Here is a 71654-nt window from a genome sequence, read left to right on the forward strand (position 1 = left end):
TCATACAGGGTCCGGTGCATAGTAAGTTCTTCCATGTTGGCTTTTAGGACCATTGATTTCTTCGAGCACTCATCGAGGGCACCCTCCATGCCAGGTCCTGTCCTAGACACCGTAACGCAGGGATTAATAGAACACCATGCTCAAGTGGTTCCATGTTCACTGGACAAGATGGTGCGCACACACAAATAATTCTAGCAGAGTGCGGGCTCCACATGAAAGCCAGGCTAGGGAATTTCAGAGAAGGTGACATTTGAGACGAGCCTTGAAGGATACCAAAGTGTCCAAAAGGGCGACAGTGGGTTCCAGAGAGCAGTACCTGAATGTACAAGGCACGGAGGTGAGGACAGTAGGGAGCACAGCAGGTCGGGTGGGACGAGGGGGCGGAGCCTAGAGGAGAGGTGTGGCCCAGCTTATACCAACTCTGTCCCAAGTGACTGGGAGCCAAGACACCTTGGTTTTCAACTCTCCCGAGTACCAGCTCCGAGAGTGTGGATTAACTTCCCAACTAGCAAAATGAGAATATTAAGGCATGATCCTTGGGGGCCCTCCCAGCTCTCAAGCGATTTAATTCTCACCAGATGGCAAACTTTCTGGGGACAGATTTCAGGACCTATTCCTCTGCTTCCCCTCGTGCACCTCAGCGACGGCAGGTTCGGTGCTCAAGAAATGCCTTTTAGGCTTTTGGAATTTTCTAGTCTTTTCTAGCTCAGGAATGTCTCGTTTTAACAGTTTGCTCACAAGCAGGTCTCCGAAAGCATGTATTTATAAAACTGAGCCCCCCAATCTCTAAGGGTTTTCTCATTAAAACAAATTGGAAGTGCCTATACAAATGATGTCAAGGCTTTGAGAATTCAAAACCAAAGTGTTAGCCATCACCTGACTGCTCTGGTCCAAAGGACGCTGAGGTCCAGAGCCTCTTTGACAAAGACAAGCCAGGACTCTCCAGAGCAGACAACTTGGGAAATGTGCAAAAGGGGCTCCCAGCCCAGGCTCCTGCACCCGATAAAATTAGCCGAAAAATGATCGCCATGGCAACAGGAAATTTGTTCTTAAAGAAGGTTAGAAATAATGCCTTTGGAAGAAACTCCGCAGCAGATAGAATATTCTCAGATTACACAGAAATGGTGTCTATGCCAACAAAGTGACGGGCCAGGCGGCTCAATTATCTGGATAATTTAGGCCTGAACCAGTGATTTGTAAAAGAATAGGAGGCTTTTAAAGTCTGAAGAATGGAATGTGGCAGGTATGGCCGCCAGGGCTCAGGCGAGGACATCAGAAGCCCTGCCTCTCCTCCAAGTTTTCTCTGCCAATCTGGGACCCGGAACAGGACTCGCGGTCCCGGGGCGTTGGTCTCTGCCAGCTACGTCCCAAGAATCAAGGAGGGGTGCACGGAATTGTTAGATGGATGGTCAGGAAGTCATTGGGTGAGGGTGAGTTCTGGAGGACCGATTCCAGCACAGGTGCCCAGACATCCTTCTTTCTTTTTATTTTTTAATTTTTTTTAATGTTTATTTCTGACAGAGAGAGAGAGAGAGAGAGCACAAGCAGGGGAGAGGCAGAGAGAGAGAGAGAGGCACAGAATCCAAAGCAGGCTCCAGGCCCTGAGCTGTCAGCACAGAGCCCAACATGGGGCTCGAACCCACGACCCGTGAGATCACGACACTGAGCCACCCAGGTGCCCCCAGACATCCTCCTTTCTGCCCCCCCAAAAAAGAGAGCCCAGATCCCCAGACCCTCCCACCCACTTTCTCTCGAACGCATCTCCGTTTTCTACACATCAGCCATCTTTCTTCTCTGCCCCCACCTTTACCTCCTTTATTCCATCCTTCCTTGGAAGATTGAAAGGCATGTGGCAAATTGAAACCCATTCTGCTTTCATCAGTTTTGAGAGGAGACTGCTCAGCCTGGAGGACCCAGGCTGCTCAGCTTCGGATTCTCCAAAGTCCGGGCCTCGCTTCCTCATCTGTAAGAAGGGGATGAGAATAAAGGTGACTTCCTCATGGCACTGAGGTGAGGAGCGAATAAATCAGTATTTGTAAGCACTTCGAACAGTGCCTTGCACGCAGTAAGAGCTATGTCTGCATTTGATAATCCCCCCAAATCATTGAAAACACTCAAGCCACTGCAAAAATCAGACTGGACTCTCAGACATGGAGGCACCCTGGCGATTCCTGGGTTCAGATCTCTTTCACTGTGAATCATTAAGGAATCAAAATGCTGTGAAATGCCACATGTCACCCTGCGTCCTTGTCATACAGATGAGAAACTGATGCCCAGAGATAGAAGGCGTCTCTGGGGTACAGAGTCCAGGTAGCCCCCAGGGGTTTTCTGAAGGAGACTTTCTGTCTTTCAGGCAAGCCCTGGGCATCTGAGCGGGGGTAGATCTCGGCAGCTCCCAGCCCCGGAAAGGCCTGGCATCGTGCTCTGCAAATGTTTGCCTAACATCTCGGCCTCCCCTTTGCTTGTGTTTATTTATTTACTCGGTAGTTTGCTCATTAATGAACGAAGGTATTCCTCAGGCAGAGATAAGGATCCCAGGGGCCCGTGAACTTTCCACGAGCTGAGCGGATAAGCTGTATCTCCAAACAAGTTACAGCTGACAATTCACGTCGAGACCATCCGGCTGCGGGGATCCCTCGCACCACGACGGCTCATGGTGTTTCCGCAGCACCAGAACCTAGCGCAGAATCCGGAGTGTGAGCGTTAGGAGCCAGGTGGGAATCCGGGCTATGACATCGTTCAGCCTCGTGGGTTGGCCAAGTTACTTAACCGCTCTGGGCCAGCTTCTCCATCCTGAAGGGTAATAACATCCAGCACGTGTTGAGCATTTACTGTTTTCCAATTGCTGTGTTAACAGCTTCACGCATATTACCTCATTTAAATCTTACCATCAGAAAGGAGAAAACAGGGGCGCCGTGAAGGTATTTTCCAACAGAGTAAATAACGTGCCCATAACGCAAATTTACTTCCTGGTTAATAAGTAAATGGCACAACTTGGGCAATCATTCTCAGGGTCTTCCTGGTGGCTGTGAGAACGGAGTTTTATGATGCATTGGCTGGCCGTTGAAATCGGCAAATCTTACTTCCTTCGCTCCTCTGGGTTCCAACTACTAGACTGGATCCAGAAGAAAATGACCTTGTTTCCCCCCTCCCTCCCTTCCTTCTTCCTTGCTCCCTTCCTTTCTACTTCCTGTCTTCCTCCCTCCCTCCCTTCCTTCCTTCCTTGCTTCCTTCCCCCTTTCCTTCCTTCTCTCCTCTCTCCTTCCCTACCTTCCCTCCTGCCCCCTCCCTTCCTTCCCTCTCTTATTTAAATCAAACATTTATCAAACACATTCTCACTATTCCATACCAAGTTTCTTATTAGCAACTAAGCAAACAAAACTGAATAAGGCAGGACCTTCACTGCCCTTAAGCAGCTAGCAGTCTTGTCTTTTGTTTTGCCAAGTTATCTAATTCCACGAAATGACAAAGATCCCCCCCCCCCCAATAAAAAAGCTCGCCAAGATCCCAAATCTCCATATTGTTTTGTTATCAACGGGAGAAGAAAGAAGATTCATTTCTGGAGCCTCTCAATGGGCAAGGTGCTCTCCTATCATCTCCCTGAATTATTATACCCTTTGAAGGGTATTATTATGTTTCGTTTTTATGGGAGGCCTGGGCTGCTCATGGACTTGTCTGCGGAAGCCAAGATGGGCTCGACCCACAGTCCCTCCCCTCTCCGCACACACACGGTTTTCTGTCGTCCCGGGCTTCGCGACGTCCCTTTCTCTGGGTTGACGCTGCCGACGATGACTCGTATATTTCTGGGAATGCTTTTCTCCCCTTTTGGGGGGATCTGTCTTCAGCCCCGCTCATCAGCCCCCTTCCTGTGCACGGTCACGACGGGCCCGTCCCACCGCACCCCTGTCTCCCCCTCCCCCCACCCCTCTCCCGCCCAGGGAACGCGCGGTCCCGGCCAGATTTACAGCCACTCACACAGCTGTTTCCAGCCAAGGTGAGGGTTTCCTCTTAACGGTGTCGTTTACAAGTCAATAAAGCCCCGGAGCCCCGTTTCCGGCAGCCGGTCCCACCTCGGGGGCTCTGTTGTCTCGCCGGCAGTCAGGGTGCCCAGGGCCCGGCTGGGGGCCTCATTCCTGCCATAAAGACCTCCTCTCCTCAGAGGGCAGAGTTCAAAGCTCTGGCTCCCCAGGACCCCGTCCTAAACCGTCGGCCCCGCCCTGCTTTATGGCTCCCGCTCCCCTCCCCCCGCTCCCCTTCCCGCAGCACAGAGCCCAGCCTGGGCTCTTATCTGCCCCGGAGATAAAGGCCGGGCTCTGGGAAGCCAAAGGCGAAGGCGCCCGGGCCACTGGCCCCGGCTCCCACCGCTCTGGGGTGTGTTTACTGAGCTCGAGGGAAGAAGGCCTCTCTCAAACCGCAGAGAAGACACTCCCTCCGGGGCTGGCTTTCTGTCTTCTAGGGGGAGGGCCGAGGGGAAACCTCGGCGCTCTCAGGGGCTCCCTGCCTCCCCGGAGGCTTCCCCAGGCCAAGGCGATAATGAGGTGAGAGAAGATGGCGGCTTAATGGGCCTGGGCCTGCGGAGAAGGGGAGCCGGTCAGGCCCAGGCCCTGCGAGCCGAGGCCCCGTGGGGAAGGGGGAGCAAGTCAAGGTCACAAAGCCCTGGGATGCCAGAGCAAGGTCAGAACCGCCCAGGGCGTTCACTTAGGCACTTCTTCAAGCAAGGTAACCAGAGCACCTACTGTGCCCACGGCACTGTGGTTCACGCTCTGGGGTTGGGGGGGGGAGGGCGAAGCAGCCCCAAGGCTGCGGCCCAGGGATGTTGCCAGAGGCGAGAGGGTGCATCCTGACAAAGAATAGAAACCCGCCTGGAAAGCAGAGGGAAGTGAATACATTTCCTTTAAAAGGGCTTGTGCATTCAGGGGGCACCAGTGCAGGTGATTTGGGGTGGGGCGGGGCTCTGTCACTCTCCTGACAGAGGGGAAAGAGGTGCTGGCTGTCGCATCTCCCCCTGGCCTGTATCTAAACCAGAGACACCCCCCCTCCACACACACACACACACAGCTTTCTCCCATCTGGTGGTCACAGGCAGCCCCGCGGGGAAGGCCAGGGTCATCTACTTTGTACCCACACGGTCCAGCAGGGAAGCCTGCATTTACCGAAACCCACCCCGGGAACTGGACCAGCCAGTAGGAAACACCACGCGCGTCAGAATTTAAGGGATGCGTCGCATGGCCTTGCCACCCGGCAGGTTACACATATACAAACAGTGAGTGCATCGTGCAGCCCTAACCCTTCTGTGCCTGGCCCGGGGCTCGCGGCAGATGGTCGGAGTAAGATCGCCACTTTTCAAGAGAAAAGGCTGAGGCCCGGGGAAGTTACAATGACCCCAGCTAACATAAGGCCATCACAGTACCTTTGCGTGGTACCAAAACAGTGCCCCTGGGGGGTGGCTGTGGCCCCGTGGGAGCAGGCTCCTGAGCAGATAGCCTGTGCAGAGGAGGTCCCCTTCCCTCTGGGCAGAAGCGGAAGCAGAAGAGAGCCCGGGGTGCACGGGGTATGGACAAAAGCATGTACTGGACTTCGGCCTGCTTGGTCAGGCGTCCTGTGCGACGCGAGGAGGCCACCCTGAGCTCTAAGAGAAAGTGTCCAGGCCACATACAGCCGAGGCAGAGAGACCGGCGGGGGCTGCAGTCAGGCAGAAGTGTCTTTCAGCCCCAGCTCCGTGACACGACCCGCTGGCACCGCAGCCGTGGGGAACTCACCCTATCGTTTCTCTGTGGACTAAGGCTAATAATACCCACTTCGCCAGGGTTGGCAAAGATTTAAAAGTAGATAGCAGTTCTTATTTTCCCAGCGCCTCAAGAACAGAAGATAAAGAATCCCCAGAGCCCTGGATGTCTTCCTTCCTTCCTCACTTGGAGACAGGTCTTAGCTATTTGTTTCCTGCCTACATGTAATTACAGTGCGAGGGCCTCACTCTCCAGGCCTGCTTTAGTGAAGGAGGAAGGAAGTCACTCAGGCCTTTTCACCGCAGCTCCCTGCTCAGAGACGCCAGCTGGGAATCTGACTAATCTGTGACTGCAGCCAACAACCCCCCAGCATGTTCCAGATCAAGGTACTGCACAGGCCATTCGGGACGGCTCTTGTGGCCACCAACCCACCACTGTTCTCAGGCCCGCCTTCCAGGACACCAGTCCTCTCCCACCTCTCCCACGGCCCTGTGAGTTTATGGCCGGGGAGAACGAGAGTCCCCTCCACCCACGCTGCAGAGCACCCCAGGGCCACTCCAGCCCTCGGATGTTCCCACCGTGAGCTGGGCCATGAGAACGTCCACAGCGTGTGTCCCTCTCTGCAGGGTCTGCGCGGAGTGCCGCATCGGAGAGCACTTGGCAAAAGTCTTGACAGAGCTGGGAACCCATCAGATGATGAAACTGCTTCGTGGCTCAACTCGGTGACACGGCGTATCCAGAGAGGACCGCTGGCTTTATCCAGAGACGTCCTGGACAGTAGCCATTTCCATTGAGTTAAGGAAAAGAGACACAACTCCTTGCAAGACTGGCTCTGCTCTATGACCTTGAACAAGTTCCTTCACACTCTGCAGCAGACCTTCTCCCCTACACTAGGGCAGTAGGAATATGTAACTCTCGAGGGCCCTTTTGGAGCTGACAGTCCCGGATGCTGCGATTCCGGGAGTTACAAAGGACCCTTGCCTAATCGGTGGTATGGATCAAAAGAGAAGATTATTTGTGAACATTGAGCTGCAGGAAAGGAGAAACGCCCTCCCCGGGTTGATGGCTGCAGGATTCATCTGGCTTCATCAGAAAAAGACCATAAAGCTGTTTTGCAAAACAGGTTGATTTCAATGAAGCATCTTGTGGATTGATAGACTCCTGGTCAGCGCAAGAAGAGTTTGGATCCTTGACAAGAAGTGGTCTTTATTATTTAAAGTATCAACAGGGCAGAAAGATTCCAGTTAAGGTCTATGTGCACTAGGAGAGGTTATTTTAGCTAAGATGTAAGAGATTTACAGCTTTATTCCTCCCGGGCCCACCCAGTACCTGGCCACCATGTGCCAGACCCTGTGCCGAGGACAAAGAAACGACATACCTCTTCCCCCGCAGACTGGGTCTGCCAAAGGGACAGTCATAAAGAGGATAGTAGTTTACCACACGCCGTAGTTCCGCGGGGATCCACAGGAATGTCGAGCCCGAAGGTGGCTTGAGCAAGAATTAGCATCTCCATCTTACAAAATGGTAACCGAGGCTCAGAGAGGTGCATTCATTTGTCCGAGGCCACGCAGCCAGGGAGAGGAAGAAAAGTTTGCAAATTCTGATCTTCTGACTCGTAGGCCAGAGCTCCTTCTATCCACTTCCGTGCCTGTCTGCACCGGAGGACCCAAACCTGAGAGGTTATCATCCCTCAGGGACCCCTGCACGGAGCAGGTAGGTGCTCCACGAGGATTTGTTAGCCAACTGGGTTCTTGGTTCCACTACTCTAGACAAAGGCTTGATTGCTTCTTGTAAGCCCTTAATTTACTTCTCTCCAGTTCTTTCATACCGACTGTTTGTTATAGGATTGTGGCTTCTGCAAATGGAAAATCCTAAAAGACATTGCTCCTGCAATCTCCTTAAGCCTGCTGGTATTCCAAGCACAAACCTCAAAACATGCTGCTAATTTCCTCCAAAAAATCGTAAGCATGTCTCTCCATCGCAACGGCAGGAAGACATAGCAGAGCCTTGGAATTAGGCAGCACTGGGTTCCTGTCACCGGGTCACTTTGGGCAAATATTGGCCTATTTCAACCCAAGGGGTCCAATCTATGAAATGGAGTTCAAGCTCCCCTTGAAAAGATGTTGGACTGGCCAGATGAAATTCATCAGAGCCTCTGCCACGCCATGGGCTTTTTAATGACGTGAGTGGCCTTCTCTACCCCAAACTCCTTCCACGACTGGGCTTAAGCAAGTCCATTTCCCTGGCCCATTTTCTTCTCCGTAAGAGTTTTTCCCTCATCACACTCTCTGGCCCACTGGTATTTCAGATCGACCTGAACTGATGACCAGAATTGGACCATCTGAATTAATGATGGCGAATTCAGAGCCTCCCGGATTATCTGGTCATCCTCCTGGACTCAGTCCGTTGACTGAGTGGCAAAGGTCCCTGCCAGCAACAGCATTTAGAACAGGACAAGTGTGTACCCTTGGCCCAAAAAAACATTTCGTAATGAGGAATGGCTTCTCTTCATGGCTTCAGCTCTGACGACACAACCATAGGGACTTGGGGGACCCTTTTCATTGAGAAAGCACTAGGCTCTGTGCAATCAGAATCATCTTATCGGCCAGGCTCCATAGCTCCAGGATCCAGCTTGTGAGCTTTTTAAAGGGTCCCACAAAAAAAATTTGAGAGCTGACAAAAAAAAAAAAAAAAAACCTGGTTCTGAAACACAAAACAAAAACAGCAAAATCAAAATAGGTAAATGTTTAATTAATTGTCTTAAAAAGCTAACACTATGTCCCATGCCACTTCGTAATTGTTAAATTTATCACTTGTGAGCATTTCATTGCATTAGAAAACAGTGTGGAGGTTATATATTTGCACGTGGCATGAATTTCCAAATAGATTGAGAAGGAAAAAAAAAAAAAAAAAGAAAAGAAAAAGACCTTATGGTAAATTAATCAAGTTACCCATAGCTAAATAATTTTAAAAGCAAAACTGCAGAGTTCTTTTGAACTTTTTTATAGCAAAATAACAAAAACCCCATAATACATAATATGGAACGAAGGAGTCCCGTCACATATGACAGGATGTGGGGCGGGGTCTCCGAGAGTGAGAGAACCAGGGTCTCCGGAGGACTTTCAAGGGTCCAGATCATCGTCTGCAAAGTCCTATTACTTTCACCAAGAGGTAGGCACCCACCTAGACTGCCCAGACAGTGGTAAAGACTTTCAGATATTTGCTCACTCAAGAACTGGGTGCCATTTTCAAATGCCGGGCCACCCTTTTTCCCAGTTCCTTCCGCCGAGCATTCCTTCCGCTAATCAAACCCCGGTCATCCAGCTCTGAGGGAATGTTTACTCAGTACACACCATTCTAGAGTCAAAGGCTGAAGGCCACGCTAAAGTTAAAACATTAAAAAGGAAGTCTTACCTTTTGGGTCAGTGTTACAATTTTCTGGGTGTGGAATGTGACCCCTGGGGGGTTGTAATCACAGTAAGTGGCGACGTGGAGGAGAAGACAGCCCTCTGGGATTGAAGCAGAATATTTAGATCTGTTCCCCAGTCCACGAGGTGCTGACACTGCAGAAATTCTTTATTCCCTTCTAGACTTCAGTTTCCATGGCTGTAAAACGGGGGTGATGATCCCCACCGGGAAATTGTGAGCGGCGAACAAAGTGGCTTTTGAAACCCGAGAAGCGCTATACGGGGTCAGACGGTTGTGCACCATGTAGCCAAGATTTTTTTTTTTTTTTTTTTTTTTTTTTTACTTTAGTGCAACAATAAAGGACTCCCAGCTGAAATAATTGTAGCTTCATTGACCATCTTCACAGTTCGTACTGAGATTTAATTGTGAGAAGTTCTATTCCCCCACGATGGCCACATCAGCGCGTCTCCTTCCCGGATGCTCTCCCTGCCGTGGGATGGTCACATTCCTCCGCCGAGAGGCGGTGTCCACGCTCCCTCTACTCAAACCTGAGTGGCCCGGCCAGGTGCTCAATAGCCCTAAGATAGGATAATTGTTTTATTCATTTATTTTTTTTTTAATTCATTTTGCTTATCTGCATTTATAAAATTTCCATAGCAAGCATCCCACTTCCCTCAAAATAAGTCATTTTTCAAAATGCCCCTCATATCCCCACCCTCTCAAAGCATCAGCAGGCATTGGCTGATATCTGACTCTCCATAATTCACCAAAATAACTGCTCGCCCCCAAATCCTGACAAGCTTATACAGGTGGACAGACTCCAGAAACCACCGAGGTCCTCAGCTGGGCAACACGAGGGAATCCAATGCTCGGATTCGCCCATAGTTAGACCTACCAGCCCAGCTGCCCCAAGAGTGGAGGAAGTTTTCCCGAGGCCCGAGCATCAAGGTTTTTTTAACCAGGAGAAAGTGAAGCTTTTCATTCATTCATTCATTCATTCATTCATCGAATATTGGTGAAGCCCTGTGTGTGCCCGGCATGGGATACCTCTGAGAGCTGATGGAGGGCTCTGCCTACAGGCAGTGAAAAATACAAATGAAGCCGTGATCTGAATGTGGCATAAACGCCACGAGAGGGGTCACCTGAGAAGGTAAGTGCACGGAGCAGGTGCACCGGCCCAGAGGGGGAGATGCAGGAGGGCCGCCCGGATAACGGGATGTAGTGATGGGGATTTAAGGAGTATCAGCGTCAGAGGGCAGAATGCAGTGTGCTGTAACACACACGTTTATTCCTCCCTGAAGCCTTAGGTTGAAATCCTAACCCCCAGTGTGACCGGACTAGGAGATGTGGGCTTTGGGAGGTAATTAGGTCACGAGGGTGGAGCCTCAGAGAGGTCCCTTCTCTTCTTTTCTGCCCTGTGAGGACACATGAAGAAGACAGGCCGTCTGTGGACCAGGAAGCTGGCTCTCACCAGACACCGAATCTGCCAGTGCCTCGATCTTGGGGGTCCCAGCCTCTAGAGACGTGAAGGATAAATGTCTGTTGCTTAAGCGCCCTCCCAACCCCCACCAAGTCTATGGTAGTTTTATTGTAGCGGCCAGAACCGACTAAGACAGAAATCAAATGAGACCATTCTTGTGAGCGCACTTTGCAAGATGGAAATACGGGGTGTGGTGGCCAGCCCCTGGCCACCCAGCCTCTGGCTGCTTCTGTACTCCAGCCGGGACTCTGATAGGGCGTGAGGCTTCTGTCTGCCGCGTTGATGAGCACAGAAAACCTCGGACCGTGACACTGACACAGGTCTTTGGCTGTCATAGTCTCTCATACTTTTATCTACCATTCACTAAACAGGCAGGGCAGGAACAGCCTTTCTCGCTCCGAGGCCAGTGGCCAAGGTCCGAGATGCTGCTGGGGACACATCTCCCCTGCCAGCCTGGCCCGACCACGCTGCCGGCCAGGTGGGGCTTGTGAGACAAGTGCCCTTAATTTGTTCTGACGTCCAGCCAGAGAGAGAGCCAATCTTCCAGGGAGCACGGAGAGCTCATGTCCTCCCATTATCCACTGGAACCGAGGGTGAAGGCTGGAGCCCCACCCCTCTCCTGCAGCCGTCACCCTGGGCGGGTGGCTGGGGACCCTGGCCTCAGCCACTCAGTCCGTATGTGTCCTTCTGTGTCACCGTCCAACATCACTAAGAGGCTCTTTCTAACAGAAAAGCCCTGCCATCGCCCCTGGGGGTCCTTCAGTGCCTCCCCTTGGTCCCTAGACCAGGAAGCCCAAGCTTGTCAGCCAGGCCCTCCGTCTCCTGCTCCTCTCCAGCAGACTGGTCCCTGCCATTTGTTCCCCCCAGAGCCAATTCTGACCATTTGTTCCAGCCAGGCCCCAAATGGGACCCCATACCTTCTCCTTTGTATGACTCCTGCCAATCTTTTAAATCTTTGTTAAAGTGTCACTTCCTCCAAGAAGCCGACCCGGAACTGCCAGCCTCCTGCCCCTGTTGAGATCCCACAGATATGTATCATTTATTAATCTTGCTGCCTCGATGTGGCAAGACGGTGTTCTCCCACCTTCTGCCCTGCTTTTCCCCACCACGCCCCGGGGGCGCCTGGGGAGTCTTAGGTGAAATGGAGACTGAAGCTTGTCAGCAGAAGTCTCATGAAACAAGACGGGTCAACATCGGCAAGGGGGGTTTCGTTAGTCATGTAGACATTTAACTCCGAAGGCCTTGCAAGGGCCCCCAGGTGCCGGCAGGAGCTGGGATCAGACCCTGATGGTCCCTGTGATGCTCTTGCTGAGGAAGCCCAGTCGCCCCCCTCCACCCAGGGCAGGGCAGAAGGTGGAGGAAGCCCAGGAAGGAACCTTATGCACACACTAACTCTCCTGAAGACACAGAGCCTGGCTTTTAGAAAGTACCCCACTTCCCACAAAAGGGCCCCAGGAAAACCAGAGGTTCCTCCAAATTCTGGTACTGTCACCAAAAAACTCTGGGAAATAATTATTTGAACCAAATTTACCCCATTTCTTTTCCTCAGACTCTTTCAAGTCCTCAGGAGAATGGAGGCATTGCAAATCTCCAAGAGGGAAATTAAGTGTGAATACTAATTCTGTTCATCTGGCCACAGTGTCTGATTTGGGGGAACACTTCTTCTTTGGGGAGGGGGAACACCTCTTGATGCACCCCAGAATCAGTGTTTCACGGAACACAATTCAGAAAATGCTGCCCTAAAGATATTTATGAACTTAAGAGTTCCCGAAGGAGCCTATCTCCCAATATCTAGATCTTTTAGAGAATTTTATTGATATTATTTCTTAATATATCATAAAGAGCCTGCTTTTGAGGCAGCCGCGTTTCTTGTTGATGACGCACACCATGTATATGAGTGTTTCCCTCATTACCGTGGTTACCAGGAAGCTCAGAATTGAGTCCTGGCCCGCATCCAGCTACTGCCCAGACCTCTAGAGGGACAAATTTGTCTTCTTACCTTTATTCTGTTACTGTCTTGTCTCTTCTGTTTTTCTTTTCTCTTAGCCATGATTCCTTCATGTATTCATTGTAAACCTATTTTACTGGTATGTCAAAAGCTTCTCGAAAGAGAGGCTAGGGGTGCATAAATAAATGTAAACAACTGTTGTATTGTTAGCAATAATGATAAGAAACACAGTTGCATTCCAAAGAAGAGGGGACTGTCCAAGAGACATTGACTATTAGCTCTTTCCTGACCAGGAAACGAGGACCCAAGACTTGTTTCTCTTGGCCTTAATCGTCACGTTTAAGTGTTTCTAGTCTCTAAAGTCAGAAGACGTGCCTCCTTCCCTCCCCCCACTCTCTTGAGAGACTGGAACAAAACCACCCTCGAGATCAAATAGATTACATTAATGACACAGAGAAAAGAGGATGGTCTGTGCCCACTCTCTGAGCTCCCCAGACAACAGGCTTTTGTGCTCAGGAGAGAGACGGGGGCCGGGGGGCACTTGACAGGCTGCATCCACTGGACAGGGCCTGCTGGGCTCACACTCGTGCCCTCCAAGACTCCGTGAGTTGGGTGGACGGAGGCCCTTTGATTCTTGGCCACTGCCCCCACCACCGAGGGACCCTGCCTGCCCAACACCCAAATAGCCACCCCCAGGGCCTTTCGAGGGCCCAAAGGAGAGGTGGAGTCTTCAACAGACCCCACCCTATTCAAATATTCTGCCTCCAGACAAACTCAGTTTATCATCCCTTCTGACAACTTGACTGTGAAGTGACCCACATATGAGAAACACTCTCCCGCAGGCCTGTCTTCCCTGAGCCGGAGCTGGAGATGGTCACCCATAAGGCCCCTTGTCCCCATCTCTGGACGGTAGCCATCTTCTCCCCCTTTAGCGCTTCCTTCATGGATGGTGGCCCAGGAGCAGACCAGTGGCTGCCTGAAGCCCCTTGGATTCTCCTGGGAGGCCACGAGCCCCTGGTGGGCTCTCTCTCTCTCTGCTGTTGTGCACACCCCCTCCCCCACACGCTGAAGGACGCTCCTGGGCAGAGGCGCAATGGTTATGAAAACAGCTGTATTCATAAAAGCTGGGGAAGGTGCTGCTCAGACCCAGAGGGACAGTGGAAACTGTCCGGATTAGACCTTCCCTCTCTGACTCCATCAGCACAGCCGGTGCCACATCATTACCAATCTCCTTGGCTGTGCGTTCTAGCAGGTATGATGTGCTCCTCGAAGACTGGAACCTCGTGGAATTCACGACTCCATGTTTACGCCGGGGCCTGCCTCTGAGTATGACCTAACAAGTCCAGAGGAAAGGCGGTAAGAAGGGGGGAGAGAGAGTGAGGACTTCAGAGTTTGGGGAGGTCAGACCCTCTATTTTCATGACCTCCTTCAATCTTCACAAAAACCGTAAGGGTTTAGATGTTATCGTTAACCCCGTCTCAGAAAAGAGCACATGAGGCTCAACCGGGAAGTAACTAGTCAAGTTTGGACCAAGTTCCAGCCACTCTCGCGGCCCTGACCCTCCTCCGGCTCCACCCAGGGCTGGCCCAGGAGTTTCAACTTTATCCCAGAGGCAGTGGACCATGAAATCTTTCTGAAAACTTCGGAGTTGACTTTGCAAAGCAGTGTTCAAATTAGAATAGGGATTTTCCACCACGGAATTCTCGGCTTTCCGAGGCAGCCCCGACCACACATCAAAGGCATACTCTTAGAGCAGTTCTATTTGTTGGGCGTGTAAGTCAGAAAAAATCAGAAAACATCTAGAGAGAGAGATTCTTCCCCATTCTTCTCTACACGCAGGTTAGTGTCCTTCTGCGAAGCCCAGACTTCATTCCGCAGAAGTCCCCAGTTCTCCTGGGAGAAGAGGAAAGGAACTATCGGCCTATCGGCCAGGTCGGCTCACTTCAATACAACAGACAAGGCCTCATTAGGCAGCCGTGGGCACCAAGGGGACCCTGAGGCCGCAGACCCCATCCCTGGCCCACTGGGCACTAGCATCCAGACGGGAAGTTGGAGTAGAAATAAAGCGTTCCCAGGATCACCACGTGCAAGGAGAGGTTTATGTGAGGCCTGTGAAAGTTTGACCGACCCTCGGTTGTAAAAACTGCAAAGAGATTTATTTGTGGCTGTCCCTTCTGTGGGTGTCTGCTCCAGGGGAAACAGCAAATCTTTGTGAGGGACCTATTGGTTCCTGTGTATGGCTTCCTCTGCTTAAAAGAAGAAAAAAGAAAGTCATTTAAACTATTTAATTGGCCTAATTTGTGTTCTTAAAAAACGAAAATGAAAAAAAGCTGAGATTTTATGGGTGGTGTTACATTTTTAACGGGCAAGTATCCCAGGCCCATACTTTTAATTGGAAAATGTCAAACAGCTGGTTGTTTTAGGCTCGGAAATAAGAATAAGACCCACCGTTTGCTTCAGGGCCACAGTTTACAAAGTGCTTCGTGTCAGAGACTTTTCTTTGCTACCAGCACGTGTGGAGATTAAATTATGATGGACATGTGTATCTTCACCATACTCTGTTCCCGAGATGCTTCGAGACAACCAGCAGGCTTGGCTCGCACAAGACACAGGTGTAAGGCCTCACTGAGGTTAAGCTCTATCACAGACGGGGCCGCCAAGCACTTGGAGCCTTTCCTTGGCTGAGACTTTTCCGGAACGTAGCCCGTCATCCTGCGGTTATCTTAACGAGGCCTGGAAGTTCCGCCTGTCCCCACGCTTCTTGGCCATTTCTGGGGGACGAAGGGCCACGTTCGCTCATCTGAAGCCGGACGTGTCGGGACGAGGGCTGGGCTGGAGGCGGGAACAGACTAGCGTCCCGTCTTTTGCCAGCATCCTCCTCTCTGCCTCAGGCCTCGTCTCTGTCGTCCCTGTGCTTCCGTTTCGTCACGTGCGGAGACTGAATCCCGCCACGTCCCATTCTCAGCACCACGCCACAGATGCTGTGTGATCTTGTGCGAGAATTACAGGCATTACCGCACTATTGTTTCGTTATTGTCATAGACCTTGGTGTCCGCAGGCCCAGGCCCGGCTGCCAGCTCTATCTCTTGCTGTGAAACCGTGGACACGTCACTCCCTCTCTCTCGACCTCTAAGTCCACGTCTGTAAGATGAAGACGGTGCCCTTGGTCAGGGCACCTTGGAGTAAAGCCACCAGACGAGCACAAAATAGCGAGCTTGCGCTAGAATGTAAACCGATGCCCTGCCCCCTTCACTGAGAAAGTCTTGCTGTGAAAAAAGCAAAACAAAACAAAACAGCTGGTCTAGACAATATGCTGAATGAGTGGTGGTGCTGCGTTAGCCCTTCCATGACTAAACAACATGATTCCAACGACATTCTTATCCTACTTATGAGATGAACAGGGACCTAGGAAGTGGGTTTGATTCAGAATTATTGCTATCCAGGTAGGGCCACTATTCTAATTAGCCCACGGGGCTTCACAGGGGACCTAACATGGCCCAGCACGGCCGCACGTCAACACGGTGATCCCTTCCCAGCTCGATGGGCAGATGAGACTTGAGCGAGAGTTTATCAAGAACTGGCCAGACCTATAGCCCCAGACAGAGCCCATCTGTAGAGGAGTCGTGGAGAGAAAGTTCCCTGAGACCGGGCAAGTGGGGAGGGCTTCCTAGGTGAGATGGCATTTGCATCTACATTGTTGGCGATAGCCTACACTCAATACAATGCAGAGAGGTCCATGAACACAGTGCCTTACACGCATTATCCTTGTGTTCATTTTTCTGTAATCTAGAAATGAGCTCTGGGGCCCATTTGTGGGACACCCACCAACTTTCTCAGGCAGGTATCTAGACCTCTTACATATAGTCACTTTCCTGCTAACACCTGGATATGCTTGGACAGAGGCAAGCATCGACGTGTACGTCTACGTGTAATACAATATACAATAGTATTTATGCAGGTGGATCCCAATGGCTGGTTTTGGTGATGCCTCTAACTCAGTCAGCCCCAAATCTCAGCTAAGACTCAGACCTGCGCTTGAAATGCAAACCTGTTCTCGTGTGTCATCAACTCCGTCCTCTCTGCATCCAATTGGCTTTGACAACTGGAAAGTTAGATGAGCCATCGGGCCTTTTGTTCATTATCCACACTTCGCTGAAATTATTAAGGAAAATATATAGGTACATCTGCTTGGAAACTCTTTCCTCCCCTATAGTTCAGAATCTTGCATTTGGGGATATTTTGTCGTATTTTAAGTCACCCGATGATAATTGAGGGCCACGTCTGCCCCTACGGTACTCTTTGACCTTCCGGTTTCAGGCATGAACTTTCTTTCTCCTTGTCCCTCTGCATTTCTTTCCATTTGTCTGTCTTTTGGTAGACTTTTTTTTTTCCTGTCTTTATGGTTTTTCTGCACAATCCACTGGCCATGTGATGGTTTAAATTTCAACTTTCAAATTACTCTGTGTGTGTGCGTGTGTGTGGTTTTCCCTGTCTAGAAAGGAAATATTCCCATGGGAAAAGATAAGTGTGAAATGAGGGTGGCTAGGGTCCTATCTTTGAGGTGTCCAGACTCATACAAAGAACTTTTTAATGAATTGTTTTTCCTGAAAAAAAAAAAAAAAAAAAAAAAAAAGGAAGACATGTGCAGTCTCTCCCCCAGAGGGTTCTGAATTCTTGGCTGAGGAGGATAGAAAGAGGATGCTTCCAACCCCTCCCCCTTCAAATCCTAAATCTTTGAAAGCTACCCTCGGATCAAGCAATGTTTTCTTGCAAATTTTGCAACGAGAATTCTAGACTTTTTGACTACAAGGCACATCTGAGCTTACGAAAGGAGTGAATCGCTTTGGGTTTGGGGGGCCCTTCTAGAATCCTTGGGAAGGGCTCCTTTTATTCCTGGACCTCCTTTGATGACACATGACCTTTGACTCTGATCAATGCATCCTCCTCCTGGGGCAGCAGAGAGGAGATCAAATCTCTCAGCGCCCAGAGGAAGAGCTGGCCGTTAGGCCCTGACCTCCCGCCCTGCCCCTAACCTCACTGATAATTGAGTTTTCCAGCCATGCTCATCAGCAGGGTCGAAACACAAAGAAACAAGCCCCTCCTGACTCTGTCTTTGCCCAGATGAAACCTCCAGCCAAATCTGTTCAGCTCACACCAACATCCGGCACCGGAACACTCCGGAGAGCCGGCGTATCTGGGAGACGGCTCCCCCATTCCAGCCTGGGCCCCCTGACGCCACCCACATCCCTGCTGCAGGCTGTCACTCGGACAGCATTTGCTCCTCCTAAAAGAGTGCTCCGAGAGAGAGGCCCTCGTCTCCTTGAAAGATTGCACAGCAATTGAGAAAGCACCCCCACCCCCAGCGCCTTCTGTAAAAGCACATTTCCCAGACTCTCCTTGAAGGCTAAAAATTTAAGAAACTTTCTCCAGGGCACATGGGGGGCCCAGTCCGTTGAGCGTCCGACTTCGGCTCGGGTCACGATCTCGCAGTTCGTGGGTGCGAGCCCCGCGTCGGGCTCTGCGCTGACAGCTCAGAGCCTGGAGCCCGCTTCGGATTCTGGGTCTCCCTCTCTTGCTGCCCCTCCCCTGCTCACACTCTGTTTCTCTCTCTCAAAAATAAATGCACATTGAAAACAATTTAAAAAAAAAAAACCTTTCCCTACCTCACCTTCGATCCTTGTAAAATTTCTTATTTTAGAATAAAGGAAGGGATAAATAACCTTCTTCAGAGCACCGCCACCCTAGGTTTGGCCCCCTCGTGGGAGGAGTGGACAGCTAGCATCACGTCCGTGGCCAGCTGCTGAAGAAGCAGGAGGTGATGGTTGGGAGGCTGGTCTGCACTCAGTCTGTCTGTGGCTTATGGCTCACTGGGGACTGGTTCACAGGCAGCCAGAGGAGAAGCCCTCCCTGTGTGGTTTATGAATAATAACAATGCTTTTCCCACCTTGCATTTTACATGGTCTCCTCTGGCCCTCACCCCCACCCCCACCCCACCCCCCACCAAAAGAACTGTATTATGTCCCAAGAACCCAAAGGGCAGCAGACTCCTCCAAGGTGACCCGTGCCCAGACGAGGTGGAGCTGAGCTTTGGAGCCAAGGCTGCGGACTCTGAAGCCCATGAACTCTCTGCAGCATCTCCCTGCTTCAGGAGGAACACGCCAGGGATAGGAGCTTGGAGGCGGAGGGAGGGACCGGGTGTGGAGGGCCTTGGCTCTCTGGCCAGGACTTAGGGCTTTCTTCCAGAGCCTCCCGCAGTAGCTGCTGCAGGGAGGTAATATATGTGCAGCGTTGAACAGTCAGGGTATTTCCCCATCTGGAAACTGGAAAATGGAAAACCTCATCCGAAACAGCGCCTTAGCGCCTGGGCCTGCCAGACGCGCCCTCCCCAAAGCTGGGACCCGTTGGCATGAAACCCTCCTTGCCATCACCGCTATTTGCCTTCTTGCCTGGGTGGTGTGGAGCTCCGAGGGGCCCTTTGCTACAAGGTCCCTACGCTGCCCGTTTGGATGTAGAAGGTCCGGGAGTGAGGTGCGAAGCTATATTTTTACCAAGTGCCCACAGGTGGTGATTGGCCATGGACAGGTTTAAAAAGAAGAAACACACCATAAAAGCCCCCCCCTCCCCCCGCCTGGACACTGGGAAATAATAAGGCTCCTCCTGCAGAGTCTGAGACAGTAGGTCCAAGGGGGAACCAGGAACCTGGATTTTTAACAGAAACTGAGCCAGGATTGGGGTAGGGTGAGAGGTGGGTCACGCAAGTGCAGGGTCCGATTCTTTATTTATAGGCTTGCTCCGTTGTCCATCATGGACATGCTTACGCTAATTTCTGACGTTCTCTATCTCGGTGTCTGGGCTGCTTGGCCCTCCTTAGATTTTGCACCCTGGACGAGTTCCTCACTCTCCTCGCCCTAGTCTTGGGTCTGAACAAAAGCCCCAGGTGACCCCAAGTCCAACAGCTCAGCACCACCTTCCAAGGTCTTGCCCGCATCTCCGGCATCAAGCCCCTCCACTCTTCACACTGCCGATGGCCTCAGCCATATGCACAGCGTCTGCACCCCTACCTAGTGCACCCCTCCCTGATGACCGGGTCTCGGCCTGGCCCTTGGACATGCTCTCCTGCAACATCCTTGTTTCTTCTGGGATCCTCACTCCTCCTGGCCAGCTTCTCCTCCTCCAGCGCCACCACAACCTCCCTCGTGCGCTAGGAGCTAGGACCCCTGCCACACACTCTCCCATTTAAACCACCAGACACTCAGGGTGCCTGGCGTATGCAACTCAGGATCTTGGGGTTACGAGTTCAAGCCCCATCTCAGGTGCTTGAATGAATTGATGAGTGAGTGAGTGAAACTCAGGACACAATGGGACGGGCACAGGCTTTGGTCTCACAATACAAACTCAAGCTTGAATCCAGATCCACTGCTGACTACCTTACCACTCCCGACAGAGACTCAGCACTCCCGGGCTCCATTCTTCATCTGTAAAATGGAGCTGATCAGGCCCCTCTTGCAGCGTCGTGAAAATAACCAAGTGTCGGCACCACAGTAACTGACGGGCCATAAACTTAGAAAATACTAGGGACCAGCTGGTAGATCTTCCCTTCTCACCATCTTCTGGTGCTCTCTGCTCTCCAGGGTGTGCACTAAAGCCTTCTGAGTCTGCCCTTTGTGGTTCTTGTATCATGGCTAAGTTTGGTTTGATGGGCGGTTAATAATGCTCAAGGCTGAGATGAGAATCAGTCCCCAGGTCAACTAGATGTTTCGCACCATCTACAGCCAGACACAGCAAGGAATTGAGGTGGATCTTTGTTGAATGTTACTGATTCAACCCAAACGTCAGGATCATCATCTGGTATCTGAGCTTGTGTGTGGTGTCAGTCTGCCGCGAGGACTCCTAGATACGGTCACAGATAGAGTCTCCTGAAATCCTCCTGAGGCTTCAAAAGTCATGAAAAAGATCTTCCTCCAGAATAGATTTACCCTGACCCTCCCTGTATTAGTAGCGTTCTCTGGAGGAACAGACGTATAGAGGGGAGAAAAAGAGAGAGGATAAGGAATTGGCTCATTGAAAAGTGGATCGCCCCGTGATCACGGGTGCCGACAAGTCCGAAATCTGCAGGGCAAGTCTGAAGGCTGAAGGTGCAGGAAAGACTAGACACTGCCATCTCGAGTCCAAAGGGCATCTTAACATAGACTTCCTTCTTCTTTGGGGGACCTCATTCTTTTTGTCAATGCCTTCAACTGAGTGGATGAGGGCCACCCACACTACAGAGGCTAATCTGTTTTATCCAATGTCTTGGATTCAACACTAATCACCTCTAAGATATATTTTCCCAATGCCATCGAGACTGGTGTCTGACCAAACAACTGGGTACCATAGCCTAGCCAAGGTGACACAGAAAGTAATCATCATACTCCCTGAGTTTACACCACAAAATGAAATCAGCCCCTCAGACGGTCAACATGTAACCAAACAGGAAACAATCATGGGAAGGTGCTCTGTGGGCATATGGGTAGGGTCCCACGAGCAAAGGTGCCACTGGGATGAGAGCTATGACCAGCCTGCTGCTGGAGAACAGCCAGGAGATACCAGGCACTCTACTAGACTGTAGGGAAGTCCCAAAGTTGCCTGACAGAGTTCTCTCCTCAAAGACGGATTCGTTCACCCAACACTTTTGGCTCTCCAAAGTACCAGGCATCTCGACTGGATTCTGGGGTGAAGATATGAGTCTGACAACAGACCTCAAGACCTCACAGTCCAGGGTGGAGGCAGATATCCAAAGGACAAGAGCTATGACAACACGGGAAAAGCAGGTCTGAGCACCTCCACTCAGGGAAGATGTGACCTTGTTTGTGGGGATAAAGAACTAACACCAAACACAGTGATCATCACCCGGGAGATGAATAAGGAGAATTCGGTGATGTACAATGTGAAAATTTTTGCAGCATTTGGAAGCAAAGAACTAGGTGTAGGCACGGCATTAGATTTTAAAAATGCAGTGCTGAGGGGCGCCTGGGTGGCTCGTCAATTAAGCGTCTGACTCTTGACCTCAGCTCAGGTCTTGATGTCAGGGTTGCGAGTTCAAGCCCCACACTGGGCTCTGCGTGGGGCGTGAAGCCGACTTAAAAAAATAAAATGAGGGGCGCCTGGGTGGCGCAGTCGGTTAAGCGTCCGACTTCAGCCAGGTCACGATCTCGCAGTCCGTGAGTTCGAGCCCCGCGTCAGGCTCTGGGCTGATGGCTCAGAGGCTGGAGCCTGTTTCCGATTCTGTGTCTCCCTCTCTCTCTGCCCCTCCCCTGTTCATGCTCTGTCTCTCTCTGTCCCCAAAATAAATAAACGTTGAGACAAAAACTTTAAAAAAAAAAAAATAAAATGAAAATAAAATAAACGCAGTGCCAAACGGGCGGAAGAAGTAAGAAGCCAAAGAATGGATAGCAGAGTGTCATTTATATAACTTAGACATACATTACACAGGGCAACATGCTTCAGAGATGTGCCTATGATTTCAGGGGTGCAAAGCAGATGCACTGAGACAGTCGTCTGTGCAGAGAGGGGGATGGGAACGAGGAGGGATGAGCACATCAGTGGGAAGAGGAGCCTGGCAGGGACCGGTGAGAGATGTCTCATGAACTGAGGACTGTGCGCGACTCAAGCCTCTGCACTGAGTTCTATAGAATCTCCACACTGACCACCGCGGGAGAAAAATGACCACGCAATACCACCTGGTTACAATGATTTGGTCCATGCCTGTCTTCCCTTCCAGACAAGAGGTTGGCAAAATGTGGCCCATGAGCCAAATCCAGCTCACTGTCTGTTTTTGTAAATAAAGTCTTATTGACACACAGCCACACTCATTTGCTGGCAGAGCGCCCGTGGCGGCTTCCACAGTATAATGGTGGCTTACACACACACTACAATGGCGGCTTCCGGAGTTGCAATGGAGACTGTGTAGCCCGTAAGGCTTAAGGTATTTACCAAGTGGTCCTTTCTAGAAAGACTTTATCAACCCTGTTTCAGACTAAAAGCTCATGGCAGGGGCCACAAATAGAGAGAAACGAGGACCCCGCAAATGGTGAGATGGATATGGTGAGCAAACACCAGACAAGCACACGAGCATCCAAGACCAGACTACAGAACTCAGGCCGTGAGTAGGGTCATTCAGTTCTTGGTGTGCACCGGGCCTTTGCACATGCTCCGCTTCTATGTGGAACACTCTCCACCCCTGCTTTTCCTGGCTAACTCGGGAGGCCTCTCTGGCCCCCGTCCTCAGGTCGTGAAGCCCTGTTGTGTGCTGTCCTTACATTCTGCACGTTCTGATAGTACATGGCACCCTGGTAATTATGTGTTCAATGTCCACCTTCCTCTTTTCACATGGGTGCGGACCACGTCCTGCTCCATTCTGGACTCCAAACAACTATAGAATGTGTAGGGGAAGGGCGAGGAATACGAGCAGAAAAGACCCGAGGAGAAATGACAAAAGGCCTGCGATGCCAAAGAGAAGTGGATGCTTTCACCCAAAGGACACGTGCTTAGGCCTGACTTCCCAATACAAAGAAAACAGTCTGCTCGAAGAATTATTGACCTGGGGCTACAAGGAGCCAGATCTAGGTCAACCCAACTCCCCCCTGGAGGCTGTGCTGCCCTATTCCCATCTTTGTTCCTCTGTGAGACCAAGACTGCTCATAGAGCACAGAATGCTCTATGTCTTAAAGGCTGGTAATGTAGGAAAGCTGAAATCAGGAAAGGGGTGCCAAATTCGCAACACAGATCACCCCCGCCTCCATCCATCTCCAGCCTCCAGGCACTGTTCCGGGGGCTTTACATAAACTCACCCATGGAATCCTCATGACCAGTGATGTTACAGATGAGGAATCCACGGCACAGGGAAGGCTAGCCAGCCTCCAGCCCCGGGTCACACATCTCTCCAGCAGCAGAGCCAGATTTACTCCCTGGGAGCCTGGTGACAGAGTTTAGGCCCGGACCATCACTCGATGCCACCTGTCACGTAAGATCGCTGGTGGCCTTCTCACGTGTGACATTCAGGTTCTTATGTGCTCCTTGGAGCACCCTGTGTGTGGGGGTGGGGGGAAGGGTTTCTTAGGCCACCTAGCAGGTGATAAATCTAAGAAGCCAGGTGCTCTGAGCAGCATTCTAGACTCTTCTGTGCCCCTGCTACCAAACCCCAAGACAGTGCACCCTTGCAAAAGGCAAGTCATTCCACATAGGAAATGCTCGCCCGGTACTAGGCCAGGCCAGGTCCCAAGCTGGGCACCCAGGAGACCAGAGAGAGGGCAAGGCTGGACCAGCCCCGGAGAAGGCCCTGGGCCTGTGGATGGTAGGGCCTGGAGACACATATCCGGAACCACGGGGAAAGTCAAGGTGCAGGGTAAACCCCTAGGTGTTTACGGGTCATTTCCTTTGACGGTTATCAGGGAGTCTTCCTGGAGGAGAACGCGGCTGTCGAGTTCCTGAACTGAGTCCCACGTTCCCACATTTCTTACCCAGTAGCCAATAAAAGGACGCCCTGGGCTTCCTCTGCCCGTTGAAGGAGACTTCATACCGGGCGCCCTGGCCCCGATTCAGCCTCGGTGCCGGCTCCCAGCTCAGCGCAAAATGTCTACACGCGGTCCACTACCTGGCAGCTCTTCCGTCTCCAGCCTTATGACCTCCCTGAATGAGGCACACAGACTCTGACCCTCATGATCACCTGGGGACCCCGCTGGAATTCACGGGCTCTGGCCTCTCCCGGTGCCCCGCCCTGCTCAGGCCTGGGAGCTGCCCGGCATCGGCATCGGAGGGACTGGAAAGGACAGAACCCGAGATGAGAAGAACCCCCGCCCCCCAGCCCACCCCAGGCTTTCTTCCTCTCCTGGAAGTCGAGCCCTCGCTGGCCTGTCTGGTACTTCCTGTCCTTCCGTTCTTGAGGCTATCTTCCCGAAGGAACCTTTGGGGATTGCACGTGTGGGGATTTGACGACTTCGAGGGTCACTTTCACCTGAGCAGGTCTTGACCCCCTGACACACGAGGTGCCGGCGTGAGGCGTGCAGGGAATAGGGAGATGCACTCTGGTGAAGAGTAGAACTGATTTCCTTGACACAGAGAAGGAGCCCCGGCCTGGGCAGGAACATGAGAAAAGACAGAGGGAAATCTCCCTCTCAAACGTCCCCGCAGAGCCGCGACGTGGCTCTAGAATGGTGTCCCCGCTGAGCTCTGGGAGAGACCTTCCTTCGGAGGACGCCCTCGGGAACCTGATGTGGCACCTAATGACACGTAACGGCTGGCGGCAGCCCACCTGCTTCCCCTCCCGTCCGCCCAGCAAATGAACCACACAGTCCCACTACTCTTCATCATCAGGCCACCGGGGGTGGGGGGGGGTCTAAAACTCAGCGGCAAGTCGGACCCCTCTCCTGGCTCTGGAGCCAGACCGCTCCACTTTGCCTGTCTCGGCCTCCTGTCTCTTGTCTCAAACCTTGGGGCCTCTGACCCCTGGCCTCTGCCTGCCAACTCCCACCACCTGCCTCGGCTTCTTTTGTGCCCATTTATCCGATCGGCCGACCTCTGCCCGTCCCCGAGGACTCCTGGCTTGGTGAGTCCTCGGCAGCGAGGGAGCGGGCTCCAGCCTGGAGCACGGGCAGCCTGGGAAGTCTGTTCTGCTTCCGACCGCGGAAGGCGGCAGCCGGTTGAACCCTGACCTTTGCAGTCATCCGCTGGCCTGCAAGCCAAGCTGCCACAGACACACAGCAGCCCAGGCGGCCACACCATCCACTTAGCAGTCACCCAGACTCCCCTGGACGCTCTCCGGGCTCGTGTTTTGGGGCCTGGGGGCACAAGGTAACGACACCAGCATCGTCCAGAAACAAAAACAGAATCTTTAGCTTCCATCCGTTGGAGGATCTTCCCGTTCCCAAATATGATAAGGGAAGGGGCCCAAGGGGACCCCTCGGGTGCGATCTCTGGGGTCTGGACTAGAGAGGCAGCACTGAGCAGACTGTGGGCCACCATCTTCCCAGCAAGCCTGAAGCGGGGTGGTTAAGAAAGCCCCTCTCCCCTGCTCTGCACGCCCACAGGACCCTGGTCAGACCTCAGTCACAACGCCCATCAGAAGTCAACGTCTCATTAACTGTGCAAGGTGATCTATTCTGCTAGAATTTTAGGTTTTTCTTTCTTTCTTTTTTAAGTTTATTTATTTTTGAGAGACAGAGAGACAGCATGAGCAGGGGAGGGGCAGAGAGAGAGGGGGAGAGAGAGTCCCAAGCAGGCTCTGAGCTGTCAGCACAGAGCCCGATGTGGGGCTCAAACTCACAAAACCATGAGATCGTGACCTGAGCCGAAACCGAGGGTCAGACGCTTAACCCACTGAGCCACCGAGGAGCCCCTAGAATTTGTTTTTTTAAAGGCAGGGCAGGTGTCTTCACTCAGGCTTGCGTTCATTCAGGTATTTGTCTTCATATTCATGTTGTCAGTCAACAGCATTTATTGAGCGCCAACTGCATGCCCAGGCCCCGCCCCAGGCCCAGGGATACAAAGATAAATACAATGCAGTCCCTGAAGCCAGGGCTCCCAGTCTAGTGACAAGTAAATAGATCACTAAACCTTAATGTGACAAGTGCAACAATACAGAGAGGCAGAGGGCCATGGGAGTTCAGAGGAAGAAGCATTTTTCCCTGCCTCAGGAGATCTAGGAATGCATCACGGAGGAGGAGTCTTTTTAACTGGGTTTTGAAGGATGAATAGGAGTTCTTTTGGCCAGAAAGGCACTGTAGTCATGAACACATAACCATCTTCATCGATGAACCCTCAGCATTTCTGACACAGAAAATGCTCAGGAGGGGCTTCTGGGTGGCTTGGTCGGTAAAGCATCTGACTCTTGATTTTGACTTAGGTCATGATTTCACGGTTCGTGAGTTCAAGACCTGTGGGCTCTGAGCTGAGTGTGGAGCCTGCTTGGGATTCTCTCTCTCTCTCGTGTCTCTCTCTCGTCTCTCTCTCTCTCTCTCCCTGCCCCTCCCCTGCTCTCGCACACAAGTGCTCTCTCTCAAAATAAACAAATAAATAAACATTAAAAAAAAAAAAAAGAAAATGAAAAGAAAATGCTCAGGAACTGCCACATCATAACCAGTGCAGACTCCGTGCTGGGACAGAGAAAGAGGGCACTATCCTCACTCCTGTGCCTCAAACTTGGAGATACTTTGGAATCCCTTGGGGGGTCTTAGAAAATACTGATGGTCCTTCCTCCCTTAGAGATCCTGACATTAATGGCCTGAGATGCTGCGGGTCATTGGAACTTGTAAAAGCTCTCCGAGTGATGTCAACGTGCAGTCATGTTTGAGAACCCCTGCTTTAGACCAATGCTTCTCAAGCTTAAGGTGTAATTTCATCCAGGGGATCTTGTTAAAATGTAGTTTCAAGGGACACCTGGGTGGCTCAGTCCGTTAAATGTCCAACGGTTGGCTTCGGCTCAGGTCGTGATCTTACCATTAGTGACTTCAGTCCCCGCGTCGGGCTCTGTCCTGACCGCTCAGAGCCTGGAGCCCGCTTCGGATTCTGAGTCTCCCTCTCTCTCTGCCCCTCCCCCACTTGTGCTCTGTCTCCGTCTAAATAGACATTAAAAATAAACATGTCTAAATAAACATGAACATTTTTTTTTCAAAAATAAATAAAGTGCAGCTTCAGCTGGGACAGATCCGAGGTGGGCCCGAGAGCCTACGCTATTTTATTTTGAGAGAGACAGAGAGAGCGTGAGCGGGGGAGGGGCAGAGAGAGGGAGACAGAGAACCCCAAGCAGGCTGCACACGGTCAGCGCAGAGAGCTCCACGCGGGGCTCGAACTCACCACACCGTGAGATCGCGATCTGAGCTAAAGCCAAGAGTCAGACGCTTAACAGACTGAGCCACCCAGGCGCCCCAAGAGCCTACGTTTCCAACAAGCTCCTGGTAAGTCAGAGACCACTGGCGCGGGGACCACACTTGGAGTAGCAACTCTCTTGAGGCTGAATCCCCAAAGCGATTCGACAGACCTCAGGGTCCTGCCTGCACCCCGGAGCGGCGGTTCTGCTCTCCCGGCACTGACCTTCGGCTCTGGATCGGGGGCGGTGCTGGGTATTGGTGTTTTAGGCGCTGGCACGGCGTACCTGTCCCCGCCAGCTGCCCGCGCGGCTGCACTCGAGGCCGAGGCACAGCCGAGGGGGCCCGGGCGGGCCAGCTGACATCCCAGTGCACGGGGTGGCGGCTGCTTTGGCAGGAGCTGCCTGCTGGGTAAACATTGTTCTGGGTTTTCTCTTTTTTTCTCTTCAAACAAGCCCTTCCCAGCGCCGGCCACATAACCCTAAACAATGCCCCTCTGTGCTGTTGACACAAAGGCACAAATGGTGTCATTCCAGCCCAGAGATAAAACTCTGATCCTCCCATAATGGGGGGCATTTCCTCTTGGAAAGAACACCAGCAGATCAGGAAATTCAACAAGCCCCGTCTAAACTCTGCCCTCCGGCTAGGCTCAGGTTTTTTTTGTTGTTTTGGGTGGATTTCTGTCTCCCCAAAGCTCTGCTGGTTTCATGTGCCTCCGTCAGCAGGTATGTAAGCCCCAGACAATGGCCTCTTTCTGCGGACAATGGTCAGCGTGAGCAATGTCGCAGGAGGGCAGGGCTTGAGGAGGGACAATCAGCTTTCAGAATCCCGTGGCCGAGTGGGTGCTGCAGGGAGGGACCTGCTGTCACCAGGGCAGCTCTCCTCAAAGGCACCATTTATAGGACCCGCAGCCCCGGAAAAATGGATGCTTGGGCCGCGCGGAATTGGGGGGCCGCCCGCTCGCTGCAGGCTGACCCCCGTTCCCTGCCGTGTCGGCCTCCCCGGGGCGCCGGCAGCCCCCGCCTCTGCCGTGCAGACTCTGTTTAATGACAACACCGGCACCCCCAAAGTAGAGCGAGGCCTGCTGTCCCCCCGCACCGTGCCTCCTGCAGTACCCAGCCCGGGGCCTCCATTGGCCGGCTCTCCAGAAAAGAAAGGGCTTATTCATCCCCTAAGGTGGAAGCTCGCTTTCTCTGGGGGGAAATTGTGTAACCGTTTTGTAGTGGAATCCGCTGCAGTCCTCAAGGTCTTTCGGAAAAAGAAAAACAGATAAGGGGGCGGAGGTTGGAGCTGGTGCCGGCGGTCTCCTCCTTAGATTTGCTCACTGCGGAACAATTTTTCTGACAGAGGCCAACAGGCCCGAACGTCCTATCAGCCAGGCCCTGGATTTCAAGGACCCTCTCGGCAACTGGAAAATTAAAAAGAAACTTTTTGGCAGACAGCCATGCCTGCAAGCATGCATTCGCTCCCCTAGCACAATGCCTAACACCCAGTAGGCGCTTAGCAAACATTTGTTGAATGGATGAAACGTTTTGTAATATTGGATTCTATCTCTCCGGCTTAAAACGCCTTCAGTAGCTCCCTATTGCTTGCAGTATAAATCTCATTTTTCTTCACACGGTCGACAACTTGTCCCCTGGCCCCCCCCGAGACCTCTCCACCCTCACCATCACCCCTGTGTTCCCCCATTTGTCCCCGACACACACACAAACGCGTACACATGGTGCCCCCTGCTTCTTGCGGCAACACAATCTTGTAGACCCTAGGCCTTTGTCCCAGCTGTCCCTGGGTCCCAAAGCCCTTCCCAAGCTTCTCCAGAGATCTGTTGGGCTCCTCCCCCAGCAAGACTCGCCTCTGGCACCTGCTCCTCCTCTTAAAAGCCATCATGGTGCTTCTGACTCCACAGCCTTGCTCTTGAACGTGACCCTATCGTGTCATATTTATCTCTCCTGACTACACGTGGACTCCTTGAGAGCAGGGACTGCGTCCGATTTAGCTCCATATGCCCCGTCAGGGCCCAGGGTCTGGTCCATCATCAGTTCTCAGTACCTGGGGGACCATCTAGTTCTGGTGTGCCCAGGACGTTCCTCATTTTAGGACAGAAAGTCCCACGTCCCAGGAAACAACTGGGTCCTAGGCAAACCAGATGGTTGGCCTTCCTATTGAGAAGTGAGTAGTGAGTGAATCAGTGTCCAAATTTCCATTCATCGATTCGTTCATTCCACGCTTGTGAGCTGGGTCCCCGCTTATCCAATTTCAGGGCATTCCCACGGCTAGGCAACCCCACATCTCTTCGAAACAACCCCACTAACCGGCATTGCAAAAGGATGAGTCTTTGCGGTTGAAAGAGCATGAAGCCCATTAGACATCTTTCCGTGGCCCTTGGGGTCTTCTTTTTGGGCAACCAGCCACCTTGTTTTTAACACACCTGTTGACATCTGCCTTACCTCCCTGAACTTGCCCCAGGTCTCCCAGTCGGCTGCTCTCAGAAAGGGTGAGCTCTCTAGCCTTGCAGCCTCACAGATGAATTGCTATCCAAGGTTTTACAAGTCAAAAGGTACACAGACACTGGAGTCCCCTTCCCAAAGCAGCCCTCAGCCCCGGACCCTCAGGGCAGGAGCAATTGCAGCCAGGACCCATTTGTCTGCTCAGCCTCCCCCAGACCCTCAGGCAGCCCAGACCCATCTGTTTCCCAGTTCGAGGCCAAATCAAGCTATGAAAGGATCAGGCTTCATTTGACCCGAGACCGCTGGGGCATCGCCAGCTCTGCCCTAGCTTGACCGGACCAGCCTTAATCCCCCTCCCTCCTTGGTGGGCTTTCAGGGGCACCATCTCCCCTGCATGGTGATTCCAGAGCTTCTGAGAAGTGTGACCCAACAGAAAGCCACAAAGACTGACACACCCGGTTTAATACCAGCTCAGCCATGTAGCTGGTAAGTTACAACTTCTCTTGTGCCGTCTCATTGGAACAGGGAGCTTCTTGCATTTATTTGTTTGTTTGTTTATTATTCTTTAAAACTTTATTTATTTTTGAGAGAGAAAGAGAGAGAGCACAAGCAGGGGAGGGCCGGAGAGAGAGGGAGAGACAGAATCTGAAGCAGGCTCCAGGCTCGAGCTGTCAGCACAGAGCCCGACTCGGGGCCCGAACCCACAAACTGTGAGCTCTTGACCTGAGCTGCAGTCAGATGCTTAACCGACGAAGCCACCCAAGTGCCCCATAAACAGGGAAATTCTTCATGTCCACTTTGTAACATCACTTAAAGATTATAGGAGAGGGGCACCCAGGTGGCTCAGTCGGTTAAGTGTCTGACTCTTGGTTTCAGCTCAGGTCATGATTTTACATTCATGAGCTCAAGCCCTGTGTCGGGCTCTGTGCTGGGTGTGGGGCCTCTTTGGGATTCTCTCTCTCTCTCCCTCTCTCTCTCTCTCTCTCTCTCTCTCAAAATAAATAAATAAACTTTAAAAAAAAATTGAAAAAAAAAGATTACATGAGATCGACAAGGCATCCAGATCGGGGTTTGGCACACAGTGGGTGCTTCGAAACGTACTTCTCCCACCTTCGATGCCAAGGGAATAAACAACCATTTGAGTGGATCCATTTGGCACCGTGGAGCCATGCCCATACTTTCTGGAAACTCCCTCTGCTGAATGAAGAAGAGACAGAGTCACTGGGCAAGGTCACCAAGTTCTGCCCCTTCTAAAGTGTCCTTTCCCCTAGCAGAACGACCCAAGTTGCAGAAGCTGTCCCTATCTAAGATGGACAAAAGTCGTAACTTTATGCTGGAACATTCCAAAAAATCTTTGGTTAACAAAAGACAAGAAAAATAAATATCAACAGATGGATTTCTTTTTAATTCTTGCCCTAAAAATTTATAATAGAAATGTTAAAATTTCTTTTAATTAATTAATTTTAAAGCATACCATGTAGGCGAATATGAGGCATCTCAATGCTAAGATTTGGAGGTCTCCCTTCAAAGAAGCAATAGTTTAAAATCCTTCTCATTCCCCATGGAAAAAAAATTACTTCCTTTCATCCAAACCCAACTCCTTGATTCTCCAAAGGCCATGAGCTGTGGGCATGAGCACCTACCTTTTAAAATGCATGTATTGGGGCGCCTGGGTGGCTCAGTCAGTTAAGTGTCCGACTTCAGCTCGGGTCATGATCTCACGGTTCATGAGTTCGAGCCCCGCCTCAGGCTCTGTGCTGACAGCTTGGAGCCTGGAGCCTGCTTCGGATTCTGTGTCTCCCTCCCTCTCTGCCCCTTCCTCACTCTCACTCTGTCTCTCTATCAAAAATCAATAATCTAAAATTTTAAAAATAAAATGCATCATTTAACCAACCTGGGCTATTCACACTGCACACGCTGCCTTAGTACACTCCATTCACACAACCCCTCGCTCGCTTCTCAGTTTCTTCCCCTCCATATAATCTTAATGCCCCTATTTATTTCTTGCTTGTTTCTAGGAACACTTTGACTTTTTTATTAAGTCAAAATTAATAGCTTTGCACCCTAAGAATGAGCTACAAAACTGTGTTGTTTTTGGAAAGTCCTTCTAAGGTTTGGTTTGGCTGGATTTGATTCGTTTTTTTTTTCTCAATGGTAGCCCTGAATTAATGACTTTAGGGAATCTCTGTTGGAACATTGAAGACCGTCTGGGCTCACACGTGTTTAAAACTGCTTTGTGTGTACGAGCACACACAGGCACAGGAAGGGTGAAGATCCTAGCTCAAGAATCATGCAGCAGACCTAGCACAAGGGAGCTCTACATCAACAGCAGGTGCCTTCTATCATCTTCTACGTTATTGCAAGTCAAGTCGGAGAAAAACTGGAAATTAATTGGAAGAGCCATAAAGACAACATCAGAAACATCACCGTGCTTGCTCATTTTTTTTCTCAATTAGTTTTTGGAAATACTTGCTTTTCTTTTGTGCTAATTTCCGAATAATTGTCCACTTTGGAACTCTTACAAAATGGGTAGGTATTTGAGAACCATGATGACCTGTGACCTTTGACCCAAGGTGATCTTTACTGGGGGGATCCATGAAAGATTGATTTGAGCAGAGTTGAGTTAGACAAACAAGTCATTCACATACCTTTAAATCCGGGGGCAAATCAGGTAAAAATGTTAGCGACCTTTGTGGCCTGGAATTTCCTGCCCCCATAGTCAGGAATTAGGATGATACTGCTCCTAGCCTCTGCAAGTATTGATGAAGATGTTTCTGGATCTTTCCCTTCAAATGGACCCCTAGAATAATCCAATGGAGCATACGAGGTCTCGTCAACAGGTAAGCTGGCTTCTTGACAAATAACTTTAAAAAAGAATAGAAAAGGGTGCCTTTTACATAATTTAGAGCAATAATTCTAAATATTTCCATCACAGACATATTGAATCAAAGGAATATTCAATCCTTCTTCCAAAGAGTCCAAGTTTTAGGAAGACCTTTAATTAGCGTCAAAACACAGGAAAATGGGAGTTTCTGACGGGGCTGTGTTCCTGGGAGCCATGCAGAGAGGACAGGATCACAACCTGAGAGAAACTGCCCAGTGCTGTTCTCTAGTGAGGGGTCCTGCGTCAGGGCGGGACGGCAGCTACACGGGACAGCAGTTACAAGCATTTGTGGCTGGCCTTACTGCCACTCCAGAAACTTCAGTCGCTGTGGAATTGCCCAGGCTGGGAGCTACTGACCTTGACACCTCATTCCCACCATCTCTGAGCCCGCTGACCAAGCTGAGGAGACAAAGTAGGTGGAGAGGGAGGGTTTAGGAGGCGACCTGCAGGCTGCATGTTCATTTTCTCTGAGGCGTATTTATGTTTAAATGTAGGGGACAAAACCCAACTGGATCACATTAACAAAAATTTTAAAACAGAAAAGCATCAGGACACCTGGGTGGCTCAGTCAGCTAAGCATCCAAATCTTGGTTTCAGCCCTGGTCATGACGTCACGGTTTGTGGGGTTGAGCCCCGTGACAGGCTCTGTGCCACTAGCACGCAGCCCGTTTGGGATTCTCTCTCTCTCCCTCTCTCTTCTCAAAACAAATAAACTTAAAAAACAAAACGAAACAGAAATGCATCGATACTAATGCGATGTCCTACATTATTCACATGCACACCCTCTATGGATTCCTTATTTGCAAATTTCCCTACTCACTAATATGTATCTGTAACCTCAAAACCGATGCTCAAAGAACTTTCATGGTCATTCACTGACATGCACAAAGTGACGAGTTTGAGTGACCCCACATCCGGGTTCCCAGCCAAGGCAAAACACAGAGAGTCTCTGCCTTCTTGTTTCAGCTCCATACTGTAAACAAATGGCCTCTTGCCAATCTATTTAGCGCAATGTTTTTTGTATTTGTGTGCTTCCTGTTGGTGATTTCACTGTTTAAAATAGCCCCCCACCATAATGTTGCAAGTGTTCTCAAGAGCCAGGAAGCTGTGATGTGTCTTATAAGAAAAAGTACGTGTGTTAGAAAAGCTTCGTTAGGGCAGGGGCCATAGCGCTGTTGGCCATGAGTTCTATGTTGATGAATCAACAATAGATATCAAATAAAGTGTCTTTAAACAGAAACACACATAAAATAAGAATAGGAATTGGTCAGTTGATAAAAATGCTATAACCAGAAGCTCACAGGAACCTAACCATGTATTTCTCCTAAGAACGATGGTCCTGTTCACTGAGTCAGTGTGTGAAGTGACTTTGTAGAACATTGCCACGAATATTGAGGACCAATTGTACTTAAAATTTCATTTCCTGGGGCACCTGGGTTGGCTCAGTCGGTTAAGCATCCGACTCTTGGTTTCAGCTCAGGTCATGATCTCACGGCTCATGAGTTCGAGCCCCACATTGGGCTCCACGCTGATAGCACAGAGCTTGCTTGGGATTCCCTCTCTCCCTCTCTCTCTGCCCCACCTCCGTGCTTGCTCTCTCTCTCTCTCAATAAATAAAAAAACTTTTAAAAACTTCTCCTTTCCTGCTTGCTTCAGTTACTATTATAACAAAAATACTTGGCAACACACACCTATAACAAGGCTTCTTTTCCATCTACTTAACCATTCCCTTATTGTTGGGCCTTGGGTTGTTTCCGATATTTCAACCTTATAGACAAAGCTGCAGACAGTATATGGTGTAGGCATTCCACAGGGACACTAATCCATCTTATCCTTGTCGGCATCCCCAGCACAAATCTCAGGGCTTGACATAGAGTTCATCTCAAATAAATGTTTGTTGAGTGAGTGAATAATGTCAGGTTGAACGATGATGGTTAAAGACCATCAGTTCAAGATGGAAGTCTTAGCAGGTGCTCAATACATGCCTGTTGTCTGACATATTAACATCTGCTGATCACCCTGTATGTGTTTGTAGCTAACACCAGGCCTGGATTCTTACTCTCATCCTCCTGTTTAATCCACGCCACCTTCTGAGTTAAGTTTGATTAGCCCCATTGTATATAGAGCCACACAGCTAAGTGGAGCCACCACCGTGCTTCTAGCCCAGGTCTCAGTGACTCCCAATCCCCTGCTCTTTCTGCTTCACCAGGCTGAAGACCTCGGTGTGTGCTGAGCTATGTGGGCACAGCTCTAGAGCCACGGGATCAGGGCGAGTGGATCAGTCAACCCTCTACAGAGCCCGCGGGACATCCAATGCCTGAGGCTCTGCCTTCTCCCCACTCCTTACAATTCTGCCACCTGAAGTCCTCCTTTCTCCCATAACCACACAGGCTGGACGTGGTGGGTGGCTATCGCCATGCGTCACTCCTGGGCCTTGCCCTCACAGAGGTACTTGGTGGGCACTCAGCCTTCAATGCTGGGGCCCATGTAAACTGAAACTCATACCTGACTTGCCTGTGCTGTGGGAATGGATGTGATGAGGCAAGCGAGGCACAGCCTATTGGATTCCAGAAGCTTTTCAAGGTTGAGGTTTTGAACTCCTCTCTTGATTTGAGTGGGTTGGAGTTGGGAGTGGGATGGGGACAATGTTGGGGCATTCCTTGATATTTATAAAAGATGAGGCAGAGATGGAAATAATAAGCTTTGTCCATTTGATCTGCATTTCAAAAATAGAGGGATCACCTCAACTGGTAACTCCCCAGCCAGGGAAGGATGATGGGTATTAGCCATGAACCCTAAGGCTGGTAATTGTTAATAGAATAGCTCAGATATGGTGGCGAGTCCCAGGGCAGGGGTCAGAGGACTCTTGCAACTTCGGAGGCTCACCAGCTGATCCGTCAGTAACCTTTCCCATTTTGCAAAACAGCTACACGCCATTCTGTTCTGTTTCACGAGGCTGTCAGGAAGGAAAAGAGAAGATGGTGTTCCCTGTTCTGAGAATGTCTGTGCCTCTTAGCTGTCGGGGGCACTCCCACTCATCTGACTCGCAAGACCCAAGGCGAGTGTTTTCCTTCTCTGAAGACTTCTTCGGTGGAACTCTCCCAAAGTAGCCACAACATCCCCTTTGTCATATAGCGCCCCACGTAGACTCATTGTACGCAACAAGCTGCCCTGAAAACACGGGCTTATTGTGTCTGTCTCTCCTGGGGGTAGAGACCATACCTAATCCACTGTCGGTCCCCAGCAACGTCTGCCACATAGCAGGTGTTCTGCAAGCACTGAACGAATGAGTGGGAAAAGGCAGAGATCAGCATCTTCTTAAGAAGTTGCAGTATCCTTCTGCACGTTTCTTTAAGTGCCCTCAAAATTCACAGTGCTGTCTTGAAGCGTGGAGTCTTTGAAGGGGATGTCAATGCCAGTTTCTCCTACCATGCAGGAACCCTTTTTCAGCATCCCAGGAGAAGTAGTTGTCCCATATCTCCCCCGGACATCCCCAGTGATTGTAAGCAGGGGGAATTATTCGTGAATCCTGCCTTTCTGTGGGTACTCTGACTTCTTCATTACCAAGGGCCCTGAGGTTCTGGAAGATGGGGAAACAATCACAGTTATAACAATCATGCTTTGTTGACGGAAACGTTCATTATACAGCTAAAGGTGAGTACTGAGGTACCATGTACTCTTCTTGGTGCTTAATTCACTGAATCTTCATTCCACCCTCCACCAACCCTACAGAATGGTATGATTGTTATCTTCACTTCATAGACAGGAAATTTGAGGCCCAGAGAGGTAAAAAAAATAATAACTTGCCGAAGGCCACACAGTAAACTGCAGAGCTAGGGTCAGAACCCAGGTGATCTAGCTCTAGAACCCATACTCTAACTACCGACCTCTGCTTCTCCATAGAAGTGAGTCAACGATGTTTATGGTGCACGATGCACTTGGCATTACATTGGCTCCTTTCCATATATGAACGCTGTCATCACTGGGGACAATCCTGTGACTCAGACAAGCGAGTGTCCCCATGGAACAGGTAAAGCAACATTCCAGCCCCCACCCCCTATGATACGTGTCACGCATCCCGTAGGTTGGCTAGGACCACCCCACGAACATTGCCTTGGATAGAAGGAGACGGTGTCTCAGAAAACACTTCTTCCTGGCTACACAGAAATGTAGTTTCTATGAATTCATTTTGGACCTGTCAACATATACCGGCAACGTCCAAGGAGTCTCTTTTCTGCTCTTAGCCTCAGTTTTCTCACTTATGAAATTTGGAGACCAGACCAGGGCTCTAAGACCCTGTCCTACCCTGGCATCGGGCTCTGCTGCCCTGAGGTCTGTGGGAGAAGAGAGGGGCAGGGGGAGATGGAGGGGAGGGAGGAGGAGGGTGGAGTTGGCAGTTACTGGAGAGGCAGCAGAGCCCCCAGGTCTTAGAAATGGGCAGAGGAGAAGGATCTACAAAGAGCGGTAAAAGCAAAAAGGGGAGAGAGATCCCACAATCTCCTGGCAACACCCTCAAGATTCTGTTCCCTACCCCCATTCAGTCTAGAACACACCCTTCCCACACCTTCTGATAGAAACTGGGCTAGGGGACGCCTGGGTGGCTCAGGCGGATGAGCATCCAACTCTTGATTATGGCTCAGGTCATGATCTCACTGCTCAAGAGTTTGAACCCCACCTCAGGCTCTGCACTGATAGCGTGGAGCCTGCTTGGGATTCTCTCTCTCTCCCTCTCTCTCCCGTCCCCGATCGGAATCTCCTGGTGATTCCCTCAAGGTTCTGTTCTCTACCCCCCTTCGGTGCAGATCACCGCCTTCCCAGACCTTCTAATCGAAGCTGGGCCAGCCCCGTTTCCAGGCAGCGGGGGGAGCCTGCGGCAGGCATATCTCAACACTCCACAAGTGAGCAGCTCCTCCCAGCCTCCCCGCTGGACCCCCTGCCCCACGGTCCTCCTTTTGCCAGCTGCCCTCAGAAGACAGAAGTCACCTCTGGGGACACCAGGTGGGCAGGGTGGCCCTGAGGTTAGCTGAGGTTTAACGCCCACCTGGAGGGCAGGTGCGCCAGGCTGCTCTCCGACAAAGCACCTTCCCTGCGTGAGAAGGGCCCCTCAGCTTTCCACGGCCCCAGACAATGCTGAGAAGCCCACTTTTTGCGAGTCGCTCAAGGTTTGGGACCCTCCTCCGCAGCTCGCATTCAAACCACACCGTGCACACCCTGTGCGGTGGGCTGGGAGGCAGGAGACATCAGGCCGCACAGCTGAGAGCCCCTACCCTGTGCACCTTCTCTGAAGAGGGAGCAAAGAGGCGCTAAGACCTGGGCCCCCTCCCTCTCCGCTCATGCCTCCCGAAAGGGTAAGGAGGAGAATTACCTTTCAGCCCTCCTCTGGGCCAGCCTGGACGGCTGGTGTCATCGCCTGCATTCCCCAGGGTGTTCGTCGGGGTGACACTGAACGCTCAAGGTCAGGGTCTGGCCTGCCTCCCCTACTCAGCACTGAGACCCCCACACCCACGGGTTTGATTTTGACGAGACGAGGCGGCAAATGGGAAAACATCACGCTCTTCCTCAGGTGGGTCTTGAAGTAGAAACTTGGGACAAGGGTGTTCGAAACCAGAGGCCAGAGGGCTGAGCCGGGCCCCGCAAGCCAACCTGAGCAGCAATAAGGCTGAGACTTGAACCTCCATCGGCCCACTCCCGCGTCTGTGACTCGGTTGGCCCAACCCAGAGGGAAACGATGTGTGAACCCCACCGCTGCTAACTCACCATCGGGACGAATGGCGGCGGCCCTAACTTACCCCCTCCCCGACTCCAGCACTGGCCACGGGGAGGGTACAGGCGTCCAGTGCATACCATACCCCCAACGCTTTAGGAGAGGGACCCACATAACCCATCACCCAACCGAAAAAGAGAGGCTTCCAGCTCCAGCCCCCCCACCCCACTCCACCCCTCAGGGCCTCAATCTGCTCGGCTACAAAACAGGGGTAAGAATAGCCCTTTCAATGAAATGACTATAAAGCCCGGGACGTGCACCCCCGTTTACAAAGGTGGGTGCTGAGCACCCCCATTGAGAGAGAGGAGAAGCCAACCAAAACTGTTTCACAGCTAAAACGGCTCCTGGAGGAGACAGGGCCTGGGGGCTGGGTGGAGGGTATTATCGGGGCCCAGGTGAGCTCACGCGGGTGATGCTGCTCAGCTGGTGCAGGAGGGGAAGCGGGGGGTTGGGGGCTCCGGCTCTCAGAGTCACCAATTGTCTGTCGCCCTGCTCCCTCACGCATGTGGCAGGCAGAGATAAATTAACGGCAATCAACAATAAGACTTCAACTTTCTAATGAACTTGGTGGAGTGCGCCTTCTATTTTTAACTGGCCCAATTTCTCGGTCACATCACATGACTCCTATTGTCTTGGCTGAGAATTATGAGAAACAGAGAGACAGAGAGAGAGAGGGAGGGAGGAGAAAGTGAAACTGGGCCATATTTTTTAGTTCAGCAAGGTGACAAACTCTCTTAGTTGCATGTGTATTTTCTCTTTCATTTGCAATTTGCTAAGTAGCTTTAGAGAAAAACAGTGACTTCTTCTACAGTGTTCTATTTAAGGAAACAAAGAGCTAGAAAATGACCTGATTGGGGTCACACAGAAAGTTCTGAACTAAATAAGAAGTTGCTTTGGAGACTGTGTCGATGATTTAGTTCCATTTAACTTCAGGGGTCTCGGAAGCTTTTTGGGTTTGGAGATGGGGTGGGCTTAGCTCACATTTTTACCATTCGTGTAATATTTCCCGTCATATTGGGCAGCGCCCTGGTGTAGTGGCAAGAATATTGGCTTAAGCTTGGAATGAAACTATTCTCTGCCTTTCTTGACCAGCGTGGGCTGACATGGGAAACTCTGGTGGCATAGATGCGTTCCCTGCGTATTATGTCATTCCCTCGATCTCCACGAATGACTCTCCAGGGCAAGTGTCAATGTCTTGAAGACAACCTGCAACTCATAGCTCCAGCATCCCTGAGGCTGAAGGGAGGAGATCTCGTTGTTTCTCATCTGTTACCCAGGAAAGAGAACCCAAGTGGTTCCTTAAAATTCATCGGTTTCAACAAGTTAGCTTAACTACACAGATTCTGAATTACTCAACTTCGGAGTCGCCTAAACACTTGAAATCTGAATGCCCTTGTTAGGAAGTTGGAAATCTTAAGAAGCTGCCCCTTTGGCATTATCAGTAGGTCCCTAATTCTGGACCTTCTGTGTTTAAGCCCACGATTCCCAAACTGTGGGTTGAGGTGCCCCGAGGCCCACAGCAAACTCAGGGAAGCACTGAAGAGTATTTTGTATCTTGGAGCAGTTCCTGACATCCGTTAGACATCACACAAACCACGTGCTTTGTGGTCGTTCCTTCCTGCAACAGTAGATTGTGCTACATTCCTTTCAACGACATCTTATCCTTGCAAAGCGGGGTTTGGGGGTTCAGTGATAACGGGCAGATGAAGTGTGAAACTCACTGTGAGACAGGAAACGAAGATGTTAGTGTCCAATCAGATGCCAGGATCAGAGAAGCTGCATAGCACCCAAAAGGCTCACATGCCGTTCGCTGTATTTATTCAAGAATGAGATAAAAATGGTTCTTTTACTTTCAATTTATGGGTATGATTATTTCAGGTGGGTACTAATTTGTTAGGAGATAAATGATTATTAAGTTGTCGGCTAGAACTACTTAATAAACAGAACTGTTAGGTATTTCTTTTGGTCTATGGGCACCATGAGCCAAAATGGTTTGGGAAACCCATAAGCTAGCTTACAACTCCGGAGGTGGCCTTTCAGCTTCTTATAAAGGTCTCTTCAAGTGCAATGGAAACTATTATAAATATTGTGGCAAGTTGTGTTTGCCCCCCAAAAGCCCCCAGCAATATTTCTAGTCCCATTCTGTTTTCTAGAAACTTGCCTCTCCTCTCATTATAAGGTTGAGCTTAATTTCCCTTCTCTTTTGAACAAGAGTCAAGTTTTTTATTATTATCTTTTTAATGTTTATTTATTTTTGAGAGAGAGACAGAGACAGAGCATGAGTGGGAGAGGGGCAGAGACACAGAATCTGAAGCAGGCTCCAGGCTCTGAGCTGTCAGCATAGAGCCCAACGCAAGGCTGAGACTCACAAACCATGAGCTCATGACCCGAGCCAAAGTCAGACACTTAACTGCCTGAGCCACGCAGGCACCCCTGAACATGAGTCAGGTTTAGTGACTCCCTTCTAACGAAAGCTACTGAATACAATGTACAGAAGCCATGCTGGGTGACTCTTAAGGCCAGGTGGAAAAGATGGTGAGGCTTCAGCCTGCCTTTCTCTTCGGATGCCTGCCCTGGGAACCCAGCCACCATGCTGTGAGGGAGCCCAAGCAGCCCATGTGGAGAGGAACTGAGACCCCCCTCAGCCAGCATCAGCCGCCCCTACTTATCCAAGTCTTGACCAAACAAGCCTTCCGATGATTACAGCCCCAAGCTTGGAGTCTGGCAGCTAAGGCTCCAAACACTATGAAGCAAAAATAAGCCATCCTCTCTGTGCCTATTAGAATTCCTGACCCAGAGATCAGTGAGCATAATAAATGGTTGTGTTAAGCCTCTGAAATTTGGGGTACTTTGTCACGCAGCATTAGATAACCCAAGCGAGTATGATGGACACGTATGAGATGCCTATCCAGCCCAGGAACTACTAGCTTCCCCAGCTCCTCTCTGGAATTCTCTCCATATACACTCACCCCATCCATATAACTACAGAGAGGACACCCCCCTGCCAAACACCTTACTTGCACCAGGTAACTCCACCCCTCTGGCCAAGAGGATTGGACCAGGAGTAACAACCTGACCAAACAAAGTCAATCCCAGACTTGTCTCAGGAATTTGGAACTGAGAGGGAGATTGGTGCTTCTGTTGTCACTGGTTCCCTTGACTGTAACTTCAGTAGTTTCGGGGCAGCCATCTTGGACGCCACATAGACTGGCAAGCAGAGACAGAAGAAGAAACAGACACACAGGGCAAAGCAGAGGTAAGAGGGAGAAAGTGTGCTGCCCCAGGTCTCGGAAGGACTTGCAGTTCTGGACTCCAGTTCTTCCTGAGGCTCCAGAGAGCAACCTCCAAGCCATTTCTTTAAAATAAATTCCCCGTGTTTTGCTTACATTTGCTAGGATTTGTTTCTGCAGCCTCAGGGTATTTTTCACATCTACCCAGCACTTTACAGCCCACTGAGGCTCTTTATCTGCATGATCTCATACAATCCTGTAAGAGGTATATGTTACCACCCCCTCCCCCCCCCCATCATCGAGAAGAAGAAACAGAGGTCCAGAGGAAGCTACGGGAGTAAGGCTCACAGGTGGAAACAGACATTAAACCAGAACTACAACCTGTCTTCTGTCTCCAAATGCCAAGCTCTGTTTGGGGGATATTTCTTCCTCCTGCTCTGTAGAAGTGGGGAGGTGACATCTGGTTTGTCTCCGAAACCAACCATATGTCCACAGTGTTTTCCTGCTGCTTCATAAGACTCAGGGATGCCCAGCATTCAGGCCAGTCCTTGGGAAACCAGACCCTCAGCCAAGGATACAGGGTGCCCAGTGCCCAGTGCCCGGCACCCAGAGAGCTCAGTACCCAAAAGGAGCCCAGTGGGCACTGTAGATGCTCCAGACAAGCGACTCCTCCAGTCCAAGGTGGCCGGAGACGCTGCCCAAAGGAAATGGCATGGGAAGTTCAGGAGCACTTGGATACGTCCAAGGTGAGGGTGAGGGGGGGAGGGAGATCATACTCCAAAATTGCCTTTTTCTTTCCAGGACCTTCTCAGGTTCTTCAGTAACAAGAAACCTGAACCTTTGACTCCTCAAGGCCTTCAACTCTCCCTGAGAAAGTCTGCTGAAGAAAGCATCTAGTCCAGCCTCCAACCGATGAATGAGACCCCTCTGCCGAATCCCAGCAACGCTCTAATCTCCTGCTGTCAAACAAGGGGCGGGGGCCACGGGGCGTGGGAAGCACATGAGCAGAGAACGACCTGGGTTCAAGTCCTGATTCTGCCACATATTCCTGCTGGTCCCTACATAAGTCACTTAACATGTCTCAACCTCAATTTCCTCATCTCTCCCCTTCAACTGAGATGTTGTTTGTTCAACCCAGAAAAAAGGTAGGTGAAGTGTCCAACATCCGTCATAGTAAACGCTCGGCAAAGTCTAACATTTAAATGACCTCGTCTGACAGCCCATCCAATCTTTGTTTGGTCCTTATTGTTAGAAATGCTTTCTTCTATGTGGATGAGCTAAGCTCTGCCTGCCCGGAGTGCCCACCGCTGGCCCTGCCTCTGCCTCCAGAGCCCCCCGAAGGACAGCCCTCAAGCCCCCAACCTTCCTGCACACACCACTGCTTCCTGCCTCCACCCTCAGACTGGTCCCTTCCCTGCTCCCCACAGTCAGACTGTGGAAGCTGCAGACTGCCGGTGTGTTCCTGGGGGAGCCTGCGCACATTGAAAGCCTTGTTTGCATGGAAACTTCCTCACTGAGTCAGGTCAGCAGCTTCTGTCAACACAGCCCTCAGATAAGATGCTGTAACTCAGAATGTTTGGCTCAATAGACATCTGCTACGCCCGAATCCTACGTCCTGTGCTAGCGGCCTCCAAAAGGCAATTTCAGATTTCCCCATCCTTCTCTCCCCTTCTCTCCCATGCCCGGCCTCCCCACTGCACAAATAGAAGCCAAAGGGAAAGGTCCAATTATTCCATGGAGATTTAGCTACTGTATTGACAAAACTCAGCGTTAATTCCCAGAAAGCATTCAAGCCCTGGGGTGGGGGCAGGGTGGGGGCAGGGAGAGCCCGCTGGATAACTGGGTGAGAGTCATAGCCGCTTTTCAGCCGAATCTGACCTAGTTTAATGAAATCAGGTCATCTGTGAGCTCTTCATTACCCTCAGACTAAACAGGACCCAACAGAGCAGCCAATGTCCCTGGCCTTTCTGAATTCTGCTCATTCGCATTATGACATTTTGATGTTGGGTCTTAATGCGTGTTGACTTAGTGGCTGGGCCCCTGCAAAGGTAGTAAACAGGCAGGAAAGTAAACAAGAGGGCTGATGTTAAAAGCACACGCACACAAAGGCAGTGTAAATACCCCAGGTCCCCAGCCTGCATCCTCAGGGAAGCCAGCAGACAAAAGGCGTCACGAGTGTCTGTGACTATTATCGCTGATGGACGGACGGGACTCACCTATTATCCTGCCGGCTCTTCAGCTGGAACTCGCGGCTTCAGCAGATCTTCGGGGCAGGGGGTGGGCTGGGAGGGAAATGAAATTGTCAGTTTAGGGATGGTAGATTGGATTCAAGGGCAAATTGCTCTCTGGCAACAACTGCAGAGGACAGGGACAGTCACTCCTCTTGAGACTGTCCTGTGGGCTGGTGATGGCTTTATTTCATCTGCTGTCCCGATCTGCATTTTCCGGAAACCGAAGCCTGTGGCCTGGGAGTCTGCAAAGGAACCGTCTTCTCTCGGTGGATGCTTATTAATGGGATGACTATTTACGGAAGTAAATGATATGTGTGACTTCCCGGTCCCTATCAGAATCGTCACAGCCTGTCAACCTCAGAAAGGGCAGGATGCTCCATCCCTGATACGCACAGCAAGCGCTTCAGTACAGAGGTGGCCCAAGGACTGAGGGTTCGGGGTGTGGTCACAGTTTTAACTGAAGATGAACTTAACGGGCACAGACTGGCTCAGGCGGACAGCCAAGGGAGGCAGGAGGGAATTCGCGCACACACTGGCTATTCTCTGGAGTCCGTAGTAGTCCGGGGTGGGGTTGAGAGTCTCACATGGTGACGAATTTGGTCTGGGTTCTGGCTGTTGCCTGTTGAGCAATGGCTCCCGGTGGGAAAACGCCGTCCCCTCACCCTCCCTTCCCGAAGGCTCCTTGCCTTCGGGGAAACACTCCTCTGTCAGTTACCTCATTGATGTGCCCAGCCCCTGTGGAGAGAGGCCTGAGGGCTCACAGTGCAGACTGGAAGAAGTGAAATACTGTGACCTAAGGGTGACCTGAGCAAGGAGTGTCACTTGTCTGGCTTTTAGTTTTTCCTTGTGCTTCCCCACAACATTTCTAAGGCTCTTCTATGAAGTTCGTTCTGATTCTACAGAGTCCTAAAACCATTCTCTGCCTCGGTTCCCCGGGCCCCCATACTCCTTTTCAGAACAGGTGTCCCCTGGAGAAGCCATCTCTGTGGTCTTTTGGGCTCCACCACTGGCCTCGGCTGCCTTAATGCCAGGCTCGGACGCTGACCTGCTCCCTCCCAGGGCCACCACTTGAGAGTAGTGCTTGCCCTGGGTCTATTGTTTCCTTTAGCGATTGGTAGACACAGTTGGCCACAGAAGAAAACCAGTTTCTTTCCCAAAAGCAAGGGATTACAAGCTGGTCCACTCCATGACTCTACAGAGCCGAAGGGATGGAAGGCGTTGGGTCTGCCCCTGTGCCTGGCCTGACAACCAGAGTTAGACTGTCCAGAGAAGCAAGATCCTGCCGTCAGAATGACGGCTGAGATTCTGGCTTTAACCCCTCTGTACTATCTAATCGGGAAAATGGCAGGATCGGGTTTCCTGTTTTATTGGCATTCGATAATATATATTCAGTGACCATGTCTGCAGTGAGGCAATTGGTTTAAAAGGGGGTTATAAGGATTGACTTGTATTTAAGTGCTTAGAATTCCAGAATGGTAATTATCTCGATGTGCATCCTAATTTATAGGAACTCCAAAGAGCTCAACGGCATATAAATTTGAGCCTGTCTAAATGAGTCTCTGAAAGAACATCTATAATCAGAGAGGCAGAAAAAACACTTTGCCAAAAGAAAGGCTAGAGAAGTTTAGTCCAGTGGTTCTCAAACATTTAACCACAGAATCTTGTGGTTGAGATAAAAGCTTCCATGAAAACCAAATACATAAAACAGACCCAAGGGGTCTGCTCAGGTAGAAGCAGAGGAAGGGCCCAGAGCCCTGCCTCTTTTTCCCTCTTTCAGCCCCTTCCCCAGGCCATCAAGGCTCAAGGCACCCATGGAACGTCTGGGGCTCTGACGAATGCGTTGAGAAGCAACGACCTACTACAAGCTCCTCAGTTTATAGATGAGGACCCCTAGGTCTAGAAAGATGAAACGAATTGTCAAAATCGGAGTGCAAGTCAGAGACAGGAGAGGAAGTAGATTTCTGGGACTGCGAGCAATGCTCACTCACCATTACATTAAGTGCCCACTTTTCAATGCTGCCCCAACCAATCTTCATTATTTACTTGCATTCAGGAGTTAACTTTAAAAGTGTCTTTTTCAGAGACGCCTGGGTGGCTCAGTTGGTGGAGTGTCCGACTTCAGCTCAGGTCATGATCTCGTGGTTCATGAGTTCAAGCCCCATGTCAGACCGTGCTGACAGCTCAGGACCCGGAGCTGGCTTCAAATTCTGTGTCTCCCTCTGCCACTCGCCCACTCACGCTCTGTCTCTCTCTCTCTCTCAAAAATCAATAAACATTAAAAAAAATGAAAGCGCCTTTTCCAGAACTGAAACAAAGTTTTATCAGTAAGATGAACAGGCATAACAATGCTGGTGGAGGAAAGGCAGCTGACCCAGAATTAGTAAGTGGTGCTACATTACCTTAGATAAGTCTTTTTCTTTCTGGAAACTATTCTCTTCATCTGGAGACGCTAAACTCAGTGACTTCGAGGCTCATACAGACTTTAAGGCTAAATAGCATGGATTTAGATCTTCAAGGTCATCTCTTCTTTATTCTCCTATAAATTATTCCTTTGTATTAGATGACATAGCTAAAGTAGAAAACTCAATAGAAAGATCAGAAAACACAATTATGGAATCTTTGAACTCTTTTGTTGTGTGTGTGTGTATATATATATATATGTATATATATATATATATACATATACATGGATGTGTATATGAAAATATGGGAAATGAAATATATAGCCAATGAAATGTGAGTATATATCCAAAAGAATTGGAAAATAAGACATAAAAGATGAAATGTTGGGATCAATCCACAATATTCAACATCTGACTAATGCTATTTACAGGAAGAAAAAACAGGAGAAAATTATTACAGACATAATTATTTTTTTACTTATTTATTATTTATTTATTTATTTATTTATTTTAATGTTTATTTATCTTTGAGACAGAGAGAGAGCACAAGTAGGAGAGGGGCAGAGAGAGAGAGAGGGAGACACAGAGTCCGAAGCAGGCTCCAGGCTCTGAACTGCCAGCACAGAGCCCAATGCAGGGCTCGAACCCACGAACCATGAGATCATGACCTAAGCTGAAGTTGGACATTCAACCAACTGAGCCACCAAGGTGCCCCAGACATAATTATTTTAAAGAAAAATTCCTAGAAGGGAAGGGCATGATGAGCTCCAGGATCAAAAGTATACAAGAAAGAAAAGAAAAAAAAAAAAAAGACCGATCTTCAGTGTAAAGTTTCAAAATACTGAGATAAGGAAAGATCTTAAAACTTCCACTAGTTAAATAGGAAAAAAAAAAAAAAAAAAGCTTCCAGGGAAGAACATTAAATTCTATCCAAAGGATTGGGGATCAGAATGGCATCAGACTTCTCAATAGCAATATAAAATATTAGAAAATAAACAATGCTTTCAGGGGCAGCTGAGTGGCTTAGTCAGTTAAGTGTCCGACTTTGGCTCAGGTCATGATCTCACAGCTCCTGAGTTCCAGCCCTTCGTCGGGCTCTGTGCTGACAGCTTGGAGCCTGGAGCCTGCTTCACATTCTGTGCGTCCCTCTCTCTCTCTGCTCCATCCCACTAGCCCTCTGTCTCTCAAAAATACACGTTAAAAATTTTTTAAAAAACAGAAAGAATGCTTTCACATTTCTGAGAGAAAGTGATTTTCAACATAGATCTCTATACCCAGCCAAACTAGCTAAATAATGTAATGATCGAATGCAGACAATTTTTGTTACGCAAGAATTCAAAAATTTTGCATCCCATACACCATTTCCTAGAAAGCTGGCATGGGTTATGCCACATCAAAACAGGGGATTAAACAACAGAACAGATCGGTAGATAGATAATGAGAGAGAGAGAGAGAAAGTGAGAGAAAGGTGAGTGATCAGCTGAACAAATGAATAGGAGCAGATCAGCCAACACAGAAAGGCAGCAATGATAAGTCACACATCGCAGGCAAAATAGGCTAGGGTGTGCTGGGGCTTACAACTACACAGTTTTGTTTCTTGCTACATGTCCATCGTGGGTTGGTTATAGCTCTACTTCGTGTCATCTCTGCTCCAGATCTAAGTGGAACATCCTCTATCTGAAATGTTGACAGCCGTCCTGGCAGGGGATAAAAGAGGCCACAGCAAGCCATACTCTGGCTCTAAGATTTCTTCTCAGAAGTGATACACATGTGCACACATGCACACACACACACACACACACACACACACACACACCTTCTACTCACATTTCATTGGCCAAAGCAGGTCACAGGACCAAACCTGATATATGGGACTCAGAGATCTAATCTTCTCCAAGAAGGGGCAGTGAATATGTTTTAACATACAGTCTACCACATCCCAGAATGACAGCTGCATATCAGGCTTAAAACTCAGTCCAAATTAGAACACGAGACAAAGGGCAATGAGAGTGTTCCAGAGGTGGGAAAATGCAACTGATAAACGGTCTGCTTCATACAAGCACTCGCAAAACATGATTGATAAACCTTAATGATTTTAAGAAATTAAAAATAGGTACATAGTCTTATGCAGAGACTTACTAGCTCCAGAAAAACACAAAAAATTATTGCAAAAGAAAAGCATTCATAATATACTACTGGCTCTTCAGGGAGCAACGTTTTCATAGTAAAAAAGTAATACTGACTATTACTTAGTCAGTATTACTATTACATAGTAAAAAAGTAATACTGACTATTGATTTAACTACAGATTACAAAGTAATTATATTGGGAGGATCAGAAAGAGAGGAAGTGAAGGCTATAGTTATAAGAGATTTAAATCCTCAACTCTACTAAAGTAACCTCAAGGCTAAACATATTCTTCCTGGATTCTGATTCTGTAATATCTTACTCTGGATGTGCTCCATCAAGAATCAGTAACGCATAATAATCAACCAGTGGTGTGCCGGCAGTCAATATGGATAATGCCTAGCATTAATAAATTTAAAAATAGCAATATAAGCACATAGAAGACGGAAATAAATCATGTAAAGACCAACGTAAAGTGTGGAAACTGGTTGCTTTTAAGGAACAAAATCAGAAAGTGAGAGGCAGAACAAGGGATTTTTGTTGTTGTTAGAACAACGTACATTTCACGTTAACAAAAATACAGGTAAAACACAAAAATAAAATATAGCCTGCTACCTCTGATTCATTTTCGAAGTCAGCAGGGTATACATCATAAATAAATAATAAAATACTTACACTTAAATGATTAATTTTCAAGGCATCCAGACATAATAAATTGAACCTGACGTTATAACCATCTTGGCAGTAATGGAATCTTTCTTTGATGATTCAGGAGGCATTTTAAGGACCTGGCAATGACCTAAGGTCATTTCTCTGGGCATCTTTCCTCATTCTCTCCTGATTTGTTAGTCTTGTAGGAATTGATTTCATGTTGGCCGTTCCAAAATTCCGAAGAATCTCTTTGGTAAATGCAAAACCCCTTTGAAGGCTCTACGAACTCTGCTGGAAATGTCTGTGGCTTTCCCTTTGCTCCATGGCTGAGTGGGGAAGAGTGGAGGGCTTCTGGCCAGTCACAGGGCCAAGCTATGCGAACCCAGCTGCAGAAATCAAACGGAGAGGAGACAACCTGGCTTCCTCGAGGGAGAAAGTACTGAAATACCCAAAGTCACTCAGGAAATTTGGAAACCATGGGCCCGTGGTGCCCAAACATCACCGTGTGGTAAGTACAGCCAAGCTCTTCAAACTAGGAAATTTCTTGGGAGTTGTTTTGTCTGCTCCCAAAAAGCTGGGCTGATGTGCATAGCTTTCAACAGATCTTACCTGGAAAACAAAATACGGTCAATCCCTCACGTAAGTTCACTGTATGATACGTCCATGTGATAATACCTTACACAGATATTAAAAATCACATTACAGAAAAATCCCTACCATCATGGTAAAATATTCATGACGTGCTAAGTTTAAAAAGCAGAAATAAATTGGTAACTAATATAAGGAGCTAATATCGAAAATGTACGAGGGACTCCTACAGCTCAGTAGCAAACAAAAATGAGCATAAGATCCGAATCGACATTTTTCCCAAAGAAGACATACAGATGGCCAACAGGTACATGAAAGAATGCTCAGCATTATTAGTCATGAGGAAGGTATGAATCAAAACCACAACAGATATCACCTTACACCTGTTAGAATGGCCATTGTCAAAACGACAAGAAATGACAAGTGTTTATAAGGATATGGGAAAAAGAGAACCTTCGGGCACTGTGGGTGGGAATGTAAATTGGTGTAGCCACTATGAATAACAGTATGGAAGTTCCTCAAAAATTAAAAGTAAAACTACTATATGATTCAGCAATGCCACTTCTGGATATTTATCCAAAGAAAACAAACAAACAAACAAACAAACAAAAAACGAATTTGAAAAGAGACATGCACCCTATGTTCACTGCAGCATTATTTACAATAGTCAAGACATAGAATCAATCTGAGTGTCCTTCGATGGATGAATGGATAAAGAAGATGTGGTAATGGGGCGCCTGGGTGGTTCAGTCAGTTAAGCTCTTGTTTTCAGCTCAGGTCATGATTCTCACAGTTCGTGAGTTTGAGCCCCGCGTCGGGCTCTGTGCTGGCGGTGCTGGGCCTGCCTGGAATTCTCTCTCCCTCCCTCTGTCTCTACCCCACCCAAGCTCATGTTTGTGTGCTCTCTCCTTCTCTCAAAATAAATAAATAAACATTAAAAAAATAAAAAATAAAAAAACAAGCTCTTAGGTCTGAAGAACAGATTGGTGGTTGCCACAGTCAGGGGGTAGGGGCTGGCATGTATGGGTGAAGGGGGTCAAAAGGGACAAAGAAGGAAAGAAACTTTACATGTATGAGCTTCTTTAAAAAAAAAAAAACAAAAAAGGATATATAATCTGTAAATTTCATACATGTGTGTATGTATATGTGCATTTTGAATATTGAAGGTACCTATCTCTGGCTGGAAGTCGACCGATTTTTAGTGAATTTTATTTATGAAAATCAAATGCCACTTAAAATAAAAAGAATCCTGAAATCCTTATAGACAGAGAAGCAGGTGGAATGTACAGAATTTAGGCCAGATTTACCAACCAATCACCTAGATTGGCTTCTTTGGCCTCAGTTTCCCCATATGTGAAATGAAGCTGTTGAAAGAGAAAAATGACTTCCACTCTACCCTGAAGCCCGACACCAGTACTTTGGGGGATGGGGACTGGGGAAGCAGGTGGCTTTACATCCTCCATACCAGCGCTATCCAAAACAGCTACCCTTTTAACCAAAAGTATAATTGCATCATCTCTAAAGTCGTTTGTGATCATATTTTTATGTGAATTTGATATGGACAGTTCTATAGTCCAGCCTGCTTGCCTTCTTGCCTTGGGGTCAAGAAGCTTGAAGCCAAAGGCCGTGCTCGCCTGCAGCATCATGTTATCCCAATGCCCTGTCATGTTTCTCACCCCATATAAGAGAGTCACATCTTTCTTTTGCTTTTTTATTCATTAATGGTTTTGTTTCATTGACGTGAATGCTGAAAGCTCTCTCTAATCCTTTTTTGGAAGAGGCAGAATTGTAATGACAAGGTTTTCAGTACTGTTTTGCCTAAGCCAGTACGAGCCCTCCAACCACTCCACCATGGAAACTCAAAGGAAAATATCAAATGAGCAAAAATCTGGAAAGAACCTGTGGGAAACTCGCATATATTTTTTTATTTACCTGGCATCCAATGTCTTATTAAGTAAATAAGCAGAAAGCCTTATAACATAGCCACCCACACCCTACTTATATCTGTTTGGGGTCTATATCACTTAATTTTCTCCTCCAAAGAATGAATGCAAGTTCCTCATCCAAGCCCAGGATTAGAGACCATGCGCACAAGACGATTTGCTAATTGATTTACTAAAGAATAGACATGCAACCGCTTAGCTCAGTCTCCACATCAGAAAGAAGGACACCCCCTTAGCGAATAAAAAGAAATTCTGCTGTACTTAATCCTCAGGTTCTGGCTCTGCAGTATCTCACTCTGGGTGAACTCCACCGGGAGACAGAGACAAACATTATCCACAGGCTGCTAATAAATGTAGAGACCAGTCAGAGTCCAAGAAAACACATTGACCAGGGCACATCGTCACCAGACCAGAAGACAGATTCTCTCACCAGTCTACCTGGCTTGGCCTCAACCTGGCAGGACCCCCATTTACTGTCCTTTGTCTTCTAGGACAGCTCATCAGTGGGTCCCAGGGAGCGAGGATTGCAGAGCGGCATCCTGCAGGCACACTGATTTTGTTCATCCCAAGGCCAGCCAGCTTTCCTAGAGGGCATGGAGATTTGCTGCTCACGGCCTTACCACCCTAGTGAATTCTGGCTTCCATCATCCACCATCACCGCCCTCACCAATTCCATCAACACCGCCCTCACCAATATTGGCTACCATCGTATGGCCTAACTTGATGGCCTTTATCAGTCTTTTCCTTTCTAGACTTTCCTGCCGCGTTAGACGTGCTGACCATCATCTCCTTCCTAAAATCTGTTTCCTCTCATTGAGAGGAGCTCCTTCCGTATCTCTGAATTCTGCTTTGTAGACATCACGCATTCTCCCTCTCACCATCCCCCACGTGAAGATGCTCCTCAGGGCTCTGTCCTCAACACTCTCCTCCTCTCACTCCCATGCCCCTGGCTGAAGCTCCTTTCTGTGGCTTCGACAACCAGCCTCGGCCCCTGACCCCCACTCCGATCCTCTCTTCTGTGTTTGTGGCCCTGCAAACCCAAACGCCTCTGAACATTTCCTCTTAGATTTCTCACCTGTCAAATCTACAAGTTCAAACCTGAACTCACCCTCTTCCCCTGCCAAAAAACCTCTCTCACCTCTTGTGAATCACTTTACCCTCATTTACTGCCCCTAAATGAGTCAGGAATCTGGGAGTCAGTCTAGAGCTTTTCCTCTCCCGCCCCTCCAGCCAACCACCAGGTTAGGTGAATCCTTGGACCAAAATATTTCTCCCATCTGCCCCCTTGTTTTCCCTGGCCACTGTCCTGCTTGTTCAAGCCCATGTCACCTCTCCCCTGAATAAGGAGACACAAGTCTCCTCCCCGATCTCCTGCCTCCAAACTCTTCCCTGCACATTGTCAAGTGATCACATAATGAAGGGCTGACTATAGTTTTCTTAGCTGAGGTTTAGTCTTCCTTCATGATCAAGCTCAATTATCACTTTCTCTGGGAAGTCCTCCTTGATTCTCGATCAGTTACCTGTCCCTTCCCTGTCTTCCTCAAGTACCTTGGGTAAATCCACCTCTATCACAACCCCACTCTCTTCCGCATTGTTTGTTTACTTGCCTCTCAACAGGACTCTTAGCCCTTCTGGCTCCTAGTCTCTGTCTTTTTAATCCTTAGCGCCTGTAACAATGCCTGGTCCCAGTCGTCTTCGATACACCAATACAGAGAAGAAGGGAGGATATAGAGGGAGGGAGGGCCGCAGGTCCCTCTACCAACTCCATCATCAATCTTCCGTATGACTAGAGCATTCTTTGAGTCTCAGTGTACCCATCTGCAAAATGAGCCGCTTCGTTTATTAAAGACAAATTAAGTTTTGAGCACCTTCTCTTATGGGCACGATGCCCCGTGCCACGCCTATCATAACTGTAAACAGGTTCTTTCTTTTCCCACGACCGGGCGATCAGAATCATATTTTCATGGATGTGTCCTGCAGCAGGGACAGATGGCTCACTCTGATGCGTCTGCCATACTCTTCCATTATTGACACGCCCCCTGCATTCCTCTCCTGGCTCTCCTGGGCTCTGAGGAAAGTGTGTTTCTAACCCAGCTAGGTCCTCTTCCACAGAGTATTGCAAAAGATATAAAGGTAGGGAATGCCTTTGTCCACACGTGCCTTGTGGAATACACCGTACGGCCTTGGGATCCGCACGTACGAAGCATCCGTCGCGTGGGTAATTTTAGCTCCAAACTCCACGTCCGCCACGATTCACTGGGAAATCGTTTTATCTTGCCCTCACTGGGGGAGTTTGAGCTCCATGCTGTTTCTTGCACCCTCTGTCTGGCCCCTCTCCAAAGTTGTGATTTACAGGGGGAAGAAAATGTTTCTGCCAATAAATGTTGAGAAGAGGGATGGTCAAAAAGAAGCTAAATTGTCATCTTCCATAGTGAAAGCCAACAGATTGTTGCTCACGCTGTCACATCAAAACACAATATTTTACTACAAGAGGTGGAGGGAAATGACAAGAGTCGTAAGAGTTCAAAGTTGACACCTCTGGGGAAACAGAAATAGGGAGGAAGAAGTTGGAGGAAACTTGCGGGTTTTTTTTTTTAAGTTTATTTATTTATTTTGAGAGAGAAAGAGAGATAAAGAGAGACAGCGCCAGTGGAGGAGGGGCGAAGAGAGAGGGAGAGAGGGAGAATCCCAAGCAGGCTCAGCACTGTCAACACAAAGCCCGACTCGGGGCTCTACCTCATGAACCGTGAGATCACGACCCGAGCCGAAATCCAGGCTCGGATGCTCAGTAGACTGAGCCGCCCAGGCGCCCCAGACCCTTGCTTTTCTTAAGAGGCCTTGCAGAACTGTTGAAACGATATGCATACATAGCTTTGATTAAAAAAAAAAAAAAAAAAGAAGCTAAATTAAAGAAAAATTAAATCCTCCCCGAACTTGAGTAACAGCCCTCGTGGTGATGCCCATAACCTGAGCCACTGGCCATGGTGGTACCCGACGATGTAAAAGCACTTCTGAAAATCCCTTCCGGTCCCACCCCCGCGGCCATCCTGTCCCAGTGAGCCCTCCCCCCTCCCTCCTCTCACGCGTCCTTCAAGGCTCCGCGTGCACCTGCAGCGGAGCGCGTGCTGAGAGAGCCCCAGGGACCCACAGCTCGGGGGACACGGCAGTGCGCAGCTGGGACCCGGAGCAGCCCCGTTGAGACCCCCCCCCCCCCGCCGCGAATCCTGAGTCGCCGTTACAGTGGTCCTCGAAGGAGCACTGACCAACTTTTTCGTGGGGTCGGCCCCACCTCCTCATCAGCTACGAGGAGTCGAAACCAAATCAATGCCTCCCCTGTTGCAAAGCAGCCGCTCATCATCCGCGGGTGAACTCTGCCAGACCCAGGGGCAGAGAACAAGTTCTCTCGTTCCGCCAACGCCTCCAGCTCTTGCCGATGGCAGCTCCTGGCCCATTAGGAACGCATTTTCCACGGTGTCAACCACCCCGCCACCCACTGGGCTGCAGCCAGCCGCGGGGCCGCCGCCAGAAACAGCTGGAATGGGTCACTCAAATCCACGGACTGTGGCGCCCAGAGAAACATTAGTACCCCAGATAGAGTGTCTGCTTCCCGTGTGAGCAGTAGAAAGAGAAAGGCCCCGGGGACGGCAGTGAGCGTGCTGCCGTGACCGGAATCCCTAGGAAGAATCCCTCAGACTGTCCTGCACGCCCACACACACACACACACGCCCCGCAGCCCTGAAGATGAGCCAGCGGGCTCAGTGGGCACCAGGCAGAGCCCAGCTTCTGGGCCTGGCACGTTTAAGGAGAGGCACAGCAGTCAGCCACCATAGCCGTGGACCCAAGGGAAAACAGGCACCGAGCCCACGCCTCAGGCTCACACTTCACGTTTGCTCACGCGTGGGCCAAAGGCACGTTTCTCATCTCACTCCTGGGGCGAGGACGCAAGGGCGCGGTCTTTCGGTGTTAACGGAGAGAGAGAGGTGCCGAAGTCTGACACACGCTCGCCATCTCCCCTGACCTCCACTCCTGCCGGAATCGTTCCTGGAAGCCCTCGCGGGATCACTGGAATTTTGGTCAAAGATAATAAATATTTGATTTGAACCTCCCAGTCCTGAGGCAGACTGCCCACCAGACTCAGAGTGCTCGGCTGCATTTTTCAAATCCCCCGGAAAGCTCCAGGCATTGTGAGCAGGGCCTGCTGACCAGGCTGATGTTTTACAGCCCGGCTCTCCAACAATGCCATTTACTGCAGACGAAAGATCACAGCCAGCAGATGTGGGCGGCCTCGCTCTGGCCTCTTGAAATTGCATCTGTTTTCAAATGTGACTCGACTTCAATCCGAAGCTGACCATAACATCCATGGCATGGCCGGGAGGTGTTTACTAGATAAGCTTTTGATATTTGATGTTTGCTAATCATATTAAAGGCTTGAAACAAAATCCCAGCTACAATAAATCCTCACCATTGTACACAGGAGGCAGGAAACGCCTAGGAGCTCTGCCTGGGGGTGTGATCTGATGCTGGGTGGCACAGGGAGAAGAACGTGGGTCCTGGAGGTCAAGGAAACGAGGATTTAGTGACGGGTCTTAATCCTTTCTGTGACCAGCAGTGGGGAAGTCACTTCCCCCGCTGGGCCTCAGTTTCCCCGTCTTAGAATTACGGCTCAGACGTACTAAAGTCCTGTTCACAGTTAGTGCCTGGGTAGGACGGGGACACCAGGAACCTTCCCTTCACAGCGCCGTCGCATGTGAAGTGTAAATAGTCACGCGGTAATGACTTCGACTTTGCAGGCACCCCCAGTTCTCTTTCCAGTGGATCCTGACTCCTTGAAAACCCGATGCTTTGGTGTCCTGAGAAATCAGCATATCAGAAGCATCACAGTGGACAAAGGAAGCCTGGTTTCACCCCACCCCCCCACCCCCAGGCAGGATAGAAGGCTTGGGGCCTAGAGCACAACCGTAACTGCCGTGGAGAGTCAGCACGGGATTCCCTCCCAGGAGTCGGATCCCACAAATGGAGGGTAAACTCTTTGGGGTTAGAAGTGGCCATGGATGGAGGTCATCGCACACCCAATTCCGAGATGAGCAGCCTGCGTCCCAGGCACCGGACATCAGTGCCTCACTGTCTCACCTATCTCACCGACCCCACCCTGTCCCTCAATTGAGAATGGCCTCCTAGATTCTCTCCCACCTTAACCATAATCTTGTTTTAGGTTTAACTTACCCTAAATTTAAAAGTGGATAAAATCTAAACCCCAGGGGATTGGAGAGGCCTGCTTACAGGTCCTCCACTGCTGTTCTCCCATCTGATTTCATTTCTGCTGCCCCAGCTTCTCGGTGCTGACCCGGCCAGCACTCTATCCTTAGTTGTCCCTATGATTCCGGCCTAATAGCAGCTACTACTAATGGCATAGGATGTGACTTTCCCACGACAATCTAACTTTTAAAGGGAGGCCACGAAGCCTGAGCACCTTCAAGGTTCTCAGGCGTCAGAGCTCTCCTAGTGAAACGGCAGACATCAGCCAGGTTGTTCTTTCTAGACTCGGCAATCTCCCTGGAAACCCCATAAATCCTCGCCCCCTAAGCCCCCATCTTACTGGGTCATCTTGGGGCTCCCAGGGCTTCTCAGAGCCATCTGGCCAGAAAATCTGTATCATCATGTGTGAAATCCCCCTTTGGCAACAATGGAGAGATTTTGCCCATATCCACGGAATCTAAAACTGTTCGCTGAACTGGTGCCAGGCAGGTATAAGACCGCAGGAGAAGGGCACAGAAGCTTGCCTTCCCAGGAACCGTGCCAAGAACCCTGCTGGCCACTGTACAAGCCGGTTTCGCCTCCCGTTCTCAGATCTTTCGAAACCCCTCAGCGGAGTGAAGCGATTGGCCACTGGCTCTGTCTTGTAGGGAGGGGGACCTTCTCAGCGGTATCAACGCAGGACATCAGTTAAACAATTTCTTTTGCGGGACTAATTTAGGGCCCGCTCATACAGTGAGGCTGGCCCGCTAGGCCATGTCATGAACCAAACAGTTTAAAAAAATTTTTTTAATGCTTATTCATTTTTTGAGAGAGAGAGAAAGAGAGAGAGAGAGAGAGAGAGAGAGAGAGAGAGAACTTGAGCAAGGGAGGGGCAGAGAGAGAGAGGGAGACACAGAATGCAAAGCAGCCTCCAGGCTCAGCGCCGTCAGCACAGAGCCCGTCGCGGGGCCCAAATCCACGAACCGTGAGATCGTGACCTGAGCCGAAGCTGGACGCTTAACCGACTGAGCCACCCAGGCGCCCCCCAAACTGGCCAGTTTCAAACTGGATCTTCACAGCAAGTGCTCACAGGCAGGGTCACATCTCTCACCCAAAAAGAAGCAGCACGCGGAGAAGATCACACAGACGTGAGTCCCGGTGGCCGGACCCCCTCCCACGAGGGGAGGTACCTCCCTGCAACCTCCGTGCCCACCTCTTCAGGGTCCGTGTTGTAATTCCCTCTCTGATGCATGAAACCCAAGAGCCCAGAAGGCACAAGTCAAAGCAAGACATGAGCCCGAGTCTCTGACCCCAAGTCTAGTCCCTGCCATGAAACTTCTTGGCCTCCACCGTTTCCCAAGAAGATTAAAGATGGAAATTAGGCCATCTCGACATTTCACAAAACCCTAGATAGACAGACTCACAACTGTCTTCACATCATTGCTGGTTCCTGCAGGTCTGGACAGATGCCTGGGGCTCAATATTACCCCCGGGGGCCTCCGTCAGAGCCTCTGAGGAGCTGGTATCACTAAGAAAGCTGCCTTCCCGTCTAGCGGCCAACACCCACCAACCACCACTGTCTCGGGGACTTCCTGGCACTGTCTCTCCCCCAAACACTCTTCTGAGGTCTCAGGCCGCCTTCTTGCAAGTCATGGACCCAGACATAGTCACCAACCACCAGCAAAGGAGATTTGCCGGGCCTTTGCACGAGAGTTTTTGCTGCCATTGTTTTGCGTTTTATTTTTTTATTTTTATTTTTTTTTAATTTTTTTTTTAACGTTTTATTTATTTTTGAGACAGGGAGAGACAGAGCATGAACAGGGGAGGGTCAGAGAGAGGGAGACACAGAATCCGAAACAGGCTCCGGGCTCTGAGCTGTCAGCACAGAGCCCAACGTGGGGCTCGAACTCACAGACCGCGAGATCATGGCCTGAGCCGAAGTCGGCCGCCCAACCGACTAAGCCACCCAGGCGCCCCGCGTTTTATTTTTAAAAACATAGCCATAAGGTTTATCTTTCTTATGCGAGAAATAAAGTTAATTTTTAAATTCTCCATAGTTTTATCAATCAAAGGTGGCCCCCGGTAATGCATTTTTTTGAATTTTTTGTGCCTAATTGTGTCTCTGCTGCTCTAGGACTCACTGGTTTTGTCATTATTGTGGCTGAATGCACAACTTTATGTCTTGTCTCTCCCTCCTAATGTTATGACAGAACCATTTCCCTCTGTTTTTATAAATTCATCATAAACATCCTTTCAATAGCTATATAAAACCTAAGGTGAAGACAGAACACAATTTACATAGTGAATCCCCTATTGTTGGGTCTCTAGGTTATTCCCAATTTTTCCCTATTATGAGCAATGCTGTAATGAATATACTTGCTTATAATTTCCTTCAGAGAGAGTTCATGAAGTGGAATTTTAAGATCAAAGGGTAGGAAGAATTTAAGATTCTTGATAGATGTATCCAAATGGCATTACAAATATTTAAATATATCTTAAAAACGATGATTCACAGAGTGTCAAAACAGGATGGGGGATTTAAAACTCACCTGGTCCAACCTCTTGTCCTTCCAGACGAGAAATCCTGGTGGTTCTATGAGATCACGTCCCGTAGTCACCACCCACTCAACAAAATGGCTCCCACCTATCACTTATGTACTTCCAACAACAGTGTGCATTCGGGCTTAGCTCACTTCTTTGCTCTTTCCTCTGCTTGGAATATCCTCCTGGCCTATTTCTCCCTGTGGAGAAAAACACACAGACATCGAGTGCTGTGGGCTCTTCTCTGTGATGTTTTCCCCCCTGTCGGTTGGTCGTCATCTGCGCCAGAAGCGTGACGGGCAGACAGGCATTTGAAGGTCCACTGGTGAGACCCCCCCCCCCCCCCCGAGAACCACACCTCTGATCCCATCTTCCATGCCAGGGTGTGCGTGCCTCGACTCATGAGCACATAGCAAGTGTTCAGTCACGCTGAACATTTTCTTCCTTCCCCGGCCCAGTCCCAGCCAGCCCTTGACTCCAGGTCGTGGCCAGCCAGGCCTAGCCACATGGAGAAGCAAATCCCTCACCCCCTTCCTGGCCACACTTCTACTCTGCCTAGGGCACCCCAACATCCAGGTCAACATCCAACCGTGAGGTTCTTGTAGGGAAAGTAAGCAAGCTTCCCAGACCAAGGTTTAAATTCCACCCCCAACTCTTATAGGCAGAGACCTTGAGCGAGTGACACGTCTCCCTGAGCCACGATGTCCTCACCTGCAGAACTCTCTAGAAGCTCCCTTACCGGGTTACTATGAGGCCACCACTCTCCCTTTCCTATTACCCAGGTACTTGTCTCGATGTACTTACCCCAGGGGGCATCAGTACTGGGCAGACAACAGAGTGGGCAAGCTAGAAAGAACCAGAAATGATCATCCCCTCCTCCTTCAAAAGGCTATAGGCTAACGGGGATGTCTTTGTCAGGAAGTGATGGGTACAAAGACACCAAGCCTAACTGTGTAATTATGCTGGGATTCCTTCTAGTAATTAGCTTTTCCTTATGAGAAAGGCAAATAATTATCTTTCTGCCTCAGATACAGACAGCGCATTCAGAGGCATCTACCCTCATATCCAGGAGGGTGGGAGGAAGAGGGTGCCACCCAACTAAATACAGAGCTATTTGAAGCCAGTAAGTATTCTCCGAAATCATCTGCATAGACAATGCAACATTTTGGAAGATGCTAAGGCTTTTGTGTGCCGCTACGGTGTTTTCCATATGACAAAAGTGGGTCCTGTTTGAAAGTGGCAGGCAGGCAGCGTCCAGCAGGCGGTGATGGTCTGAGCCAGGTCCATCCCCAGGAGGCAGTGGGAAGTTCCAACAGAGGGTCCACACGGATAGAATGGAGTGCTCGTCTCCATGCCCTCAGGACCCTTCAGAAACAAGGACCAGAATCCACTCTGGACTGTCCTGAATGCCTGATTCAGTCTGTTTCCAGGGTCTTCCCATACCCACCTTCCTTCCAAGCTCAAACACGATTCTCCTCCTGGCTAATGCCTCAATGTTCAAGAATCTTTCAAGTGTCATCTCCTCTAGCAAACCTTTTGCCTTCTTCGAATACCCCCGGTTAGGGCTAAGGCTCCTCTCGAATTTCCCCTACCTTGTGGCATTTCCCTCATCACGGAGCCTCCCAGGTGGCATGACCCTCACTGAAATAATGTTCTTGGGGGCAGACAGCACCGTGTGTTCATTTTATAGCTCCCGAAGCTAACACGGTTCCAAGCACTCAGTAAAGCATTTGCGGAACGAATGCATGAAAACAACCCGTTGACTGACAAAGGATAGATTATTGGTTGGAAGTAAACGAATGAATGAGCAGATTCATGAAAGAAGTCAAGTTTACCTTTGGACAGTATTAAGTCTGGGCTGGAAAGGAGCAGCTAAGAGACAAATAAGGCCCGACCCTGCCGCAGAAGGGGTTTTAGGTAGCTCCGAAGGGGTTGGCACAGCTCTGGCTGGCTGCCGACAGGCCGGCCCAAATTTCCCGAAGAGGCATAGACACGGACGTCAGTAACGTGCCTCCAGCTGTCGACAGGCAGACGGAAAAGGCTGCCTTGAATTTGCTGTGTGATGTTTCGGTGTCCTTTCTTCAAAGCCATGAATTAGAATTTGAACGGAAATCACTCACTTTCAAGGAACTATATTAATTCTCCCCGGCTGCACGATGTTGCCCAATAAGTTTGTTACTGTGGACATTTTTCATCTGTCTCAACAAGTTTACCTTCCCTCGAAGGTCCAGCTCCTTCTGTCTCTACACAGAATCCAGCAGGCACGAGAATCCGCCTGTCCTCACTCTTCCAGAAGGGTCATGCTCTCCTGCCTATGGACCACTCCCACCGCCAGACTGGGGGGCCGCCGACAGGGATCTGTCTCCCTTCTGCACTCCCCGTGCTGAGGGCAATTTAATAATTACCCAGAGAAGGGGCTCCCTTCCTGTTCATACAAACGGGCGAGCAAATGAACTGATGCCTCAGGTGTTTCAAAAACTCACCCAAACCCTTCCCGATACGTCTCCGCACCTCTCAAGCTCTCAGCGACGGTTCATAAACCATCTCTACTCCTGCCTATACTATAAAGCTTCTTCTGGAAGTGTCACAAGTCACCCTCTGGCTGGCTAGAAGTGACTAGATGTTGTACTTTTCACTGTTCCGGGCCCTGCTGGAATCACCTAGCGGGAGGGGGGAACCTAACGAGGAAGAAAATGTGGCGCTGCCTTCAAGGAGCTCACAGTCAGGGCGGCCCCAGAGCTGTGACTGCCCGCGGCTGGTCACACAGGTGTTGTCACAGAACCGTGAGACCCGCGGTACAGTGACAGGGAGAGTCATGTTAGGTGGAGTCCACAGGGAACTTGTGGAGGCCAAGGAGGCCAGGACAGTCCAGGAGACGGCAAGCCAGCAGGGAGTCCTGGGAAATGTGCTGTGGCTGAAGGGGCACAGGGGCAGGGGGGAGGCCAGCCAGCTCTGTGGAGGGCTGGGGAGGAGGGAAGAGGCCTCCAGGCCCTCTGGCTTTTGCATCTTGACGAGCGGGGGCTCTGCTGGAAAGAAAGACTGGAATGCACCCCACTAGAAGCCACCCTCTCTGGTTAGCTGCACACCAGCGCGCGCAGGGCTCACTCTGCCGTGGGCCCCCTCCGGAGGGCGGCCAGGCCCCGATGGCAGTGGAGGAGCGGGGCTCTAGGTAGGCAAGATCAAAAGACCTGAATCACCTCTGGGGTCACGGTGACAAAATGCTTATGGGCTGGAAGAGGAAGGAGCCATTCGAGTGAGGAAATGAATGCTGGCCTTTTCCCCCCCAGTAGGCACAATGGGAGCCGGTGGGGAGGGAACAAAGCTGGCCCACTTGGGCGGGAGGCGGGCGGTGGGGAGCGGGCCCTGTTCTCTGGCCCAGGAGTTAATGCAGGCCCGGGAAACAATGGGAGCACTGACCCGACCTCGGCTTTAGAGTGAGAACACTGCCGAGGTCAGAGCAGCCTGGCCCCCAGCGAGGTTAACCACATCAAAGCCCCCGCTGATCGCTTAGCCCACTGTGCCCCTAATGACTGTAAAATTGGAGTTTCCACCAGCGCTCCGGCCAGCCACCTCTTCAGGTAGCCGTGGAATAGGGGTGGGAGCCACCAAGGTGGGGAGGACCCCCCAGCCCATCAGCTCACCAACTCGGCGACCTCACCTCTCTTTCAGATTGTTCTGCTGGGACCACCCCGGCACCCACCCCAGCTTCCCAGAGCATCCGTTTCACACTCCTGACTTCCCTGTTCTGTTCTAGGTAGCAAAAACGACACTCAGCTTCTTAACTTGTTAGAATGTTGAGTCAGTAGGTGAGGAATTTCAATAGCCCCCCCCCCCCCCACCTCATATGGCCTTTCTTTGGCCTATTACAAAAGTAAGACACACCCACTTTGGAGAATAGAGACAAAAGGAGAAGATAAGCGTCCCAGAGAGAAGCTCCTGCTGACATTCCTGATGTACTTCTTGCCAGCCTTCCCTCTATGTATTTTTTTCTACATAGCCAGGGTCGCTTTGTGCTTATAATTTCATATCCTGAGTGTTTTGATTTAACAGTATATCTCAAGAACATTCCCATGAGAGTAAAAACTCTCCATAAACAAGACATTTAATATCTAACAGCAAGTTCCAAGACGATCATACCTAGAATAGCAGGGAATGGACCTGAGTGTGATTAAGCATTCACTTGTAGGTAGTTTCTAATATTTTCTCGATACAAATACTTCTACGACGAACGTCTCTGGCACATCCTTGACTATCTCTTGGCAGTAGATTCTCAGAGACACATAATACAATTATCCAATCGAAGAGTAGGAATGTTTTGGGGGAAAAATTCATTTCAACTTTTAGAAATGATGAAGAAACAACCCATATGGTGGTCGCTGAGGATATAGGGACCATTAACATATGGCCTCTACCATCAACACGTGCACCTGGGTGGCTCAGTCGGTTAAGCGTCCGACTTTGGCTAAGGTCACGATCTCACAGTTCGTGATTTTGAGCCCCGCATCGGGCTCTGTGCTGACCACTCAGAGCCTGGAGCCTGCTTCGGGTTCTGTGTCTCCCTCTCTCTCTGCCCCTCCCCTGCTCACTTTCTCTCTCTCTCTCTCTCTCTCTCTCTCTCTCTCTCCCAAAAAATAAATAAAAACATTTAACAGGCGTTTACACAGCATACTTGATCTATCATCCCCACTCTTCTCAAAGTCAAGCCTATGGAAGATTAGTTAACTTGAGACAGTATGGACAATGGCCACCCCTCTGCCAAGCTGGTTCCTGCCTTGGGGGCTTCGTTGGAATGGGCTCCTGCCTAGAACGCCTCATCTCAGAAAAGTTCCAATCCAACTCCAAAGGTCAGATCCATTCCCATCCCAGAAGTTGCCCCAGGCCTCCCCAGCCTACACTGAATTCATTTCAAGCCCATTGCCATGAACACAAAGGTCAGCCCATAACGAAGCATGAGCTACTTGAGAACAGGGACCCCATCTTATGCCTCTCACAGAACTTGGCATATGATTGGAACTCAATAATGCGTCATGAATCAGTCAAAAGACATATGCCACTTGTCAAAAGATAAACTGAGTCGTACTAAAATTTGTGGAATTCAGTATTTGAGCAACAATCGATTCCAACTGCAACACCAAACCAGAAGTGGCTGGGAGCACTCCATGGATGGGAACGAACGAGGGGCAAAACTTTTATGGAGACAAGCAGAAGCAAAGCAAGAAAATTATTTGATTGGTTGTTGCTTAAGCAGCTGCCTTATTTGGAAAAGCCCAGCTGGCTGTTTGTGATTGGTCGTCCTTGGGTTTTGATTTCTTAACCTTGAGGCAATGCAGGCTTAGTTATTGGTTTGCTTAAGCTGCTAAGCATTAAACCCACCTTAGTCTAATAGCCCCCTAGTGAAATTAATTTAACGCATTCTTTGCTCTTTACTGATTATTTCTTTTGTGTTCATCTTGTCTCTTCCAATAGACAACGTAGTGTCATGGTCAAAAGTTTGGAGTCAGGTGAAGATCACATCCGAGGTCCACCTTCACGGGCCTTGTGGCCTTGGGCCATCTCAGGTTTATCATGTGTAAAATGCCAATAATAATAGATTCTATCTCTTTGGGATTGTTGTAAGGATGAAGTAATGTACCGGAAAGCAAGGAAACTTTCTAAGATACTAGCCGTGTGTCAAAAGGACACGGGCAAATGTGAAGGATTACCTGTGGCCAAAAACCAAGAAAAATAAGAAGAAAGAAAGAAAGAAAGAAAGAAAGAAAGAAAGAAAAAAGGTAGAAAGGTAGAAAGAAGAGAAGAGAAGAAACCAAAAGGAATGAAATATGAAATCTATAAAAATTTGTGAGCTCATCATAATGTCTCCAATCTCACTGTTCACTGAAGAGTTGTTTAGGCACCAGAGCAGTCTAAAAATTGATGAAAAGGAGGAATCTATCATTTTAAAAGAGAATTAAATAACACATTTATCTCACATTAATTCGTTAGCACAGAGTAAGGGTTCAAGAATGTTATGCCTTACTGAACAATGAGAATATGAGTTTTTTGAGAGCAGGAAGTGAATTTCTTCTTGTGTGTTTTAATTCCTTCCTTCTTTTGATTAATTGTCTCTAGTTCATCAGCGACCAGCTTGTGCTTAGGTTCTTGACAGGTGCGCAGCGAGTATCGGTCCATTGCCGTTTCAGAATCTGCAAAAGTCTCCCAACATCACATCCGTCCACCTTTGACTTTGTAAGAGGCAAGATGAGCAAGTTCTGCAGGCAGAAGGCAAGGGCTCTGGGAGGCCACACTTTGATCCAGGCAGGCAATTCCCTCCCCTCCTCTCTCTGCCTCACTTCTTTGATGGGAGAAGAGGAAGAAATCTGCTTTAAGAAACCAGGTCATTAGAGCTAAAAGGGACCGTCACAAAAACTCAATCCAACTGCCTTGTTTGCAGATGAAGGGCCTGGGGCTCTCGAAGGTTAAGTGACTTGCCCAAGATCACAAAACCAGCCAGCTGGGCTCCAGCCGGGGGATTCTTTCCACTGTGCTGCTTCTAGTAAGTCGCTAAAAAAGAAATCAAAGTTCAGCTTTAAGATTGCAGACATGGATCTGCGGAGGCAGTCAAGCTCTGTTCTACTTCTGGAGAAAGGGAGGAAAAAAAAAAAAGAAAAAAGGAGTGGTTCAACCACGCTGGGCGATACCTGTTCCCGGGTGCTTTTCTGCATAGCTTTTGGAACATCATCGGTGGACATTTCATGGCTCTTTCAAGGAGAAATCACAGCTTCTGCCAAATGCTCCTGGACCAGAGGGCCCATGCTCCCTGGACCAGGAGGCTGGCCTTCTGGGGGAGCACAGGAGCTGTTAATCCCTACCCTCTCACCCCAGCCCGGCCATGGGTACCAATGCCAAGGCATCCAGACCATGCAGAGAGAAGAAGGTCAGCAGAAAACCCCACTGCATATCTCAGTCCAGTGGGAAATGGACCTTCAGAGCATGTGGGATCAGCAGCCAGGCCAAAATGTTCAAGGGGTGGCCAAGGTAAGGCCTCGAGGATAGTCTCAACCAGTGCCATGGTGCAAATGACACCAAGACACGGATGCCACTGACCCTGAGCTCTCAGCCTGATCTCTTCACTTCCACGTGGATGTCTAAATGGCACGATTACATGTCGGCTGTAGAGTTGTTGGTTTCCTGTCTTATCCCCTCTCTCTTCCTCTCTCTTTCTTCCTCTCTCTCTCTCTCCCTCATGCTCTCACTAAATACTCTTCCCACAATCTTCCCATCTAGAAATGACACCCTCCACTCAATTGTTCAAGTCCAACATCTGGGAGTCCTCATGATCCCGCTGCTTTCAGCACCCTCTAGGGCCATCCATCAGTAAGTCCTATTGGCTCTTCCTCAAAATCACTTCCAAAGCCTGACCACTGCCATCCCTCGTCACTGCTACCAAACCACAGTCACTCCACCTTGGGCTGCACCTGCTCTTAAGTGCTCCCCTTCCCTGCCTGGCTCACCCTTCACCCCCGCGTTCCACCCAACAGGGATCATCTTCTTAAAATGTAAACCAGATCATATCACTTCCTGCGCCAAAGCCTCCAGTGGTTTCCTACGGCGCTTCAAGTAAAACCCACTAGCTCCCCAGAAAGCCCTGAGAGCCCAGCCCCCTGCCTCTCTGTGCTCCTGTCCGGGCCCCCCACCCTCTTCTCACCAACTGTATACCAGCCTCGTGGTCTTTCTAACCATTGAAGGCATGACATCGTGGTCACCATCTGGAATGGTCTTCACATCACTGCTGCCATCACACCCCTCTGGGCTCAACTTGAATGTCAGCTTCACAGAAAGCCCTGCGGAGCCTACTCTGCATTGTTGCTTTTCTCTTCCTTATAGCCCTTACCACGATTCTCCTTAATACCATACTTATTCTTTTGAATGTGTGTTCATCCCCAACTTCTAGTGTAGACTCCATGTGGACAGGACTTGGCTTGGCTTGTTCAGGAATGCATCCTCTCTCCCTCACATCACAGATGCCAATAATCTGTTGAAGGTATGGATTCAACTTCTAAGGGGAGTTGAGCCAAGTGGACAGCCTCTATGAGTCAACAAGAAGAAGGCCTCCTTCAAGAAACCTTCTTGCCCACGCCCAGGACCCTGTGGGAACCCTGATGGTCTATACAATACCGGTTCTCCAACCTGGCCACTCACTCATTGGAATCACAGCATTAGTTTAGAAAAACACTGAAGCCTGGCTTCTATCTCCAGCCAATCTGATTTCATTTGCGCCTGGGGATTGGGAACGCTGGAAATTCCCCAAGCGCTTCTAATGCACTGCCCAGTTTGGGAACCACTGGTCTGCACCTCTAATGAAACAGCGTGTAGAAACCAAACATTATGCACAATCCACATCTTTTCAGTCTCTGAGGCTACGTGGTGTCATTAGAGCGAGGCCCTCTGTTTAGAGGATGTTCTTGACTTCTCTCTCCAGCCACTCAGGCCTTCCTGTCCCTTGGATACACTGAGCCTCAGCTGGGATGCCATCCCCGTGCCTGGCCTGGTTTTATCATTCCATCTCATTACTCCGTTGAATTCTCGCTAAGGCGCGTGTCACTGCTTGAAATTATCTTCATTTTACAGAAGGAGAGATGGCGGCACCGAAGGGCTAAGCAACTTGCCCAAATCCCCACGGCTTCTGGTGGGATTGGAGCTCGGGCAGAAAGGCTGTGTGCAGCCACGCCCGTTACCAGGGCTGATATTCTGTTACCGAATCCTAGCTTTACCCAATCTCTCTCCAAGGCTAGGGCTTCTTCAAGGATAAAGTCGGGGTTAAAACAACCCCCCTGGGAAGGTTGTTGTAAAGACTAACAGAATTAATCACTATAAAATACCTTAAGTGTCTGCCTGTAGGAGGTGATCTGATGTGTCCCAGCGTCGCTATCTACCAGCTGTAAGACCCAGGCGAGTTATTTAATCTCCCTGGCCTCAATGTCCTCGTCTATAAAACGGGGGTAGTGACACCACATTCCTCATGAAGATTTTGTGACAATTAAGTGAAACGACGTATTTAAAGAGCTTAGATAAGCAGTAGACACTTATAAGCTCCATAGCTATTAGCTGTTGACGGTATTATTATTATTATCATTATCCCACCTCTACCTTCGTTCAGAGGTGCACATTTTCCAGTTTCATCCGAGTATAGAAACCATCTCCGCGTCTGCTGTTCTTATCACGTATCCATGATGCCATAGTTTTTTTTTACGGTTTTAGTGGCAGTAGGCTAGGCTATCGAGGCGCTGACCCCTTGGTGATGGGTTTTCAATTCCACGAACATTTCCTGGACATTTACTCTGGGCCGGTCCGGTCCTCCGGGCTTCAGAAGATACAAAGAAATATTTGTGAGATTTATTCCCTACCCTCAAGAAAATTGCAACACAGTGGGATACCTGTGGTAGCTGAACCTCAAGAAATTTCTGTATCAGCACAAGGGAAGAAGAAATCGATTTAGTCTAAGAGGAGATTTAGATTGTGAAACTGAGCACACTGCTTCTAAAAAGATCTCTTGGTGAATATAAGCCAGAAGGCTAAAAGATCGGAAACGGGGAAGGGTCCTGAGACTCTTCGGGTGCATGATGCTTACTTTGCAATCGGGGAAGCAGAGACCCAGAGAAGGCAGGGGAATTGCCCAAGGCCACACAGCACACAGCGGTGACCTCATGGGGAAGAAAGCCCACGGCAAGAAGAAAACAAGAACACGAAGTTTTGGACTCAGCAGGGGACAGCGAGAGAGATAATCCCAAGCAGGCTCTGCATGGCCAGCACAGAGCCCCAGGCGGAGCTCAAACCCACGAACTGCGAGATCATGACCTGAGCCCAAGTCAAGAGTCGGCCCCTCAACTGACTGAGCCACCCAGGTGCCCCAGACTTTTTTTTTTTCTTATTTTTTTTAAATACCCAGTTTGCTGGCCTCAAAAATTTGTCTATAACGGAACTATGACAAAGCTGATACTCTGCACGGGATCTGTAAATTTTATTATCTATCTGGGCACCTGGGTAGCTCAGTCGGATAAGCCTCCGACTTCGACTCGGGTCATGATCTCACGGTCCGTGAGTTCGAGCCCCGCACGGGCTCTGTGCTGACAGCTCGGAGCCTGGAGCCTGCTTCGGACTCTGTGTCTCCCTCTCTCTCTGCCCCTCCCCCGCTCATGCTTTGTCTCTCTCCCTCTTCAAAATACATAAGCAGTAAAACAAATTTTTTTGAAATGTGTTATCTATTTGAGCAAAGGTCTTCAAGATGGTAATAGTGACAAGGAATCTGAGGTTCAAAGAAACCAAGGGCCTTATCTGAAATCATCCACCCTTCTGGTAAGAAACGTAGATTCAAACCCATTCTGCCAGGTCCAGGCTTTTTCCTGCTGTGCTTTGCTGGGGTGACTTTGGTCTTAGTATTATTTAATAATTACTTAATGAAGACAATAAGTACCCGCAGCTTTCACATCCACGCTGTGAAAACTTGAAATATCAGCACAGTTACTGAAATCGTTTCCTTTCTTATACATTTAAGAGCATATATAAGTCACTGGCTTATGTCGTTCACTCCAAAGGCGTTGTCAGTAACTGACTGGACACCCAGAAATCCTTCTGCCTCCAGTGTGCTCGGGAACCATACATGTGCCCTGGCTCCAGAGGGTATCAGAGTAGTTCCTACATGTTTTACAGTTTAAGCTGACGAATATTTATTGCAAACCCGCGGTGTGCCAGTTACTGTCCCGGGCATCGCCTGGGCTAGAGGATAAGCCAGCCAGGGCTGTGCGCTTTCAAAGGACCAGGAGCAAAGGTGTGAGGGGCCTAAAGGCAAGTTTTCCAAACTCCTCATCATAGTGGGAGTCCCTAGTTAGAGAGGATGCTTGGACCTCTGGGATTGCTTTGAAAAGCTTTTGGGAAGGAGGCCCTGTGGGAAATGCCTGGAACTCTCTCAAATTGGCTTCATTTCAGACCCCCAAGACCAAGGAAGCATTCAAAGGGGAGTCCTGAAGGAACCATTTATATGGAGATCTTCTCGGGGGCGCTGTTCAGGAGCTTGGACGCAGTCCACGGCTAACAGGGCTATTTCTGTTCCAACCAGAAGACGCCTGACTATCTCTGGCTTCTTACCAGTTATAATGGCTAAATACACCCACTTAAAAAAGAAAGAAAGAAAGAAAGAAAGAAAGAAAGAAAGAAAGAAACAAAGAGGGGGAGGGATATAGAGAAGAAAGAAAGAAAGAAAGAAAGAAAGAAAGAAAGAAAGAAAGACAAAGAGGGGGAGGGATATAGAGAAGAAAGAAAGAAAGAAAAAATAAAGAAAGAAAAAAGAAAAAGAAAGGGAAAGAGAGAGAGAAACAAAGAAGGGGAGGGATATAGAGAAGAAAGAAAAAAAGAAAGAAAGGAAGAAAGGAAAGAAAAAGAAAAAAAATGTAGTCACAAAACATAAAAAGGAGATGTGTTTTTCCTTTGGTCTTGTGGTATTGTGGAGCATTATAACTGGAAAGCACCTCCCATCTTAACATCCAGATGTTTGGAGTTATAGGATCCTGATTCCCACTCAAGAGAAATCCATGAGGAAGGAGAGATGGCCAATGAATGGTCTGCACATCGCCATACACACTACCCCCCACCCCCGAGTGGACTTCTAGGCTTATGTGGGACCCTGGTGGTATTTTCCAGGGGGTCTCCGTCATAAACAAGGCCTTCCCTCCTTTCCGTCCCCCCATCCCTCATCCCCCCCACCCCTCCCTCCTCCTCCCCCATCCCGGGATCTGCAAAGGTAGAAGGTCAGAGCTCCGGAGCTGGAGAATGTTGCGTGTTTGGATCCTAGCTCCACCTAATTGTTAGCTGTCTTTTGTGTATAAAATGGGGAGGGTCCTTGTGAGGGTGGCATTCAAAGGTCCCTATAAAAGACCAAGAAAGCACCAGTCAGAGGAGGTGCCCGTCTAGTAATGGGTTATGCGAAGACATCGCATGGGGTTCCGTGGGGCACACGGAAGTTTTCCGAGAATAAATTCCCATTCCAGATCCTCAGCTTCCCTGTGTGCTCTAGCCCAAAAGTGACTGGGAGCCCTGCTGAGATCAGGGTCACGCTGAGACCAAGGTGGCCACCGAGCTACTACGTCCTAAAGGCTAAGTACCTCATTAAGCATTAAATTGAGGAAAGAATGGAAAAGAGCTCCAGCAGAAGGACCCCCTCGATGGAAGGTGAGAAA

The 71654-nt window shown here is 49.6% G+C and overlaps 1 long non-coding RNA gene across 2 annotated transcripts; it reads right to left on the reverse strand.

Annotated features, from left to right (window-relative positions):
- Window positions 1-1769: 1769 nt before the first annotated feature.
- LOC125163044 (uncharacterized) lies at window positions 1770-35428 on the reverse strand. Of its 2 annotated transcripts, none has more exons than XR_007151250.1 (3): window positions 35239-35428; window positions 32498-32713; window positions 1770-1963 (listed from the first exon to the last, which is right to left on the reverse strand). It is a non-coding gene; the product is annotated as an uncharacterized LOC125163044 (long non-coding RNA). The 2 variants fall into 2 exon arrangements; XR_007151251.1 differs by lacking the exon at window positions 1770-1963 and adding an exon at window positions 13652-13895.
- Between the last annotated feature and the right edge of the window lie 36226 nt (window positions 35429-71654).

The sequence above is a fragment of the Prionailurus viverrinus genome, chromosome A3 (genome assembly GCF_022837055.1).
Source record: "Prionailurus viverrinus isolate Anna chromosome A3, UM_Priviv_1.0, whole genome shotgun sequence".
NCBI classification, from domain to species: Eukaryota; Metazoa; Chordata; class Mammalia; order Carnivora; family Felidae; genus Prionailurus; species Prionailurus viverrinus.